General features: G+C 43.8%; 1 long non-coding RNA gene across 2 annotated transcripts; it reads left to right on the plus strand.

The window, feature by feature from the left end:
* The first annotated feature begins 26,217 nt into the window (after positions 1–26,217).
* LOC139168550 (uncharacterized) lies at positions 26,218–58,239 on the plus strand. 2 transcript variants are annotated; one of them, XR_011559312.1, is made up of 3 exons: positions 26,218–26,463; positions 45,427–45,477; positions 54,528–58,239. It is a non-coding gene; the product is annotated as an uncharacterized lncRNA (long non-coding RNA). The 2 variants fall into 2 exon arrangements; XR_011559311.1 differs by lacking the exon at positions 26,218–26,463 and adding an exon at positions 40,857–40,954.
* Positions 58,240–71,866: the final 13,627 nt, after the last annotated feature.

The following is a 71,866-nucleotide window of genomic DNA, read 5'->3' on the forward strand; positions in this document are numbered from 1 at the left end:
GGAGCTTGCTTTGAGCTGCGTTGGGTTTTGTTCCGACTTAACAAGGTTTGGTGCTCTCTGGGGAAAGAAAGAAAGAAAGAAAGAAAGAAAGAAAGAGAGAGAGAGAGAGAGAGAGAGAGAGAGAAAGAAAGAAGAGAAAGAAAGAGAGAAAGAGAAAGAAAGAGAAAGAAAGAAGGAAGAGAAAGAGTAAAAAGAAAGAAAGAAGAGAAAGAAAGAATGAAAGAAAAAGAAAGAAAGAAAGAAGGGAGGAAGGAAGGAAGAAGAGAAAGAGAGAAAGAAACAATTCTCACTGGAGCTTGCTTTGAGCTGCATTGGGTTTTGTTCCGACTTAACAAGATTTGGTGCTCTCCAGAGAAAGAAAGAAAGTAAGAAAGAAAGGAGGGAGGGAGGGAGGGAGGAAAGAAGAAGAGAAAGAGAGAAAGAAACATAAATAAATAAATAAATAAGAGAAAGAGAGAAAGAAGGAAGGAAGAAAGGAAGGAAGAAGAGAAAGAGAGAAAGCAACATAAATAAATAAATAAATAAATAAATAAATAAATAAATAAATAAATAAATAAATAAATAGGAGAAAGAAGGAAGGAAGAAAGGAAGGAAGGAAGGAAGGAAGGAAGGAAGGAATCCAGCATCATGCATACATTGTCTCTTCCTTTTTTCCATTTCCTCTGCCCCCTCCCTCCCTTCCTCCTTCCTTTTCCTTCCTTCCACTCATCCATCCATCATCATCCATCCATTTGTCTCTTCCCCTTCCCTCTTTCAGGTCTTGCCCCTTGTGGCCCAAGGAATATTTCCATGCTGCAAACCGAGCAGGAAACCAACTGCACCCAAGGCGCGTTTGCTAACTGAGCCTGCAACCCAGCCCAGGCTCCAACTTGCCCAAGAACACCTGGGGAATTTGCATGAGCAAACAGGAAGCAGCTGACAAAGGTCTTTTGCCAGCCAGATCCTGGCAACGGCAGCCGTCTGGACAGGTGTGGCACATGGCAACATATTGGCTCCACAAGGGATGCTGCCCCCCATCCATCTACCTGAACCAAAGAGGATATTTGAACGTAGAATGTAGAATAGGGTTGAAGTCTTTCCTGATAAGCTTTATGCTTAAGACCTTCCACCATTTTTGTAGCCCGTCATTGGACCGTTCAATTTTATCAATATCCTTTTGTAGGTGAGGTCTCCAGAACTGAACACAGTATTCCAAATGGGGTCTCACCAGCACTCTATATAGCGGGATCACAATCTCCCTCTTCCTGCTTGTTATACCTCTAGCTATGCAGCCAAGCATTCTACTTGCTTTTCCTACCGCCTGACCGCACGATTCACCCATTTTGAGACTGTCAGAAATCACTACCCCTAAATCCTTCCCTTCTGAAGTTTTTGCTAGCACAGAACTGCCAATATAATACTCAGATTGAGGATTCCTTTTCCCCAAGTGCATTATTTTACATTTGGAAACATTAAACTGCAGTTTCCATTGCTTTGATCACTTATCTAGTAAAGCTAAATCATTTGCCACATTACAGATGCCTCCCTATTGCACATTTTAGAGTCATCGGCAAATAGGCAAACCTTCCCTACCAAACCTTCCCCTATGTCACTCACAAAGATATTAAAAAGAATAGGACCCAGAACAGACTCTTGTGGCACACCACTTGTAACCAGGCTCTGCTTAGAATACTCGCCATTAACAACAACCTTGTGATATTCTACACTTCAGCCAACTGCAAATACACTGAACTATCCAGGGAATAAGTCCAATCTTCACTAACTTATCTATCAGCTCTTTACGTGGAACCATATCAAAGGCTTTGCTGAAGTCCAGATAGGCAATATCAATGGCACCACCTTCATCCAACACCTTTGTGACATAGTCAAAGAAATCAATGAGATTAGTCTGACATGATTTGCCTTCAGTAAAGCCATGCTGATTTGGGTCCAATAAGTTATTGTTTTTTAGGTGCTGATTTATCCTCTTTTTGAGTAGAGTCTCCATAATTTTAACTATAACTAATGTCAAGCTAACTGGCCTGTAGTTACCAGCTTCTTCTCTACTGCCCTTCTTGTGGATAGGCATAATACTGGCCATTCTCCAATCCTCAGGAACTTCTCCTGTTAACAAGGATTGGTTAAACAAATCAGTCAGGGGGATAGCAATCACATATCTGAGTTCTTTAAGAACTCTGGGGTGGATGCCATCTGGACCCATTGCCTTATTTGTCTTTAATCGTTCAAGTTCTTCTAAGATATCGGCTTCTAAGATGACTGGAGCTGAATCCCTACAGCTGGAAGCAATTAACAGGGACAGAATAAAGATCGGGTGAAGTATTAATACCACTTTATAAGGCCCTGGTAAATGTGGCCTTTTGCATCCTGGTCGCCACAATGCAAAAAGGATGTGGAGACTCTAGAAAGAGTGCAGAGAAGCGCAACAAAGAGGATTAGGGGACTGGAGGCTAAAACATACGAAGAATGGTTGCAGGAACTGGGCATGGCTGGTTTAATGAAAAGAAGGACCAGGGGAGACAGGATAGCAGTCTTCCAATATCTCAGGGGTTGCCACAAAGAAGTGGGAGTCAAACTATTCTCCAAAGCACCTGAGGGTAGAACAAGAAGCAATGGGTGGAAACTAAACAAGGAGAGAAGCAACTTAGAACTAAGGATAAATTTCCTGATAGTCAGAACAATTAATCAGTGGAACAGCTTGCTTCCAGAAGTTGTGAATGCTCCAACACGGGATGATTTTAAGAAGATGTTGGATAACCATTTGTGGTGTAAGATTTCCTGCCTAGGCAAGGGGTTGGACTAGAAGACCTCCAAGATCCCTTCCAACTCTGTTTTTGTTGTTGTTGTTGTTGTTATATCCATAAAAAACAGTAATACACAGCAAACGAGATTGATATGCTGGATTTTGTATCACAATATCACAAGTCGAACACTTTCCAAGCATCTAGGATTATTATTTATTTTTTTTTTTATTATTATTATTATTATTATTATTATTATTATTATTATTATTGCTATTATTATTTATTATTGTTGTTGTTGTTATTATTATTAATTCATACCTTTTTTTCTATAACTTCAGGATAATTTTATCTCCATGCAAAAATGTCTGCCTGTTTAAAACGTTCAGGAGGACTTAAGAAAGGGTGGTGGTGAAAAGCATGACTAGCATTTGTACAGAAAGCTTTGGGCTAGGCTGGAGGTGGCTGGATTCACCTGCTTGTCCGGTTTTGAGCAAGGAAATTCTTCTAAGATTTTTAAATCGGCTTCCCGGATCTCTTCCCCTGAAGGAGAAACAGGATCCCTGATCAGCTGGCCCATAGGGGGGAAAAGTTTCTTTCTGCTCCGAACGTTGAACCTGTTTGGCCTTCCAGCTGTTATTTGGGTGGGAGTTTTTTTCAATAAACAGCAAGGGAAGGTTCAATAAACAGACATGCTCTAGAGTCTAAACAAGCAACTAAATAGGATGTTTATTTCTTAATTTGAAAAACACGCTATAGACATGGGAGACAAAATCAGATCCCAGTTGAGTTTTTATTGATTTATTTGCATCCCATATGTATTGCTTTTATAAATATCATTGGACACACACAATCACTACAATTACTACTAGTTTTTTCTCATCATTCCTATCACCCATTTGCTTCCACTTATGACTGTGTGACAGAAACCTGTTGCTTGTATTTCTAAGATTTTTGTTAATATTGTTTCTTCATTGCTTATTTGACCCCCTATGACAATCATTAAGTGTTGTTCCTCATGATTCTTGACAAATGTATATTTTCTTTTATGTACACTGAGAGCATCTGCACCAAAGACAAATTCCTTGTGTGTCCAATCACACTTGGCCAATAAAGAATTCTATTCTATTCTGTTCTATTATATTCTATCTTTCTATTATATATTCTATCTTTCTATTCTATTCTATTTCTGTTCTGTTCTGTTCTGTTCTGTTCTATTCTATTCTATCTTTCTATTCTATTCTATTCTATTCTATTCCTGTTCTGTTCTGTTCTATCTTTCTATTCTATTCTATTCTATTCTATTCTATTCCTGTTCTGTTCTATTCTATCTTTCCATTCTATTCTATTCTATTCTATTCTATTCTCTTTCTATTCCTATTCCTATTCTATTCTTTCTATTCTATATTCTATTCTATTCTTTCTATTCTATTCCGTTCCATTCCATTCTATTCTACTCTATTCTATTAATACAGCTGGTATTCAACTAGTTTCACCCAAACTGGTAGCGGAAATTACAAGTGGGCACCGGCTCTATGCCATCCTACTTACGCACATTTTGAATCTTCACACAATTCAGAGGTGGGTTCCTACCAATTCGGACCGGCTCTATAGAACCGTTAGTAACTTGGCAGCCTGGGTTGCTGGAACCGACAAAACAGATCACGCTGTCAAAATATGAATAACTAAATGTAGAATATTATTGATGATAATATGAACCTATTTCTTTCTTACATTTCCAACATAATGGGGACGTATTAGGGAACATTTTTGCAATTCTACTCGGTGGGATTCTCACTTAATATTTTTACCTATCCTCCTTACCTTATTCATTTTTCCCTGTTGGGAACTTGGAAAGATTCCCATCCCACGGACACTTTCTTAACTCTTGCCCCAGGCTTTTTGGCCTATTTCAGGTTTTCTCTGGATGCAAATAGTACCACCCACGCGGGAAAGGAAGATATCTTTAGGGTTGCAAAACTATTTAGAAGGAAAAGGATAAGCAAGGTGTGGAGACATAGGTGGGTGGAACCTAATACGGATAGTCCTTGACTTATAACCATTCGTTCAGTGATCGTTTGAAGTTACGACTTTGTTGGAGAAAGTGGTTTACGACAATTTTTTTCACATTTACAACTATGGCAGCATCTCCAAAGTTACAGGATCAAATTTTGGACCTTTGGCAACTAGCATATATCCTGTTTCCCCCGAAAATAAGACCTTATCAGAAAATAAGCCCTAGCAGAATTTTTAGGGTGCTCGTAATATAAGCCCTACCCCCAAAATAAGCCCCAGTTCAGATCGTCAGTCAGATGGATGCATTTAGTACGTATTTCCCCCAAAATAAGAAATAAGCCCTAATGCGTCTTTTTAATATAATTAATAATATAATTAATTATGATATTAAATTAATATAAGACCCAGTCTTATTTTGGGGAAAACACGGGTATTTATGCTAATTGTTCTCAGGCTGAAGCCATTGTTTGATTTGGAGACTTTGGCCTGGCACATATTATGCATTGGAATGTATTTGTGTTGTGGAAATTTGGGAGGGGATGCTGCATGAGGGAAGTAAGAAATGTAGCCATAACAAATTCCTTCCAGCAGGTGAAGGTCATCCTTTCTTCAACACCTGCCCGGAAGCAGATGGGAGTAATGGACAGATTGGCATGAAGGAAACTGGTCAACGTAATGAACATGGGGTGTGGGAACAAGGGAAGGAACTCTGAGTCTTCGGAGAGGGCCGGCATACAAATCTAATAAATAATAATAATAATAATAATAATAATAATTATTATTATTATTATTATTATTATTATTATTATTATTATTATGTCAGTACAACACAACAAACGAGATCACTATGCTGAATTTCGTATTTCATCCCCAGTCGGGCGCTTCCCAAGCACCTAAGACTGAGTGATGTAGCGGCGAATTATGTTTGCCGATCCCAGTAAAGGGGCCTTTTGCAATTGACAGATGGAGATTTTGTCAATTCTGATGGTTTTCAAATGTCCGCTGAGATCCTTTGGCACTGCATCCAGCATGCCAAGTACCACTGGGACCACTTTCACTGGCTTATGCCAGAGTCATTGCAGCTCGATTTTTAGATCTTCGTATTTCACTAATTTCTCTAGCTGCTTCCTCTCAATTCTGCTGTCTCCTGGGATTGCGATGTCGATGATCCATACTTTCTTTTTCTCCACAATCAAGATGTCTGGTGTGTTATGCTTCAGAATTCGGTCAGTCTGAAGTCGGAAGTCCCACAGTAGTTTTACTTGCTCATTTTCGACCACTTTTTCGGGCTTATAATCCCACCAGTTCTTTGCCACTGGGAAATGGTAGTTCCGGCACAAGTTCCAGTGGATCATCTGTGCCAAAGCATCATGTCTATGCTTGTAGTCAGTCTGTGCGATCTTTTTGCAGCAGCTGAGTATGTGATCGATTGTTTCATCTGTTTCTTTACAGAGTCTGCACTTTGGATCGTGTGTTGATTTTTCAATTCTGGCTTTGACAGCATTTGTTCTAATGGCCTGTTCTTGTGCCGCCAGTATCAGTCCTTCTGTCTCCTTTTTGAGTGTTCCACTTGTAAGCCATGACCAGGTCTTTTCTTTATCCGCTTTGCCTTCAATCTTCTCCAAGAACTGGCCATGCAATGCTTTGTTCCGCCAACTGTCCATACGACACTGAATTACATTTTCTCTGTACTGGTCCTTAGTTTGCTTCACCTTGAGAAGCTTCCTATTGTTGACCTCCATCAACGCTGACTCTTTGCTCTCCTTCACATAGTCAGCTAATGCATGATTCTCTTCATCCACTGTCTGCTTCACTTGCAAAAGTCCTCTGCCGCCTATTTTCCTTGGTAAATACAGCCTGTCAACATCACTGCGGGGGTGTAGTGCATGATGGATTGTCATTAATTTTCTGGTTTTCCTGTCCAAGTTGTACAGCTATTATTATTATTATTATTATTATTATTATTATTATTATTATTATTATTATTATTATTTAAACTGGGTGGAGAAACCTTGGCAGCCTTAGATCCGGGTTTCTCACAGATGTGCCAACATGGCTCTGTTAATAAATTGGAAATTTGAGGAACGCTGTGCCTCGGATTCTGATTTAATTTTGGGTGCTATTTGGAACCCTGATTTTGGAATGCATGCGCACACATGCAAGATAACCAAAGTTGTGCGCATAGCGCACTGGCAGCAGCAGGAATAGGAATCTGCCCTGTTTTGAGTCTGTGTGGTGCAGGGAAGCTGAACTGGTACTGATGTGGATTCATGTCCTAAATTGGGAGCCCAGATCAGGCTGCGTTAAGGTTTAACTAAAGTGACCCTTAATCCCTGCTTATGGACACAGGAGCTGCTTGCTGCCATTTTAACCTGATTAATAAATTAACCTGTTTAGTGTTTCACCCTGTGCATCCAACCGTCAGCTAATCTGAGGCCTTTTATTCGCCAAGCAGGTTAACCACAAAGACACCAAACCTAACTTAGCACAAAACAGAGGTGGGCATCTACAGGTAGTCCTCTTTTACAACAGTTCGTTTAGTGACCGTTCAAAGTTACAATGGCACTGAAAAAAGTAACTTATGACCCTTTTTCATGCTCATGTAGTCAAAATTTAGATAACTGACTCCTATTTATGATGGTTGCAGTGTCTTGGGATTCATGTGATCCCTTTTTATGACCTTCTAGTAAGCAAAGTCAATAGGGAAACCTGATTCACTTAACAAACGTGTTACTAAGTTAAGCTCCCCAAGTTTTCCCGCCTTTTTTCTTCTGTGTGCTCTGTACGCTGTTCGATTTACCTCATACTGTTCCAAAGCGCTGGCTCATGCAGGAAGCAGTCTTACGCTATGATTGGTTGTCACAATGATAAAGGGGCGTTTCCCTTTTTCCTGCCTTTTTTCTTCTGTGTGCTCTGTATGCTTTACCATTACTGCTCCAAAGTCCTCCAAAGCTGGCTGGGGAATTCTGGGAGCTGAAGTCCGTCAGGCTTAAAGTTGCCATTTTTGTAGACCCCCTACTCTTAACAACCCTCTTGTATAGCAATGGAAAGTCTGCCCCAATTCCTCTGGTAGGTTGAAGATTGCTCTTACAGAGCTACGAGCCAGAGTGGCGCAGTGGTTAGAGTGCAGCATGCATGCTCCTTCAGCTAACTGCTAGCTGTAGTTCAGCAGTTCAAATCTCACCACCGGCTCAAAGTTGACTCAGCCTCCCATTCTTCTGATGTGCGTAAAATCAGGACCCAGATTGTTGGGGGCAAATATGCTGACTCTGTAAACCGCTTCCAGAGGGCTGCAAAAGCACTAGGAAGCGGTATATAAGTCTAAATACTATTGCTATATACTGTACATCAAAGACCTGGCTTTGCCTGAATCACGCCTAACAGGTTGTGTGAATGCAACCAACTGGAGCTACTTAACTCCTAACTGGGGTTAAGATTCTAGTGTGATCGCGCTGTATAGAGCGCTGGTGAGACCACATTTGGAATACTGTGTTCAGTTCTGAAAACCTCACCTACAAAATGATATTGACAAAATTGAATGGGTCCAAAGATGGGCTACATTAGATTTATTGGATTTATATGGCCGTCCCGAGTTTGCGGAGAGGGGCGGCATATAAATCCAATAAATCTAATCTAAATCTACAAGAATGGTGGAAGGTCTTAAGCATAAAACTTCTCAGGAAAGACTTCATAAACTCCATCTGTCTAGTCTGGAGGACAGAAGGGAAAGGGGGGGGACAGAATCGAAACATTTAAATATGTTAAAGGGTTAAATAAGGTTCAGGAGGGAAGTGTTTTTAATAGGAAAGTGAACATAAGAACAAGGGGGCACAATCTGAGGCTAGTTGGGGGAAAGATCAGAAGCAACGTGAGAAAATAATTATTTTACTGAAAGAGGAGTAGAGGCTTGGAACAAACTTCCAGCAGACGTGGTTGGTAAATCCACAGGAACTGAATTTAAACATGCCTGGGATAAACATCCATCCACCCTAAGATAAAAGACAGGAAATAGTATAAGGGCAGACTAGATGGACCAGGAGGTCTTTTTCTGCCGTCAATCTTCTATGTTTCTATGTTTCTATATACAGTATATGTCACATGTTTTTTGCTGAATTTGAAAATTAAGGGAGACTAGGGTAGATCTATTTCGGCCTTATTTTGGCCTCATCAGCTAGCCATACCCTCACTGGGACTTGAATATACTGTATATATATACTGTATATGGAAAAGAGGCGGGAATTGAGAAGCCAGAACCGCAGCCAGGAAAAAGTGAGATATTGGATGAGTCAAAGGGAGGGTTTTTAAAAGGAGACAGTTTGTTTCATCTCCAGCCTTATGGTTTCCAGAGTGATTGTGCTCTTGAGAGGGTGGATTTTCCCCCTTTCGTCCCTCCCCCCTTTAAGGAGGGAGGGTCTTGCTTCTATTTTAACAACTTGCAAGTTAAAAATATCCCAACTATTGTGCGGAGGAAACAAAAGGGCAGCTGGCAGCTGGGAGGGTTGTTGGGGTTGTCATTTCGTTCCTTGGTTTCTTCCCCTGCAAAAGTGACCCTCCCCATGAAATAAAGGAAGCCTGGCAAAATGTGGGAGACCCTGTTAGCGGGCAGGTGGGAGGGGTCTATATGAAGGGGGGGATGACTGACGCCCCCCCCCCCGCTTGGGTGGAAGGCAGCCTCTCCCGGTGGCGCCAGGAAACCGGTGATGCAAACACAAAAGCCGCTTGTGTGTTTCCAATCAAACCTTCCTTTGTTGTGTTTCCCCTCTCTAGGGCTGTGCCAACTCTCGGGCCCCTCTTTCGACTTTGCCAGCTGGAAAAAGGCCTTCAGCCTGGCTCTGCTCCTCCCCCAAATAAATATTATTGGGATTTTTTTCCTGAATTATTGGAATTTTTTCATTTTTCTAAAAGAAAACAAACTAACTTCAAGCTGTGTTTGCCAAACACATGTAACTGGGTTACTTTATTTTATTCATTCATTTACTTAGATCAGTGTTTCCCAACCTTGGGAACTTGAAGATATCTGGACTTCAACTCCCAGAATTCCCCAGCCAGCATTCGCTGGCTGGGGAATTCTGGGAGTTGAAGTCCAAATATCTTCAAGTTCCCAAGGTTGGGAAACACTGACTTAGATTTATAGGACGCCCATCTCTTATAAACTCAGGGCGGCTTAGAAGAATAAGACAATTTTTTAAAAAAAGTATTAAAACATACATTCATTCATCTCTCATTCTTTTTACTATTTACTAAGTCTGCAATACTATTACTACTAGTTTTTTTCTCATCATTACTATCCCCCCATCTCCTCCAACTTATGACTGTATGACTGTAACCTGTTGCTTGTATCTTTTAGATTTTTATTAATATTTATGGTTTCCTCATTGCTTATTTGACCTCTATGACAATCATTAAGTGTTATACCTCCTGATTCAAGACAAATGTTTCTTTTCTTTTATGTCCACTGAGAGCATCTGCACCAAAGACAAATTCCTTGTGTGTCCAATCACACTTGGCCAATAAAGAATTCTGTTCTGTTCTGTTCTATTCATTACTTTCTAGAATACATCTCACCTGTATGGAACCTGCATTGCATATCAGACATCAATACAATCGAGAGCATCCAGAAATATTTCACAAGAAGAGTCCTACACTCCTCCTCCCGCAACAAAATACCTTACTTCCCCCCCACCAGGCTTGAAATGCTGCAATTAGACAATTTACAACTACGTCGCTTCCAATCTGATCTAATCATAGTGCACAAAATCATATGCCAAAATGTCCTTCCTGTTAATGACTACTTCACCTTCAACTGCAACAACACACAAGCACGTAATAGATTCAAACTAAACTTAAATCGCTCCAAACTTGACTGCAGAATATACGACTTCAGCAATAGAGTAGATAGATAGATAGATAGGTAGGTAGGTAGGTAGGTAGGTAGATAGATAGATAGATAGACAGATAGACAGACAGACAGACAGACAGACAGACAGACAGACAAATAGATAATGATAGATAGATAGATAGATAGATAGATAGATAGATAGATAATGATAGACAGATAGGTAGGTAGGTAGGTAGGTAGGTAGGTAGATAGATAGACAGACAGACAATGATAGATAGGTAGGTAGGTAGGTAGATAGATAATGATAGACAGATAGGTAGGTAGGTAGATAGATAGATAGATAGATAGATAGATAGATAGATAGGGAGAGAGAGAGAGAGAGAGAGAGAGAGAGAGAGAGAGATAAATAATCAATAAAAATAAACATTACAGGCAAATGGCTGTCCAATCCATTTCTTAACCATAAGACCTTAAAATTGCTGTTGTGACGGTAATTCTGTCATGGAGAAGTTCACGTAAACAACCCCTCTTCCTGTTTTGTCAAGCTTTGTGTTTTGAAGGAAGCCAAAGAGAGGGAGTGCTTGGAAAAAAATAAATTTCTTGACCAAAATAGGAAGCCATGCTTCTTGGCTTCCTTACAGTGTTAATCCCAAATTAAAGAGACAGCTGAAAAAAATCCCTGGCAGAGGCAGCAAGTACAACTTGCTTTGGGAACTAGGAGAGTCTGAAATGGTGGTTTGTATTTCCCAGAATGAATGTACATCCAATCGTGAGTACATTCACACAACATAATGAACTTGCATCCTGAATTAACCCGTTTTTGGAAACCCCGGAATACACCAGTCCATAAACGAACCGTGCACAAATCATGAAATGTCAAACTAATCCTTGCCCACTTTTATGCATTGTGCAAACTGAAGATTATCCAACTGACCCAGGTTCAGTGTGTTGTGACGTTTAACTTTTATTACAGTGATGGGTTCCTACAGGTGTGGTCAGGTACACAGAACCGGTAGAAAATGTTTGAATTTTTTTCTTTTTTTCCTTTCTGGGCTTTAGGTATGTTTTTCCTATTGCAGTAAATGAGGTTGAATGTGTATAATTTTAGAAGACTTCTGAGTGTTTGTGTACACATACACATACGGTTTATATAGTAGATTATTATTATTATTATTATTATTGGCTTAAAGGTGGCCAACTGGCTTAAAGGTGGCCAACTTGATGTCACTCACATCAAGGGTTAGGGTTAGGGTGCCTGGCCTCTTCTTGCCTCAAAGATACAATTTCCCTAACTATTTACTATTACTGAGCATCCAAAATATATAATTTAATTCTATGTATATATACCATCGGTGTACATCCATGTTGCACTCAGGCACACAAAAATATACATTAGCCCCGAGTCTTCAGAGAGGAGCGGCATACAAGTCTATTAAATAATAATAATAATAATAATAATAATAATAATAATAATAATTTAGATTTGTATGCTGCCCCTCTCCGAAGACTCGGGGGCCGGGGCGGCTTATAGTTAGCTAATAGTATATTTTTAGCTAATAGTATATTTTCATAGCATTAAAAATTGAGCAGCTATTTTTATTCAGATGTCAAAAGTGAAGGTGGTAGCATTGAATTCTATAACTTCCTGAAATTGATTTATTGTAAAACAATCTGTCATTGGAGAGAGAAAAAATAAAAACATTCTTTGCCGAATACTATATAGGATCTCCTGCTTGAGCAGAAGGTGGACTAGAAGACCTCTAGGTTCCTTCCCAATCCTTTTGTTCCGCGTCTACCCAGGTCTCTCTTATTTGGGAGAGGCTCAGGAAGAGAGAGGCCAGCCCTGATACCTACAAATCCTAAAGGATGAAATGGAATTTCCTAAAAAGGCTTCATGGAATTTCACAGGCGGGAAGGGAAAACTTTCCCCAACTACTGGGGAAAAAACCCATCGCTGAGTTGGTGAGTCAGGAGTTACTCAGCTGGCACCCCAGATTCCAACCGGGAAAGGAATTTCCACCAATTAAACTGTGATCCCTGGATTCAACTCAACCCCACCCCTCCTAAAACACAGATTATATGGCTGAAAATCTCCCCGGGTGGGAGGCAAACTCGATTCTTGGCAACATCCAGGCTCGGCTGGATACGTGTTCCAACCCAAAGAAGTCCATGATTAGAAGTTACTCTCTTTTTTTTCATTTTTAAACATAAACTTTATTTAAACAAACAAACAAATTATTATTATTATTATTATTATTATTTATAATGGTTGCAAAGTCCCAAGGGTCATGTGATCCCCTTTTGTGACCTTCGGACAAGCAAAGTCAAGGGGGGGGGGGGAAACGGATTCACTTAACAACCGGCTTAGTAATTTAAGGACTGCAGGGATTCACTTAACAGCGATGGCAAATGGGAGCAAAATTTACTTAATAAACATTAAAGAATTTGAAAACTTATCTATGCCCCCAGGCTTGGGGTCATTAGATTCCAGCATCTGGCCCCTGAATGTCTGGTATGCTTATGGTTTGTATTTGAATGAACGCTTTTTCATATTCAGCTTTTATAATGTTTTAAACTAACTACTGTATTTATATTAATTGGATCCAATTGTATTTTGTACACTGTTTTAATGTTGATATTTTGTGAGCTGCGCCGAGTCCACGGAGAGTGGCGGCATACAAATCCAATCAATCAATCAATCAATCAATCAATCAAGAAACAAACAAACAAACAAACAAACAAACAAACAAATAAATATTTAGCTTCTTTGGGGTTTTAAACCTTTATTTTGATTTGAATAAAAATCTGATGAAAAAAGAGAAACAGTTTGATACTGCTTGTGTCCAGTCAACCAGAAGGCTCTGTTTTAGGCCCAGTGCTCTTCAACATCTTCATCAATGACTTGGATGAGGGGATAGATGGGGAACCTATCAAATTTGCAGATGACACCAAACCAGCTGGAATAGCCAAGACTCCAGAAGATAGGCGCAAAACACAGAAATATCTTGACAAACTTGAACAATGGGTGCTATCTAACAAAATGAAATTGAAGGGTGAAAAAAGTGAGGTTCTACATTTAGGCAAGAAAAACAAAACACACAAGTACACTATATGTGGTACCTTGATCAACAGTAGTAGCTGTGAGAGGGATCTTGGAGTCCTAGTGGACAACCATTTAGACAAGAGCCAGTCGCGTGCAGCAGCAGCCAAAAAAGCCAACACAGTTCTAGGCTGCATTAATAGAGGGACAGAATCAAGATCACACAAAGTGTTAATACCACTTTACAAGGCCTTGGTAAGGCCACAGTTACCGGCATTCAGTTTTCATCACCAAGATGCAAAAGGCATATTGAGTCTCTAGAAAGAGTGCAGAGAAGAGCAACCAAGAGGATCAGGGGACTGGAGGCCAAAACATATGAAGACTGTTTGCAGGAACTGGGCATGGCTGGTTTAATGAAAAGAAGGACCAGGGGAGACAGGATAGCAGCCTTACAGTATCTCAGGGAGTCAAGCTCTCCTCCAAAGCACCTGAGGGTAGAATAAGAGTCCTCGGAGAGGGGCGGCATAGAAATCCAATTAATAAGAACCAAGGTGGCACAGTGGGTAGAGGGCAGTACTGCAGGCCACTGAAGCTGACTGTAGATCTGTAGGTCAGCGGTTCAAATCTCATCACCGGCTCAGCCTTCCATCCTTTCGAGGTGGGTAAAATGAGGACCCGGATTGTGGGGGTAATAGGCTGACTCTGTTATTAAAAAGTGCTATTGCTAACATGTTGTAAGCTGCTCTGAGTCTAAGGAGAAGGGTGGCATAAACATCGAATGAATGAATGAATGAATGAATGAATGAATGAATGAATGAATGAATGAATGAATGAATGAAAGAAGGAAGGAAGGAAGGAAGGAATAAAAGAATAAATAAATAAATAAATAAATAAGAAAGAAGCAATGGGTGGAAACTAAACTAGGAGAAAAGCAACTTAGAACCAAGAGGGCTTTTCCTGACAGTCAGAATGGTTGATCAGTGGAACAGAAGTTGCCTCCAGAAGTTGTGAATGCTCCAACACTGGAAGTTTTGAAGCAGATGTTGGATAACCATCTGTCTGAAGTAGTGTAGGATTTCCTGCCTAAGCAGGGGGTTGGACTAGAAGACCTCCAAGGCCCCTTCCAACTCTGTTGTTGTTTATTAAGCTGGAAGAGGGACCTTGGAGGTCATCTAGTCCAGCCCCCTGCTCAAGCAGGACCCTACACCGTTTCAGACAGGGTCTCTTCTTTTATAAAGTGATGAAGCCCCCACAACCTCCGCAAGTTGTGTCTCCCCCCCCCCCCCCGTTAATTGTCCTCTTTTAGCAAAGGAAATTTGGAGGATTCAATAGCGGTCATAAGTCGGGGACTTGCCGATAGCAGAAGACAGAACCCCAAAGTTTCGCAAAGAATCAGGCGGTTCCGTCCAGCAAGCCAGCTCGGGGCTTCTTCTGCCCAGCCCCAAACCCTGGCCGGGATCGGAGTGCGCGTCTTCGGCTGGAAATCCTTCCCTCTGCAGATGCGCTGCGCAACTCCCTCCCTCCACCCCCACCCCCCGTCCTCTGCAAAGGCTCTGCCTGCGGACTGCACGTCCGAAACGTGCCGGGTATTAATAGTAAGCGGATGGATGGGTGCTCGGGGAGGGGAGGGGGGAGGGGGCATGCGGAAGAGGGTCAGAGCCGTCACACACGCACACACACCACAGAGAGAGAGAGAGAAGTAGAAAGAGAGAGACGGAAAGAGAGGGGGAAAGAGAAGAAGAGAGAGGGAGAGAGAAAGGAGAGAGAAAGACAGAAAGAGCGAGAAAGGGAAGGAGAGACGGAAAGAGGAGAGAGAAAGAGAAGGAGAGAGAGAAAGAGAGGAACAGAGAGACAAAGGGAGATAGACGGAGACAGAGAGACAGAAAGAGAGAGAGAGAGAAGAGAGGAAGAGAAAGAGATACAGAAAGAGAAGGAGAGAGAGAGAAACACACAGAGAGACGGAGACAGAGAGATGGAAAGAGACAGACGGAAAGAGAGAGAAAGAGAGACAGACAGAAAGAGAGAGAAGAGAGAGAGAAGGAGAGAAAGAGAAGGAGAGAAAGAGAGACAGAGACAGAAAGAGAGAAGAGAGAAAAGGAGAGAAAGAAGGAGAGGGAGAGAGAAACGGAGTTGCTCTTCTCTCTTCCTTGGGCTGCGAGGCGCGCCATTCCGAGGGCATCCACAGAAGTTGAAAAGCTTCGTTCGGGGATCGTGTGTGTGTGTGTGTGACGCCCCCCCCAACCCTTTTCAGCGTGGGAGGAAACGTGTCTCGGACACGCGAGGCGGGCCCCGCATTTTATATTTATTTGTTCATTTCATTTGTATTTATGTGCCGCCCCCTCCAACGGGACTCGGGATTGCTGTGTTCGTCAAACCTGCATGTAGGGTAGGAGTAGTCGCTTTGTGTAAAAGTCCTCGGAGAGGGGCGGCACACAAATCTAATAAATTATTATTATTATTATTATTATTATTATTATTATTATTATTATTATCATCATCATCATCATCATCATCATCATCATTAAACAGGGGTCAAAAGTGACCCTAAAAGAGGACAATGGGACAGCAGGCCGGGAGGTACGGGGGGGGCGCTTTTGCACGCCCCCTCCTGCGCGGATGGCCGCGTCTCCCCCGCGTGTCTCCAGCGAACACACCGACCACCCTGCTCGGTTCCTAAGATCAGGGCCGCCGCCAGCCAGCCCGCGCGCAAGGCGACGGTGGACGGACTGCGCCCGGGCTGGCTCGGTTTTCCGACACGGGAAGCTCAATTCCCACGGGCTAGAGTCGCTTCTTGGTCGCGGATGATGGGTTCCGGAAGAGCATCAGGATCGTCGGGCGCAGGCGGGGACACAGATCCAGAGGGCGGCCGTGGCAAGGGAATCATACAGATCCTAATAAATACTTGCACCCGAGGTCCCCTCCCCACAAAAATTGACCAGTTCTTAAGACACACAAAGAGGGGGGGGGGAGAAGGAGAGAGAGAGACAGAGAAAGGCGCAGAGAGAGAGAGAAACGGAAAGAGAGTGGGGAAAGAAGAGAGAGAGAGAGAAGGCGAAAGAGAGAGACAGACAGAAAGAGAGGGGGAATGAGAGAGAGAGAGGAGAAAGGGAGAGAGAGAAGGAGAAAGAGAGAGAAAGAAAGGGGGAAGGGGAGAGAGAGAAAGCGAGAGAGACGGAAAGAGAGGGGGGAAGAAGGGAGAGAGGAGAAAGGGAGAGAGAGAAGGGGAAAGAAAGAGAAAGAAAGGGGGAAGAAGAGGAGAGAGAGGAGAAAGAGAGAGACGGAAAGAGAGGGGTAGAATGAGAGAGAGAGAGTGGTAAGGAGAAAGAGAGAAAGACATAGAGAGAGACGGAAAGATAGAGGGGGGGGAAGGAGAGAGAAAGAGAGAGGGCGGCCGTGGCAAGGGAATCCTACAGATCCTAACAGATACTTGCACCCGAGGTCCCCCCCTCCCATTGGCCAGTTCTTAAGACACACAGAGGGAGGGGAGGGTGGCAGACGCGAAACTTTGCGCGCGATCCACACACTGCGCCTGGAATCTGGGTCGCTTACGGAACTTACAGCGACAGCCAAGCCCCAAGGTCTGCAAGGGGGGTTTCCCCACGCCGTCCCCCCTCCAGCTGGCTGGAAAGAGGCGCAGGGATTGGGGGGGCGATGGGGCTTAAACCCCCCTTCCGCGGGGCTGCTGGGGGCGGGAGGCTCCTCGCCGCGGCTTGCGGGGAGCGGAGCGGCGGGCGGAGTCCGGGCTCGGCGGCCCTCCGAGCGGAGAGGCGGCAGCGCCCCAGAGTCCCCGATCCTCAACGCTGGAGGAAGCCGCGGAGCCATTTCGACGCGATCTGGGGGGAAACGGGGGTAGCGGGGCTGCCTGCGTGAAATTGGGGTGGGGTGGGGGGCGAAGACGGACGGACGAGCGCGGCTCCGAAACCCCCGAAACGCACCTCCTTTGTCTCTTTTGCGTCCGATCCAACGCAGGAGCTAATTTTTTTATTTGCGCCGCCGAAGTTCCCGAGCGCAGGAGCTTTCTCCCCCGCCCCCCCGGTAAGTCTTGCCGCAGAGGCTCCCGAGTCGCCCGGCTGAGACGACCCTGACTCTCCGCGCCGGATCCTCGCTCAGCTGCGCCTGCTGGTTGAAAGGCGAGGCCGTTTGAAATGGCGTCTGGCGGGCGTTGCCTCGCCCCGGACCTCCATTCCGCTGAGGCTGAGGATCCCTCTGCGCGCCCCTGGCTCGGTTTGGGAGGCGTGGGGGGTGAAGGAGATCTTCTTTAGTCTAAATTTGTCACCTCTCTCTCTCTCTCTCTTTTGCCTCTTTCTATCTCTTTCTCTTATTCTCTTTTCCCCTCCTCTCTTTTATTTTTCTTTTACTCTTCCTCTTTCTGTCTCTGTTTCTCTCTCTAATTCTTTCTCTTTCCCCTTTCTTTTGTTCCTGCTTTTCTCTTTCTTTCTTTCTTTCTTTCTCCCTCTCGCTTTCACTGTTTCTCCCTTTCTTGCTCTAATTCTTTCTCTTTCCCTCTCCCCTTTTCTCTCTTACTTTATTCCTCATTCTCTCTCTTTCTCTCCTTAATTCTTTCTCCCTGTTTCTCCTTTCTTTTGTTCCTTTTCTCTTTCTCCCTTCTTTCTTTCACTGTTTCTCCTTCCCTGCCTCCCATTTTTTTCTCTCCCCCTTTCTCTTTCTTTATTCTTCTCTCTCTCTCTCTCATTCTTTCTCCCTCTCTCTCCCCTTTCTTTTGTTTGTTTTTTCTTTCTCCCTCTCTTTCTCTCTTTCACTGATTCTCTCTAATTCTCTTTTTCCTTCCCTCTCTCCCCCTTTCTCTTTTTTCTCTCCCCCTCTCTTTTTTATTCCTCATTCTCTTTCCCTTTCTCTCTCTAATTCTTTCTCCCTCACTCCTCTTTCTATTGTTCTTTCTTTTTTCTTTCTTTCTCCCTCTCTCTTTGTTTCTTTGCCTCTTTATTTCGTTCTGTCTCCCTTTCTCATTCTTTTTCTCCTTCCCTCTCTCCCCCCTTTCTCTCTTTCTTTGTTCCACATTCTCTCTCCCTTTCTCTCTCTCTCTCCTTCTCTTCTCCATCCCCCCATTTCTGCCTATCTCCCCCTTCCTTCTGTTCCCCTTTTCTGCATTTGCTGCTTTCGACTATAATGAATAAAATGCTCCTTTCCCCCATTTTCTCCCCTCTCTTTTGATTGCTTTGGCTCCCTAGAAAAAATGGAGGCGGGATGTGAGCGCATGAATGTGTGGGGGAGTCAGGCTGTTAAAATGTCAGCTGAATGGGGGGGGAGGCAGCCCCCAACGTGGCAAACCAGATCAAACCCTCCCCTTCTTTCTTCACCAAAAAAAAATTGCATTGCAACTTATTTTCTCATCTCCTGAAAAAAGAGGTGCCTCTTCAAACTATAACCTTCCCCCAGCAGATTCGAGGAAACCGAGCTGAAAATTTAGGATTTTTTTACAAAGGAGAAGGACCACCGTGCCAGGATGAGCAGCTGTGCCCTGTTAGCTGGGGGGGGGGGGAGGCGACCAAAAAAACCCAGGGAACAATTCTTATTTTTTCTGCACCCAAAATGGAGAAAGCGAAGCTGCCCTTTAGAAAATGCGGCCTTAACCTTGCAGTCATGTCACCCACATGGCATGGAGCCTCCTTCCAGCCCTGCATTAATAAATAGAACCTGATCTTGCTTTCAGTGGTTTGCAGAGGAAATGGCACCCGGTGCAGTCATTGGTACGAAATGCACACGGGCAGCAGGGTTTTTTTTCTAACTGGCTCATGGGGAAAAAAAAGTGTGCCGAGAGGTTTTCTACACCTGTTGAACTTCCAAATGCCCCCTTCCGCAGGCATTTGTGGCCATTCGTTAACATAGAAACATAGAAGACTGGCGGCAGAAAAGACCTCATGGTCCATCTAGTCTGCCCTTATACTATTTCCTGTATTTTATCTTAGGATGAATCTATGTTTATCCCAGGCATGTTTACATTGTTACTGTGGATTTACCAACCATGTCTGCTGGAAGTTTGTTCCAAGCTTCTACTGCTCTTTCAGTAAAATAATATTTTCTCACGTTGCTTCTGATCTTTCCCCCAACTAACTTCAGATTGTGTCCCCTTGTCCTTATGTTCACTTTCCTATTAAAAACACTTCCCTCCTGAACCTTATTTAACTCTTTAACATATTTCAATGTTTCGATCATGTCCCCCCTTTTCCTTCTGTCCTCCAGACTATACAGATGGAGTTCATGAAGTCTTTCCTGATACGTTTTATGCTTAAGACCTTCCACCATTCTTGTAGCCCGTCTTTGGACCTGTTCAATTTTGTCAATATCTTTTTGTAGGTGAGGTCTCCAGAACTGAACACAGTATTATTCCAAATGTGGTCTCACCAGTGATCTATACAGCGCGATCACAATCTCCCTCTTCCTGCTTGTTATACCTCTAGCTATGCAGCCAAGCATCCTACTTGCTTTTCCTTAACATTGGGGTGCCTGGCACAAACTGGCTTTTCCTTTTATTTTTTGGACCATCCCAAATGCAATTCTTCTAGGTCAAGGGTCTCCAACTTTGGCACTTTTTAAACCTTGGGCTTCAAACCTGGACTGAGGAATTCTGGGAGTTGAAGTCCGCAACTCTTAAAAGTTGTTGAGGTTGGAGACCCCCTGCTCTGCGTATTAGACTTGGCCTTTGCTAAATGTGAAATATTTTTTTCCTCCGTCAGCCCTTCTGCTGGGGATTAATTCTGCTAAGGTTTTCTTTTTTCCACCGTCTGGCGTGTGACCCACATTTTATCTCTGCAGAATTAGCGGGATCCGATCCCCCTGCGAGAGAAAAGCTAGGCTCGCCCCAAACCAAGAAACCAGAAGGTAGCATCTCTGACTTTTATTGTTTTTAATTATGAAAACCGACTTGCTGAGTGTTTTCTTTATGGCGTTCCCAACAATGCTGAAACGTTGAAACGTAAAATAGTGCAGAAATGTGGGTTGGACTCTGGAGTGCCATTTTTGGAGAGCTTCTGGAAAATTGCACGCCTTATTTTGGGGGGATTGGGGTTGAGTGGCTCTTGGGAAGGGATCCCCAGTGTATCTGAGGGAGGCCAAAGCTTTTAGCAATGATTTTTGTAGCTTGTTCCAGCCTTGTGAGCCTCAACACCCTGTTTTCTGCGATCACATTCACAACTGGATTTAGAAGAGACTCCCTCCAGATTGCCATTTTAACAGAATAACAAGAGTTGGAAAGGACCTAAGAGGTCTTCTAGTCCAACCCCACGTTCAAGCAGAAAACCCTTTCAGACAAATGGTTGCTCAACCTTTTCTTAGCAGTGAACTTAATGATAGGAAAATGTGACTCAGTTTTAAATCAAGAGACAGATAGCATCTTTTCCGGATAGCTTTAGTAAAATGCATGTTGTTTTTGAGTAGGAAAAATCCTTCTTCATGCCTTTGATGGAGTAAACTTCATCTGTTGATTATTATCTAATTTGTTTATTTATTTTGGCACAGAGTAAAACAGTTCTCTTTATTTCTGTTTATCTTTAATCTTCAATTCCTGTTTATTTCCTCTTACCTCCCACCCCCAATGCTGACTGGCTGATGTTTGTTTAAGGAAATGTCCACCTATTCATAGTTGTCAAATTAAACCACCGATTGTATTGTGAGTCACCTCAAGAGACAGGGAGGTTTGTGAAAATTCACCAACTTTTAATCTCTCCGCTTTTGGCCTGTTTTGCAAAAGCAGAGCAGGCAGTCAGTGTTTACAGGACAATACTGGAAAACAGGCCATTTCCTAGAACCAAAACAAGGATACGGTGTGAATGCCGCCATTTGATGGCTGGAGCGTTGGAAGACATTCTGAAATGGTTGCATTTTCCTAAGCAGGGTTTGCTGTAAAACCCCCATCTTAAGACTGCAAAACAAAACCCCATATTCTTTCCGAACACAAAGAACTGCATTAAAAAAAATATCAATATTTTGTATTTCAAAGGAGAAGAGGAGGACCGGGATTGAAACTTCCTTTAGGAAAAAACCCCAGTTGCCCAAATTAAGAATTGCTCAAGAAAACCGTGATGCAGTCTGGTCTTGTCAAAAACACAAGGCTGTGCCGGAAGAAGAGAGGAGAAACTTCCAGAAGGCATGAAAAAGGAATTTAAAATTTACTGAAAGAGTCGTAGATGCTTGGAACAAACTTCCAGCAGACGTGGTCGGTAAATCCACAGTAACTGAATTTAAACATGCCTGGGATAAACATATATCTATCCTAAGATAAAATACAGGAAATAGTATAAGGGCAGACTAGATGGACCAGGAGGTCTATCTCTGCTGTCAATCTTCTATGTTTCTATGTTTCTAAAAGCAACTTAAGACAAACCAGGTCTTTTAGATTGCCTCCGGGGAAACAGTTTTAATCATAGAGAGATTAAAAGAGATGTTTCCAATGCCTTTTCAAATCAGAATCCTGATCAAAAAAGCTTTGCGAAGGGATGGAAAACGGGAGGGAAGGAATGGTATTTTCTTGCAGCCAGGAAAAACCAAAACATTGAGAGTTTCTGCCCCCCCTCTCTGTGGATTTTCAAACTATTTCAGGGGTCTTTCTGGTGGGGGGGAGTGGAAGATGGACTTGGTGGTTGTGTCCCTCGTTGGGTTAAAGGACTGGCGCTGCAAGGCATGGGGAGATCTGGGGGAGCAATGTGGGACTCAAAAAGCCAAGGGAGGGAATCCTCCCCTCCTCTCCGTGCTGCACAACGGAGACAAAAGAAGCCAAGATGGATGGTGTAATGGAAAAATACACAGCCGCCTGGGGCCTCCAGGGAAGGCTGCTAGGTGGAGCCTCGCGCCCTCGGAGGTTTAGATGGGGAATCCGGCTTAAGAAATGGGGGCTGCCCCCTTATTGTTCCCATAGTGAGTTTGGAAGGAGAAGGCAGGAAGGATTGAGGGGGGGGGGGGAGGAATCCAGAGCCTGGATCCTAAAGGCATCCATGGAGGGAAAGAAGGCTCCTGGTAGAAGAACTGTAGGACTTTGCTTTTCTCGAGACGTTGAAATGATGTTCAACATTGAGGAAAGCAAAGTCTCACACCTAGACCAGTGTTTCCCAACCTTGAAGATACTTGGACTTCAACTCCCAGAATTTGAAGTGCAACTCTGCTACTGCACCTGGGCAGGTGGCAAAACCACCCGCGGACATGCAGCTGTGCCCACAGCCCAGGTGCAGTAGCAGAATTGCACTGGACTCCCCTAGAATTCAGTGCCACGGGGGCGAGCACACGTCACCGCTCCACCTTAGCAGCCCACCTCTGCTTAAGCTGCATCAACAGGGACTAAAACTAAGACGGTACTAGAAGTCATCATCTCCTGGTGATTGGCCTAAAGTCACCCAGAGGGCTTTCATGCATAAGGCGGGACTAGAACTCCCTGACTCCTGGTGAATGGCCCAAAGTCACCCAGCAGCTGTCATTCATAAGGCGGGACTAGAACCCCCAATCTCTTGGTGACTGGCCCAGTGTAACCTAGCTGGCTCCCATGCCTAAGGTGGGACTAGAACTAAGGCGGTACTAGAACTCCCTGACTCCTGGTGAATGGCCCAAAGTCACCCAGCAGCTGTCATTCATAAGGCGGGACTAGAACCCCCAATCTCTTGGTGACTGGCCCAGTGTAACCTAGCTGGCTCCCATGCCTAAGGTGGGACTAGAACTAAGGCGGTACTAGAACTCCCTGACTCCTGGTGATTGGCCCAAAGTCACCCAGCAGCTGTCATGCATGAGGCAGGACTAGAATTCCCTGACTCCTTCTGATTGGCCCAAAGTCACTCAGCAGCTGTCCTGCATAAGGCAGGACTAGAACTCACCATCTCCTAGTTGTGGACCCAAAGTCACCCATCTGGTTTCCATCCTTAAGGTGGTACTAGAACTCCCTGGCTCCTGGGGATTGACTCCTGGTGATTAGCCCTATGCTGGCTGGGGAATTCTGGGAGTTGAAGTCCACTTGTTTTAAAGGGGCCATTGTTGGATTCCATGTGCAGTTGGTGATTTGGGGTTTCACGTCTTGCAAAGGAGTGAAAACCTCCAGCAAACAATCCAGGGTTCTTTTTTTCTTTCTTTCTTTCTTTCTTTCTTTCTTTCTTTCTTTCTTTCTTTCTTTCTTTCTTTCTTCCTTCCTTCCTTTCTTCCTTCCTCTCCTTCCTTCCTTCCTCTCCTTCCTTTCCTTGCTCTTTCTTTCTTTTTCTTTCTTTCCTTCCTTCTTTCCTTCTTTCCTTCCTTTCTTCATTTGCTCTTTCTTTTTCTTTCTTTTTTTCTCTCTTTCTTTCTTTCGTTCTTTCTTTCCTGCTTTCCTTTCTTGCAATGTTAGGGAATATCCATGGCTTGAAAATGAAACTCTATTTTTATTTTTTAAAAGAGCTCGCAAAAGAAGCGAATGGCATGCACATGGCTGGTGCCCGCGTAGTTGTAAATGCGCCCCGCCTGACTTCCCTTCTTTAGGAGTCACGCTTGCATATCAAACCAGGTTGACCCAATAAATGTTGGCATTTGACCTACTTTTTTCCTTTTCAGTGATTTTCCCCTCCGTTGGAGCAGCCGGGGAAAGCACAAATGAGGCTAACAAAAGTGTAATAAAATATATATTTTTTGCATTATTTGTGCAGTAAAAGAATCTTGGAAAATTGTCCCACTGGCAGAAAAGAGATCGGACTAACACAAAATCAATCCCAACCCCCCTGGAAAATTCTTTTCTATCAACAACCAGGCTAACTGATATTTCCTGGTGGTCTCCTGTCCAAAACATACCAGGCTAGAGTTAAAAGATCGGATCTTACACTGATGCTCAACTCTGGGGTTATTTCACAATGCTGCCCGGGGAATAATAATAATAATAATAATAATTATTATTATTATTATTATTATTATTTAGATTTGTATGCTGCCCTTCTCCAAAGACTCGGGGCAGCTCACAGAGTAAATACAACGTAAGCATGTAGCACAAATCTAATAATTTAAAATACAACTAAAAACCCTAATGTAATACTCAATCATAATAATAACAACAACAATAACAACAACACTCAAACACACTAAAAAAGGAGACGGAATGACTCCCTCCCTCCTAGCACGGATAATGTTATCTAGCTGGGCAATGCAACATCTGAAACAAAACATCCAAGTTCAGATAGCATCGAGGAATCCATAGTCCCTGTCCTCCTCCTCCTCCTCCTCCTCTCTGCACACACCCCTACCTCCTACCACTGATGTTACCCAGTTGGGCAATGAAACGTCTGAAAGAAAACAGCCAAGCTCACAGTGCAAAAGACTCCACAGTCTTCCTCTTCCTCCATACACCTCTTCCTCCTAGCATTGATGATGTTACCCAGTTGGACAATGAAACGTCTGCAAGGGAACAGCCAAGCTCACAAAGGGGAGATTTTCATGAGGGAACAGACTCAGCAACAAAAGCATTCTTTTGAGAGGTTCAAGGCCATCCTGTGCCCATCCACCTGGGCGGAAGCGGAAGGAGGACTGGCCACGCTGGCACAATCTGAGTGGGCAACATGACAGGTTTTGAGGGGGGGGGCAAGGGACGTGAAATTTCAACTAGGTGGGAAACTCAGGTTCAGGATTCCCAGTGTAGGTGCCAGGCTGAAATCTCTAACTCTCCTCCTCCTCCTCCTCCCGCTCCCCCTCCTTCTTCTTTCTCCTCTTCCTCCTACTCCTTCTCCTATTTCACACTACACACCCTTCCAGCACTGATGATGTTACCCAGCTGAGTAAGGAAACATCTGCAAGAAACCAAGTAAGCTCAGAGAGTTGACTTGAGTTTAGTTTTATTGGATTTATATGCTGCTCCTCTCTGAGGGCTCGGGGCGTCTTACGATGTATGAAAAAGACAATATACATTGAGATCCAATTAATTAAATTAAAAATTACATCTAAAAAGTAAAGAACCAATTAAAATACACATACAGTATATCCATCCAATCAACAAACCCATCATACATTCATCGGAGCACCAAGGACCCCACAGTTTTCCTCCTCCTCCTCTTCCTCGCCTTCTCCTCCTGCCCCTCCTCTCTGCAAACCTCACGCCCTTTTAGCACATGGTGTTACCTAGTTGGGCAATGAAACGTCTGGAAGGAAACAGCCAAGCCCAGAGAGTACCAAAGGCTCCACAGTCCTCTTCCTCCTCCTCCACACAAAACAAACCTCCCACTTCCAGCACTGATGGTGTTACCCAGCTGGGTAATGAGACATCTGCAAGCAACCAAGCAAGCTCAGAGACCCCCAAGGATGCCTCATTTCAACCCTGAACTCCAAATATTCTTCCTTTATTGGAAAAACCAGGCGCTAGCGTCGCCTTTCCCCCCAGGCTGGCAGCCTCCCGCAACAGCCACGGCTTCCGGGGAGAGGATGATGGGCATCCTCTGGCAGCCCTGTCCTCCCCCCTGCATCCTCCGCCTCGGGGCTCCCCTCCCTCCCGGCGGAGAAAGAGGGCCGGTCCTTGCCGGGAGTCTCCGCCCGTCGCCGTGGCTGCTTCGGCCGGACCTTTTATGGCAATCCTCTGGCCGGAGGGCGGGGGACGCTGGCCGGGACTCAGAGCTGGGCTGGGCCGGGCTCTGGATGGGGAACGCCAACTGGGCGCCCGCGGAAGAGCGTGCAAGCCTTCCCGGCCGAGGGCCCGATTACATGCCCTTCCCGGGACCCCCTCATGTATCAACCCCCCTCCCCCGAGTCTCGCAGGCTTGGAAAGCGAGCAATCCCACCGGCCGAGCTCTGTTTTTTTCCCCCCAAGCAAGCTCTCCGGGAAATCGTGGGAACGCAAACCGGGAGAGTTGGCCGCTGCGTTTTTGCAGGCGCTCCTGGAAGATGCCGAGGTGAGGATGGGCACAGGGGTCCGACCCCCAACCTCGTATAGGGTATTGCCCGGGAACGCCTGGGTTCCTGTTAGCTGTAGGGGAGCGTTTGGATGGGGCACCACCAGGAAACTCCGTCTGTAAGATTTATTATTTATTATTAGAAACACTTGGGCAAAAGGTATCTTCAATCTCAGTATTGTGTTGGCAGTTCTGTGTTAGCAAAAACTTCAGAAGAGAAGGATTTGGGGAAGTGATTTCTGACAGTCTCAAAATGAGTGAACAGTGCAGTCAGGCTGTAGGGAAAGCAAGTAGGATGCTTGGCTGCATAGCTAGAGGTCTAACAAGCAGGAAGAGGGAGATTGTGATCCCGCTGTATAGAGCGCAGGTGAGACCACATTTGGAATACTGTGTTCAGTTCTGGAGACCTCACCTACAAAAAGAGATGGATCAAATTGAACGGGTCCAAAGATGGGCTACAAAATGGTGGAAAATCTTAAGCATAAAACTTATCAGGAAAGACTTCATGAACTCCATCTGTATAGTCTGGAGGACAGAAGGGAGGGGGGGGGACACGATCGAAACATTGAAATACTGTATGTTAAAGGGTTCAATTCAGGAGGGAAGTGTTTTTAATAGGAAAGTGAACACAAGAACAAGGGGGCACAATCTGAGGTTAGTTAGGGGAAAGATCAGAAGCAACATGAGGAAATATTATTTCACTGAAAGAGTAGTAGAGGCTTGGAACAAACTTCCAGCAGACGTGGTTGGTTAATCCACAGTCACTGAATTTAAACATTCCTGGGATAAACATCCATCCATCCTAAGATAAAATACAGGAAATAGTATAAGGGCAGACTTGATGAACCACGAGGTCTTTTTCTGCTGTCAATCTTCTATGTTTCTATCAGAGCTGAGGAGGCTCCATGGATGAGAAGGGAAAGGACTTCAGAGAAAAACCAGAAAATGCAGTTGCCTCAAGAACAAGGCACTTTTGAGAGGTTGCCCCCAGGTCATCACCCATTGGCTGCAGGATCAGTTCCTGTCATTTTCCAGGGGGATTTTATTTTTATTTTTTATTTTTTGCATTTTCTGGGATTATTATTTGCATTGCCCATCACTTCTTTTTTTTTGCATTTCCCAGGACAATTTTTTTTTTGCATATCTTTGCATCTTTTCCCTCCCATTTTTGCCACGGTGAAGGGCCTTCTCTTTGGTGGCTCCAACCCTTTGGAACCCACTGCTTCCTGGCCCCTTGGAGATGGGTGGACTTCAACTCCCAGAATTCCCCAGTCAGCATGGTACGGCTGGGGAATTCTGGGAATGGAAGTCCACCAACCTCCAAGTTATGTATAAACCTTGTTCATGGGAACTTCTGAACCCAGGACAGCTGGTTAGTTGAGGATCCAAGTGGAATTAAGGAGGCTGTGCGAATGGAGGCTGGGAATGCCGTGCCAGGAGATAGCAAAGCGGGCCTTGGATTCTCCCCATTCTTATCCTTCAGTGAAACGGAAAGAAGCAGGTCGCTTCTTGTTCAAGAGGAGTGGGTGGTGGCTATTTTGCAAGCCAAGATTCCTCTCTGTGGGATACGCAGCCAACTAGCTACGAGAATTCCTTTCTGGGTGCACCAGGCAACGTTCGTTCCATGTCTCAGGCCCAGCGTGCCTGGCTGCGGAAGGGAAGGGAGAGGCCTGGCCTTGCTGGGATCCTTAACAGAATATAACGGAGCGGAAAAAGGGACCTTGGAGGTCTTCTAGTCCAACCCTCTGCCTCAAGCAGGAGATTCTATACCCACGAGGGCAAACCTACGGCAGGCGCGCCGAAGGGGCCATGCAGAGCCCCCTCTAGGGGAAGGCGTGCCCATCATCAGCTGCTTGTCTGGGCTCCTGCACTATGCTTACTTGACAAATAAATGAAATAAAATAAATAATATAAATAGTATAAGTAAAATAAGTAAAACAAGTAAAATAAGTAAAACAAGTAAAACAAGTAAAACAAGTAAAATAAGTAAAATAAGTAAAATAAGTAAAATAAATAAAATAAATAAAATAAATAAAATAAATAGTCCCTTGTTGAAGGATTGGCTACAACTCTCCCATCCTCCTTTTCCTATTTTTCCTTTCCTTCCTTCCTTCCTTCCTTCTTTCCTTCCTTCCTTCTCTTTTCTTTCTATTCTTACCTTCCTCTTCCTTTCTTTTTTTCTTTCTTTCTTCCTACCCTTTCGATTCCTCCTTCCCTTTTCCTCCCTTTTCTTTCTTTCTTTCCATTCCTCCATTCCCTTCCTTTCTTTCCTCCTTTCCTTCCTCCTTCCTTTTTTCTTTCTTTCTTTCCTTCCTTCCCTTTCCTTCCTTTCTGTTCCTCCATTCCCTTCTTTTTTCCTTCCTTCTTTCCTTCCTCCTTCCTTTTTTCTTTTCTTTCCATTCTTTCTTCCTTCCCTCCGCCTCCTTCCTTCCCTTTTCTTTCTAGTCTTACCTTACTCTTCCCTTCTTTTTTCCTTTCTTTCTTCCTTCCCTTTTCCTCCCTTCCTTTCCCCCCTTTTCTTTCTTTCCATTCCTCCATTCCCTTCTTTTCTCCCTTCTTTCCTTCCTCCTTCCTTTTTTCTTTCTTTTCTTTCCATTCTTTCTTCCTTCGCTCCTTCCCTCTGCTTGCTTGCTTGCTTGCTTGCTTGCTTGCTTGCTTGCTTCCTTCCTTCCTTCCTCCCTTCCTTCCACCTTTATTTATTTCCCAATGTTGTTCTCTCCCCTTAGAAAAAATAAAAACCACTGCAGAAAATTACACTTACTTCTGAGAAATTCTTTGGAGAAGCACAGATGACCTTACAGTATCGCACACTTGAACAATCCCAGTGCGATTATAGGGCCTCCTGGAACTGGAAAAGCCCCCTTGTTCTACCAACCCAACCCTCCCCATTAATCTCCTACCATCTGGTCTCTTTCCAGATGGCCTGGACTACATCTCCCAGAATTCCAAGCGTCCTGAATAATTATTGCTTTGTATCTTTTGTATTGTATTATTATTGTGTAAGCCACCCTGAGTCCTTCGGGATAGATAGAGAGAGAGATGGATTTATTTATTTATTCAATTTTTATGCCGCCCTTCTCATTAGACTCAGGGCGGCTTACAACATGTTAGCAATAGCACTTTTTAATAACAGAGCCAGCCTTTGCCCCCACAATCCGGGTCCTCATTTGACCCACTTCGGAAGGAGGGAAGGCTGAGTCAACCTTGAGCCGGTGATGAGATTTGAACTGCTGATCTACAGATCTACAGTCAGCTTCAGTGGCCTGCAGTACAGCACTCTACCTGCTGCGCCACCCCGGCTCAATGGATGGATGGATGGATGGATGGATGGAGGGAGGGAGGGAGGGAGGGAGGGAGAGAGAGAGAGAGAGAGAGAGAGAGAGATAGATAGATAGATAGATAGATAGATAGATAGATAGATAGATAGATAGATAGATGTCATCTAAAACATATTCAGGGCAGAATTCTGGGGAGCAGCTGTTTCTCCTTCCACCCTCCCTCAAATTTGGGGGGGGGGTCTTCAGTGTTGAGGCAGCATGACCAATCTTCACATGTTCAGAGACATTTCTTTTTGCAATTGCTCCTGAAGAACACTCCCACCCCTCAAATTATGCAATTATGGAGCCACACCAAGGAGAACAAACGGCTTTAGACCTAATCCTATGTAGCTTCTGCTCCAGTAATAGTAATAGTAATAGTAATCATAATTTATTAGATCTGTATGCCGTCCCTCTCCGAGAACTCGGGGCGGCTCATCACACACTACTAACCAGAGCATACAAAACTTTTGCCAGACCAATCCTTGAATACAGCTCATCTGTCTGGAACCCACACCGCATTTTGAACACAAAATCTCTAGAAAATGCCCAGAGATACTTGACGAGAAGAGCTCTCCACCCCTCTACTCGCAACAAAATCCCCTACACAGCTAGACTTAACAATCCTAGGTTTAGAATGCTTAGAACTATCTCGCCTTAACCACGACCTAAGCACAGGCCATAAAATCATCTGCCACAATGTCCTTCCTGTCAATGACTACTTCAGCTTCAACCACAACAACACACGAGCACACAACAGATACAAACTCAAAGTAGATCGCTGCAGACTCGACTGCAGCAAATAAGACTTGAGTAACCGAGTAGCTGATGCCTGGAATTCACTACCAAACTCTGTAGTATCATCACCAAATCACCAAAATTTTACCCTTAGACTGTCCACGGTTGACCTCTCCTGATTCCTAAGAGGTCAGTAAGGGGCGTGCATAAGTGCACCAGCATGCCTTCCGTCCCCTGTCCTCATGTTTCTCTCTTACGAGTATCATGTATATCAGTGTTTCCCAACCTTGGCATCTTGAAGATATCTGGACTTCAACTCCCAGAATTCCCCAGCCAGCATTCTGGGAGTTGAAGTCCAGATATCTTCAAGTTGCCAAGGTTGGGAAACAGTGATGTATATAAACATTGTCACAAGTTTTTGCTGAATTTGAAAATTAAGGGATTGTTATATCTTTGTATACCACCAATACGTACTTGACAAACAAACAAACAAATAAAATAAAGTGGGGGGAGATTCTGCAGAGCTCCCCCAAAACGGGGTCTTTTGTGCAACCTGGGAGAGGACCCAGGCGGGAACAAAGGCTGCCTCTCTGGGGCCTTTGATGGCCCAGATGGTGACATTTTACTGCCTCTGTTTCTACAAGGCTTCAAAGGACACAGATGCCCTATAAAACCAACGGGAAGGAGGGGGAGGCCCTGCCATTTGCGGAAGGCCTGGGGGGGGGTTGTTGGCCATTGGCCCAGCCCCCCTATAAATCCATCTGTACCCCTAATGGCTCCCTCCCCAGAGAAGGCGGCTGCTATTCAGCCTTTCTTTGCATTGGGGAGGGGGGAGGGAGTCTGGAGTCTTTTGTGTCACTCACTCACTCACACACACACACAAAGCACCAAGGGAGATTTCCAAGCAGGCTGCTGAGATAATGCCTTTCCTGCTTCATAGCTGATACCCCGGCAAGGGAGGTTCAGGACAGAATTAAATATTTGGAGAAAGGTAATATAAGAGTGGGAAAGGGACCTTGGAGGTCTTCTAGTCCTACCCTCTGCTTCAGCGGGAGACCCTTAACCATTTCTGACAAATGGTTGTGCGAGCTCTTCTTCAAAACCTCCAGTGTTGGAGCAGCCCTAACATCTGGAGGGAAGCTGTTCCACGGATATTGTTTTGTTCTGTATTGTATTGCATTGCATTGCATTGTTCTGTATTGTATTGTATTTTTCTGTATTGTATTGCATTGCATTGCATTGCATTGTTCTGTATTGCATTGCAATTTAATTTAATTTAATTTAATTTAATTTAATTTAATTTAATTTAATTTAATTTAATTTAATTTAATTTAATTTAATTTAATTTAATTTAATTTAATTTAATTTAATTTAATTTAATTTAATTTAATTTAATTTAATTTAATTTAATTTAATTTAATTTAATTTAATTTTAATTTAATTTTAATTTTTTTTAATTTTATTTTATTTTTTTATTTTTATTTTAAATTTAATTTATTTATTTATTTATTTATTTATTTATTATTTGGATTTGTATGCCGCCCCTCTCCGAAAACTCGGGGCGGCTCACAACAAGTGAAAAAGACAATCCAATACATAATCCAATTAATTAAAATATTATAAATTTAAGAAAAACCCCTATACTAACATACACACACACAAGCATACCATATATAAATTCAACGTGCCCAGGGGAAGATGTTTAGTTTCCCCATGGCTGACGGCAAAGGTGGGTTTTGAGGAGTTTACGGAAGGCAGGAAGAGTAGGGGCAGTTCTGATCTCCGGGGGGAGTTGGTTCCAGAGAGTCGGTGCCGCCACAGAGAAGGCTCTCCCCCTGTGGCCCGCCAACCGACATTGTTTAGTTGACGGGACCCGGAGGAGGCCCACTCTGTGGGACCTAATCGGTCGCTGGGATTCGTGCGACAGAAGGCGGTCTCGGAGATTTAATTTAAATTTAATTTAATTTAATTTAATTTAATTTAATTTAATTTAATTTAATTTAATTTAATTTAATTTAATTTAATTTAATTTAATTTAATTTAATTTAATTTAATTTAATTTAATTTAATTTAATTTAATTTAATTTAATTTAATTTAATTTAATTTAATTTAATTTAATTTAATTTAATTTAATTTAATTTAATTTAATTTAATTTAATTTAATTTAATTTAATTTAATTTAATTTAATTTAATTTAATTTAATTTTAATTTTAATTTTAATTTTAATTTTAATTTTAATTTTAATTTTAATTTTAATTTTAATTTTAATTTTAATTTTATTTTTATTTTATTTTTAAATTTAATTTAATTTAATTTAATTTAATTTCTATGCTGTCCAATCCCATGGGTATTGTATTGTATTATTTTATATTTTTTTATTTTATTTTATATTTTACTTGACTTCTATGCCGCCCAATCCCATGGCGCTCAGGCTGGCTTACCACATTGTAAAATACAATACATAGTAGAAAAGTCAAACATTAAAATACTAAAACTAAAAATAAAACCCATTATAAAACTCTATATAACAGTGATGGAGAACCTTTTTTCTTTTGGGTGTCGCGCTATTGCTCATGTGCAAGTGCCCACACTCATAATTCAATGCATGGGGAGGGTGAAAACACCTTCTCCCACCCCTGCAGGCCCTCTGGAGGCCAGAAATGGCCTGCTTCCCTACTTCTGGTGGGCCAGTAGGCTCGTATTTCACCCTTTCCAGGCTCCAAATTTTCCCTAGAGTTGGGGAAGGGTAAAAACGCCCTCCCCCACCCCCTGGAGGCTCTCTGGAAGCCAAAAACACCCTCCCAGAGCCTCTGTGTGAGCCCAAAATCAGCTGGCCGGCACACACATGCACGTTGGAGCTGAGCTAGGGCAACGGCTCCCATGCCAGCAGATATGGCTCCGTGTGCCACCAGTGGCACCTGTGCCATAGGTTCGCCATTACTGCTATATAATGTCCAATCACATGAACCCTCCATACCAATCACTCACAATTTGGCTGTGACGAGATGTTAACATTCATGGTCCCCAGGCTTGCCAGAAAAGCCAGGTCTTCATAACCTTTTAGAAGGCCGGTAGGGTGGGAGCACTCCAGACCTCAGGGGGGTAGTTGATTCCATAGAGCCAGGGCAGCCACAGAGAAGGCCCTCCCCTGCAGTCTCACCACCTGCATTGCTTAGTCAAGGGGAACTGGAGAAGACCAACCCTGTGCAATCTTTTAGGTCTCTGGGAAGTATGTGTCCAGTAAATAAACAATTAATAATAAATAAATTGTTCTCATTGTTAGGAATTTTCACCTTAGTTCTAGCTTGCTTCTCTCCCTGGTCACTTTCCATCCATTGTTTCTTGTCTGGCCTTCTGGTGCTTTGGAGAATAGCTTGACTCTTTTTTCTTTGTGGCAACACCTGAGATACTGGAACATTGCTATCCTGTCTTCCCTGGTCCTTCTTTTCATTAAATTAGCCATGCCCAGTTCCTGCAACCGTTCTTCATGTGTTTTAGCTTCCAGTTGCTTTTCTCTGCACTCTTTCTAAAGTCTCAACATCTTTTTCATATCATAGCGACCAAAACTGGATGCTGTATTCCAAGTGTGGTCTTACCAAGGCACTATAAAACATTTTTAAATGAAATTAAATTATAAATCGTTACTAAATGAGGGGGGGAAACCCCCACTGCGAAAGGAAGTTGATCCTTGGGTTGTTTATTATATCCTCCAAACAACCCAGACAGGTAGCCCAGGGCAGAATTAGGATCCGAACTCCTGACCAAGCCTTTTCTTCTTTCAAGTCATGCTAGAGACACATCCGCAGCACACGGTGGGTTTCTTTCCATTATCTGTTTTTTGGTGGAGGAGAATAAAGCGCAGCAACGAGGCCTGAAATGTGGAGGAAGAAAAAGGTGGGGTTTGTGTTAAAAATGGGGGAAATGAAGTAAAGGTGACTTATTGAAGTAAAATTGTGACTCATGACCACAATTGAGTCCAAAATTTCTGTTGCAAAATGGGACAATGATTTTAAGTGAGTTTTATCCCATTTTCCGAATGTTCTTGCCACGGTGGTTAAGTGAATCACTGCAGTCTTTAAGATGGTAACATGGTTATTAAGTGAATCCAGCTTCCCCTTTGACTACTTGTCAAAAGGTCACAGAAGCTAATCACGGGACCTCATAAATATGAGTCTACGGAGAGGGGCGGCATACAAATCTAATAAATAAATAAATAAATAAATAAAATGAGTCAGTTGCCAAGCATCTGGATTTTCATCACGTGACCATGCGGCTGCTGCAACCATCGTAGGCGTGGAAAATGGCAATAAGTCACTTTTTTTCCACTACCATTGTAACTCTGAACAACGGTCACTAAACGAATGGAGGACTGTAGGAGTTTTCCAATTCTTGCATTCTATGTTCCAGGCAGTGCCATGCAAAGTTGGCTCCGTGCTGCCATCTGGTGGGCATATCATGCTAACGAAATATCCTATTGCCCTATTTATATTTTTGTGGGGAGGGCTCTGGATTATCAGTGCATTTCATGTTCCCTGCGGTTTGTTGCTGGGGAAACTGATGATCTCTCACATTCGAGATGCAGCAATCATCTTGGGCCCCTGGTGGGAATCTTTCTGCCATGCTAACAGCTGCATTTGCACAATGGGCACTGAATTATTTAAGCTTTCCACAAGCACACCTTCCCAGGAAGGGCCGAGCCCGGCAGTGAGTTGGGCTGGAAGCCCTCCGTTTCCTATTCCAGCAGAAAGATATTTCCACAGCCCTGGCTGCTGCTGGTGGTTTTGTGTGCTGGCTGCATCCTGGAGCTTTGTTTGTGCGGCCTGGTTGCTGACATGCTGCAGTCTGGTGCCAGTCCAGACCCTGGAGGTTGGGGACACCTGCCCTGCCCTGTTCTATCCCATCCTGTTCTGACCCATTCTCTATTCCATTCAATTTCATTCATTATTAAAATTGTTTCCTCATTGCTTATTTCACCCTATGACAATCATTAAGTGTTTTTTACCACATGATTCTTGACAAATGTATCTTTTTCTTTTATGTACACCAGAGCATCTGCACCCAAGACAAATTCCTTGTGTATCCAGTCACACTTGGCCAATAAAGAATTCTATTCTATTCTATTTCCATCCCATCCCATTCATTCTCTATTCTAATTCCATTCTATTCTAATTCTGTTCTGTTCCGTTCCATTCTGTTTCGTTCCATTCCATTCCATTCCATTCTATTCTATTCTTCCATTCCATCCCATTCCAGTTTTATTCCATTCTATTCTCTGCAGTTGCTCTGCTTTGGTTGAAATATACACAGCTTGTTATACAACTTGGGGGGAAAAAATAGCCCTCTACTAAGTCAACTTTCAATGCCTGTAATTTGAATATTTTAAAAATAGTTAACTTTTTAAAACATCAACCTGTGTCATGATGACTCAGAATCTATTTTCCTGAGTCAAACACAAGATGGGGGTGTTTCAGCCTTGCTGGTTTTGTCTCACGAAACCCGAAAACTTCCAAGGACGCCTCCCTCCCTCTCTAGTCATATTACTATACAGCTGGTCCTTGACTTACAACGATTCACATAGTGGTTATTTGAACGGCCCTGAAAAAAGTGACTTTCCCCCCACACTTATTGTAGCATCCCCATGGTCAACTGATTTACGTTCAGATTAATTGAGTTGGAAGGGACCTTGCAGGTCATCTAGTCCAATCCCCTTACACAAACAGGAGACCCTACATCTGCCTATTCCTAGGAGTGAACTCACAACCTCCTGATTGTGAGGCATGAACTCCATCTCTAGGCCACAGCCTAGTCAGAGGATGGTGATTAACAAGAATATTGTTTTTTAGGAACAGGAGCGAAGGCAGCAAGGGACGGGATCCCTGGCGGACGGATCCCTCCTTGGTCTGGACATTTGAAATTGGAGGAGTGTACAAGCCTAATCTCGGTTCAAGAGAGCCGAGAAGGAAAACCAAGAAATATTTGTGGAATATTTGATGCTTTCTTGACAACTGGCTCACATTTATGACGGTTGCAGGGTCCCGAGATCCTGTGATGCCCTTTGGCGACCTTCTGACAAGCCAAGTCAATGGCAAAGCCGGTTTCACTTAACAACCATGTTACTAATTTAAAAACTGCTATGATTCATTTAACAAATGTGGCAAGAAGGATTGTAAAACTCACTTAACAAGTTTCTCAATTAGCAACATAAATTTAGGCTCAATTGTGGTCGTAAATTAAGGACTACCTGTAGTATATTAGAATATTAATCATAGCATATAAATCCTAATAATAATAACAACAAGAATAACAACAACAACAATAATATATATAATATACAGTATTAGAGCAAATTCTAAAAGGCACTGGCCCAAAGTTAGGGTAGATGCCTCAGTCAGACTACAATGATTGGGGAAATTTGGCTGACCACAAAAGTGATGTTTGATTTGAACCCTTCAAGCTGCAGGTTGACTTTGGGGCTGTGTTTGGTCAACACACTTAACCACATTGGGAAAAGACGTAAGGAGACATGTTCACACAACATGCTCGGCTTGACTTATTGCTGTTCGATGGTTGTGGTGGCTTAGTGTGCCGTTCAAACCCAGCCTGTTGAAATAATGAAAGGTTCTCCATCTCATGCAAGTCTTGGAAATGGATTAATGCAATTACTGGGTTGTGTGAAAGCAACCATCAGCTTCTGAGTTCAGTGCCAGTGTACTGTTTTCTGCTGCTCTTGTGGGGTTGTCATCCTACCGTTGCCACACTCCACCTAGCAACGGATGCCTTACAAAGAGCTGGAGAGAAGCAGCCTGTGTGTACAAAACAGCAGCTCCTTCCCCTGGAGACCAGGAGAGCCTTTCACAGGAGCAAAGGCTTCAAGTCATCTGGCAAGTGTCCAGACAGTTGCCAAGCTCACACCTTCCCTCTAAAACTCAGGAGATGGGTAGGCGCTGTGTGTGAATCAAGAGCACCATCTGCTGGCCTCTCTGGGAAATAACACCACCTGTTTCTCACGGGTTTTCTCTGCTCTACTTAGTAGGGCAACCATCATTGGGTCAGTTCACACAACATCTTTAAGAGGGGAAGGTCTAGTAGATGCCACATATGGTTGAATTTAATAAAACAGATTCAGGGCAGGGGTGGGTTCCTCCCGATTTGGACTGGTTCTCCCGAACCAGTAGTGACCTGCTGGTGACGTCATGATGACCTCACTAACCTAGTTCAATCAGTGCCGGTCTGTGGGCATTGCCATCTCTTTTTTTTAAAAAAACCCAATTCAGGGTATTGCAGAAAGTGGCCCAGAAGTTAAAAGCAAAACAAAATTCAAATGACAAATAAGAACAACATTATATTAAAAGAAAAACACTTTTTTAAAAGGCAAAGGCAACTTTTCCTAGCCTGGCTCACCGTGGCTGACTTTTTCAAGCTGTGGAGACATCCAAGAAATCCTCAACTTACAACCATTTGTTTAGTGAGTAAAGTTACAAGGGTACTGAAAAAAGTGACTTAATGACCCTTTTTGCACCATTATAACCATTGTAGCACCGCCACAACCACATGATCAAAATTTGGATGCTTGGCAACTAGCATGTATTTATTTACGATAGCTGCAGTGCCCTGGGGGGTGGTCACACTCACATGATCACATTTTGGGACCTCCTGACGAGCAAAAGTTAATGTGGAAGCCAGATTCATTTAACAACTGTGTTGCTAACTTAACAATTGCAGAGATTCACTTTACAACTGTGGCAAGAAAGGTCTCAAAATGGGACAAAGCTCACTTAACTTTCTTGCTTAACAATGGAAATTCTAGACTCAATTGTGGTCAGAATTTGAGGACTATCTGTAATTGGATGGGAGACCACTAGGAAACTAGTAGCAGAATCACATCTTGGTTTGGTTACCCAGTTAATCACCAATTAAGCTCCCTTGAGTCTTTACTTCCACGTAAGCCTGCTACCCTCAAGAGAGACTGGGAGTAACAGAGTTCTGAACCAGCATAGGTGAGACGGCTGTGGATTATGGAATGCACCAGACCTTGGCAGTACCAACTTCTATTGTTTTTGCCACATCCAAACTAGATTTTTGCAATGAAAAAGATGGGCCAAGAATAAGTGGTGTTGCAATTAAGGATCGTGGATGACCAGAAATAGCCTCAGATAGTAGGTAACTTCCAAGAAAACTGTATAGACAGCCCTCGACTTATGACAACAATTGAGCTCTAAATTTCTGTTGTTAAGCAAGTCACTTTGCCCCATTTTACGACCATTCTTGCCACAGTTGTAAAGTGAATCATTGCAGTTGTTAAGTGAATCTGGCTTCTCCATTGACATTGCTTGACAGAAGGTTGCAAGAGTTGATGATCCTGGGACACTGCAACCCGCCATAAATATCAGTTGCCAAGCATCTGAATATTGATAATGTAACCAGTGTTGGGTTGCTACCAGTACGAATAAGGACGCCACACTGGTAGCGAAAATTGAGCTGTGTGCGCAGCTTCAGGTGACTGGCAGGCGCACGCCACCCCCCAAGTGAGATCTTGCTTCTGTACATGCGCAGGAAACAAAATCTCACAAGAAGACGTGCGCTGTGAAATTTCAGCGCGGAAGCAAAAAATTAGCCAAAATCTCACAAGCACATGCATTCCCTCGCAGGATTTCGCTTCCCACACATGCGCAGAAGCAAAATCTCACTTGCGCCTGCCAATCATCTGAAGTTGCGCACGCAGTGCGCCGGAAACAGCAGGAGCAACAACTCCCACCTGCACATAACCATGGGGAGGCTGCACTGCCTATGTGCAAAAACGGTCTTAAAGCCACTTTTTGAAGTGCCGTTGTAACTTTGAACTGTCACTAAACAAACTGTGGTTGGTTTCTCAACTTGAACAACTTTATAAGACAGTTATAAGCAACGTCCTACCTGTCAATGACTACTTCAGCTTCAACCGCAACAACACAAGAACACGCAACAGATTCAAACTTTATATTAACCGCTACAAACTTGACTATAAAAAATATGACTTTAACAATCGAGTTGTCAAAGCGTGGAACTCATTACCTGACTCAATAGTGTCAACCCCTAACCCACAACATTTCTCCCTTAGACTATCCACAATTGACCTCTCCAGGTTCCTAAGAGGTCAGTAAGGGGCGTGCGTAAGTGCACCAGTGTGCCTTTCGTCCCTTGTTCAATTGTCTTTCCTTTCAATTTCAATTTAATTTATTAGATTTGCATGCCGCCCCTCTCCGAAGACTCAGGGTGCACTTTATCTCATATATCATATATATTTTCTTCCTTTCATATATCTTCTCCTCTATTTTATATTTTTCTTTATACAGTATATATTAGCTCGTCTATTCTCTTCTATATGTATTGTGTATTGGACAAAAAAAATAAACAAATAAACAAACAGACTCCCAGAATTCTACAGCCGGCATGACCATTGCTGATAATTCTGGGAGTTGAAATCCATGTATCTGGAAGAAGTTCCCAGATTTCAAAGGGATTTTATTTCTTAATACAATCAATATAATAAATCATAATAAAATTATAGTATTTTGTTTTGGTAGAATAATTATGATTGTAAGTTAATTATCTTCAAATGGCAAAAAAGGATCTAATATTTCTTAAGATCTTGCAGAGTTTGTTTTTGTAAACCAGTTTCTCAGCGCTGGTGTGAGGAAAACCTGAAAATGGGTAGACTTCAACTCCCAGAATTCCCCAGCCAGCCAAGCTGGCTCGGGAATTCTGGGAATTGAAGTCCACCGAGTTTCAAGCGGCCAAGGTTAACAAACAACTGTGGTAAATCATAAATTTATGAATCCTTATTGATGCAATGGCTGAGCTTTCCTTCTCTCCACCCAAGGTCTTCCCTGGCCACACGGCACACGTACCCTTGCGGGGAGCAGCCCTGAGGCGAAGCCGTTGCCAAAGCAAAGCCGCCATTGCCAACTCGTTGCAACCGTTTTGCGCGCGCCGGCTGCCTTCCCCAGTTTCCCTATGCGGCCTCTGCGCCAGGGACTTTATTTATAATAGACTCCAGCCCGGGGGAATTAAAATAACAACAACGGCTAAGCCCGCGGTACAAAGGCGCTGAGGGTTTGTGTGTGTGCGTTGCGTCTTTTGATGGCGGCTCCTTTTGAAATTCTGCCCATTTTTTCCCCTTCCCTCGCTGAGGGGAATTGCCTCCCCCTCTGGGATTGGCTGGAAGGTTTGGAAGGACAGCCATTGGGGGACGCATGACGTCACCAAGAGAGGCTCCCATTGGTCGTAGGCGGCAGATTTCACCCAGCAACAACGGCGCATACCGCCTCGTTTTCTCGCCTGAAACAGCGAGGGGAAATGGCGCTGGGAGTGGCGTGTGGCCGAGCCAGAATCGTTCCTGGTGGGTTTCGTTGCCCGCTGGCAGAGCCGTTCGATCGAGGCAGCACCTAAAATGAGGTGAAAAGAAAGGAGACAGAGTTTCTCCAGCTGCCCGGGGATGCGCACGTGCCTTTTTGGCGTTGGCCGCTTCACATGAAGCGATAAAACAAGAAAGTGGGGCGTTTGGACAGTGGCCGAATCTGGCTTCTCCGAGTTGGTTCAGAAGCGCCCACAATTCATATATATATTAAATTTGGGAACTGCTTATAGTCCTCACAGAGCGGCAATCCTTTGGAAGGCCACAAAGGAGAGAAGGCTGAGAAGAAATTTATGACCGTTTATAGAGATAGTCAACCAGGTCATAATTATCCCAAAGGTGCTTTTTCAAGAGGCAGCTGGACTTTCTGATTTTTCTTTGAAGGGGTTTTGCTTCTTGTCCAAGAAGCTTCTTCAGTCACTGAAGAAACTTCGCCACCATCCAGTCAGAGTTGAAGAAGCTTCTTGGATGCAGGGTGTCCAGCAAACCTGGAAATCAGGGAAATTGGCGGTTCTGGAAATATCAAGCAATTATCAGGGAATTTGTAAAAAAACCCTGAATAAATCAGGGGGAAAACTATTAAAATGTTTAAAAGTCAGGTAAAAATCATGTTTTTTTAAAAAAATGAGTCACTGTGGCAACAACTTGCTTCCTTAGCTACCAATATTTCTCCACGGCTTAGCCATTTGGTATGAGGTCATCTATGACCACACCTTAACTAGATTGCAAGTTACAGGGAAATGTCAGGGAAATATCAAGGAATTTCAAAATGCTTTCCCCTTAAGACACCCAGTAGATGAGAAGCAAAACATCTTTGAAGGAAAACAAAGAAGTCCAGTTAGTTGCCTCTTGAAGAAGCACTTTGGGATAGTAGCCTAAGAGGAAAGGCGGGAGATACCAGACCTGCCACCAGCTGTGGCAGGTAATTAAGATCAATGAGGTGGAAATACTGATATCAGTGGGCCACATGGTAGAGAGAGACCAGCCACAGATAACCCTTAGGACCACAATTGAGCCCAAGTTTTACATTAAGAAATTAGTTAAGTGAGCTTTGCCCCATCTTATGACCTTTTTTGGGGGCACATTTGTTAAATGAACCACTGCAGTTCTTAAATTAGTAACAATTATTAAGTAAAGCTGGTTTCTGCATTGACTTTGCTTGTCAGAAGTTTGCAAAAGGGATCACATGACCTTGCAACCATCATAAATGTGAGTCAGTTTCAAGCAGTTGAATGTAAACACAACCGTGGGGATGCTATAACGGTCATAAGTGAAAAATGGTCACATGTCATTTTTCTCAATGCCCTTGTAATTTTGAAAGGTAACTAAATGTAAGTTGAGGATTACCCGTACACATTTTTTGGTATCTCACACTTGTGTGGGAACTACCATGAGGAAGCAAGGAAGACCTAACAAATCAATTTTATTTATTTTATTTATTCATTTGTCCAATACACAAATACATAGGAAGAAAAATAGACATGTAGTAATATATATATATAAGGGTAAAAGTGAACTTAGAGGATATATGAAAGAAAGAAAATACAGTATATATGATAAGTGAGAGAAAGGAAAGACAATTGGACAGGGGACGAAAGGCACACCAGTGCACTTATGTACGCCAGAAATGATGTGAAAGGTCCACCAAAGGAAAAGACAGCATCTCAATATGACCAAAGAAACAAAGGTCCTGAAGAGCTCAATGAATTGGAAAAAGGAAGACCCACACAATACATGTACCCTGACAGTCATCAGCTACCTTGCTCTATGGGAAGAACAAGATTCACACCATCTGTTTGTGCCCATAATCAACTACTATGCCAGTATAGTGATCTGACCAATGAAGGACATGGAAACTACCAATATGAAGACCCAGAACTCACAATTCATGGAGATTTCGAATCAAGTCCAACATCCAGAGACTGCGTCTGGAAAAAGGAAGGAGGGGTGTCAAAGCTACTGTGCTGGATGAAACCCAGAACATCCAGGAGTCGATCACTATGATGGCACCCAAAGATGAGCTTTATTGAAACAGATGTCTATGTGCCGCCTCTATGTTAGTTGGGGCAGGCAGGATTCCCTTGAGTACCATTTGTTGGGGGTCAAGGGAAAGGGAGGGTTTTGCCTTCTCTTTCTGCTCAAGATCCCCATGTACAATTGGTGGGCCACTGTGTGACACAGAATGCTGGACTCGATGGGCTTTGGCCCCATTCAGCAGGGCTCTTCTTATGTTCTTATGAGCTGTGGAGAGAACGCTTGAGGCAGTAGCAGACAAGAAGGAAGATCAAGCAAAGGAACTGCCACGGCAAGACAAGTTGTGTATGGGTTGTACCATCAACAGATAGCTGATGTGGCTGACATTGGAAAATTATATCACTGAAAGGAAAGGGTGGGACTAAAGAGCACTGAGGCACTGATTGTAACAGCACCAGAACAGGCATTGAGCCCCAGGTCATAGATACAGGAGTCTGTTGTGTTAGGCACAGTGTAAAGTGTAGGCAGAAACAGCATATACTGAGATCCACAACCAATAATGGGCCATTTTGTCTTAAGAATATGTGTCCTAGATCCTCTGAATTTCAGATGGCAGATTCCACAAAATTATGGAGACCAGAGATCCTATGGGATTTCCAAAGCCAGAAGGCCATGCAGGTACTAGCTAATCAACCAGACATCGTGGTAGTTGACAAGAACCAGATGATAACAGTGGTCATGGATACAGCAGAGCCAAGTGACAACAGCATCATGAAAAAGTATGAGAACCTGGAAAATTGCCAAGGCCTGAAGGAGGAACTAGGGTAAATGTTGAAATAAAGGCCAAAATAGTCCCAATGGAGGGAGGGAGCATTTGGAGCCGTGATTCCTAAGCTGGGAAAGTGGCTCCAACAGATGCTGGAAACAACATTAGAGCTTTCTCTCCAGAAAAATACAGGAGTAGGAAAAACTAAGATGCAGAATCCTCAAACTCCTAGGTCTTAACTCCTTTCCTGCTGCACTATCCCAGTCTATTATTATTATTATTATTGTTGTTGTTGTTATTGTCATTGTTATTATTATTAATTAGATTTGTATGTATCTCTTGAGCTGCAATTATTGGAAAAACAAATGTGTAAAGTTGAGAAGATAAAAACAATAGTGATTAAAAAGATACATGGCTAGGGGTTCAAAACAGTTCTACAGTTATGACAAACTAATATGTAGTATTATGGAAGTATTAACATTTATTTGTTTGTTTGATTGATTGATTTATATGCTGCCCCTCCCTGAGGATAATTAATTAAAACTAGATAAATTGATCTATAATCCCCAAGTATGTTAAAAATCAATTGTATCCAATCCGACATCGACCATATATAACATTCATCGGCCAGGGGACCAAGACGTAATTGCCCCAAGCCTGGTAATATAAATGAGTCTTAAGACTCTTGCGGAAGGTGAGGAGGGTGAGGGCCGCCCCTCTCCAAGGACTCGGGGCGACTCACAACATATCCAAAAACAGCAATACATCTAGAATCCAATTAATATGGTTAAAAAACTTTAGAAAGACTTTAAAAATGGCAATATAATTTAAAAGCATTCATCATCATTCGTTCAACAAAACATACTAAAATGTGGGGGTGGGATGGGGTAAGAACCTGTTGCTACCGTGTTTCCCCGATAGTAAGACCCCCCCGATTGTAAGACATATGGGGGGTTTCAGGGGGGTCGGCTAATATAAGTCATACCCCGAAAGTAAGACATATGTCTTACTTTCGGGGAAACACGGTACTAAAAGCGAGGGAGGCGTCCGCTACTCCCGCCGCCGCCTTTGCTCTCCCCGCCGCGCCTGGGGCTGCCTGCTCTCCCCGCCGCGCCGAAGCCGCCTTTGGTCTCTCCGCCGCGCCTGGGGCTGCCTGCCTGCCTGCTGCCGTAGCCGGGCTGGGCGCGGGGCATCCTCGGCATTGGGCAGCAGGCAGGCAGGCAGCCCCAGGCGCGGCGGGGAGAGCAAAGGCGGCTTCGGCCCGGGCGAGGCCTCTTCTCCTCCGGGCAGCCGCGCCTGCCGCGCAACGCCGCCTAACGCCGCCCGCCCGGAAGAGAAGAGGCCTCGCCCGGGCTGAAGCCGCCTTTGCTCTCCCCGCCGCGCCTGGGGCTGCCTGCCTGCCTGCTGCCGTAGCCAGGCTGGGCGCGGGGCATCCTCGGCGTTGGGCAGCAGCGGGAGGAGCCGCAGCCTCCGGAGCCGGCCAGCCGGGCGCCCCCAGGACGCACATCGCGGACCGGCCCCGCCGCGGCGCAGGAGGGATGGAGGCCAGGCCCGACGCCGCGCAATGCCGCCTAACGCCGCCCGCCCGGAGGAGAAGAGGCCTCGCCCGGGCCGAAGCCCGAAGACGAGCCGGCCCCGGGTGCCCGGGACAATGTAAGACATACCCCCAAAGTAAGACACAGTGGGGCTTTTGGGGGTAAAAAGATAGTAAGACACTGCCTTACTATCGGGGAAACACGGTATTAATTGCCCTCCATCCTCTCTTCCTTACAGAGTTCTCCAGAGATCCATAGCAGGAAAAGAAAAGCGCACAGAAGAGAGATGGTAATTCGAACATATCCTTCTTTCCAAAGAACGCCCCAATAACCTACAGAAATTGTTCATTTTGTCCCGTTTCCCCCATTATCCCAACTCTTCCTAGGTCCCATGGTTTGCTTCATACGGTGCATCATGGTTCATGAACGAAACCATTGAAACAAAAAAGTAATGAACCAGCAAGGATTTTCTTGTGGTTTATGCTACAAATGATTGATAGCTACAAACAGGGACAAGGCCTAATTGGTGCTCCTAGTTGTGGCATTGATGCCTAAGATCAAAGTAGTGGTGGTAAGGATAACTCAAATAAGCAGGGGATCGTGGTCCGAGATGAAGAACTTATTTTGGAAAGTGGAAAGTATAAATCACGTATTACACATCAGTCACACAAGAGCAACAAGGTATCCAAAAGGAGAAGCCTCCTTCTGGTTGGTGATTCAATTGCAAAGGATGTAAATTTAGGAAAGGATAACGGGGTTTTGAAAGCATTCAGGTGTCTGCCAGGTGCTACTGCCAGCAGAGACAAGAGGCGTATTGTGAAGATAGTCAAGAATGCCAGTAAGGACTGTGATGTTGATGCTATTATACATCTTGGCACAAACAATCTGTCCCCAAAAGATGTACTTTCTATGCAGAATGACTTCCAAAGCTTAGTAGTATTGTAGGCTTATCTTTTCAAAGGTTTTACCAATATATAAGGAACAAAAAGGGAAACGTGTAGCAGAGTTTAATGTGTGGCTAAAGGAGTGATGTAAAAGGGAAGGCTTTGATTTTATTCATGTCTGCAGCTGGTCCAATGAAAACTGTACAAAAGAGATGGTTTGCATCCATCAAAGAAAGGGACTGAGCTACTTGGTATTAAATCACAGATTTCCTGGATAAACATTTAAACTGAACAGTGGGGACAGAGAATTCAATGATAGAAACACTTCTGTCCCCAGCAATTTAAAATTAGTAGGGTTAACAATGGAGACAGCATAGATGTGTGCGTGGATAAGTTTATCAGTCCTGCTGTCAAGCAAAGCCAATCATTTAATAGTGCCATACAATGTGCACTAATCAAACCAGTGGCAATAAAGTAGGGGCAGTCAGGCACAACACAGATTATGTAGACAGTAAACACAGGGCCAACCAAAATGAACTTAAATGTATATACACCAATGCACAGAGTATGAGGAATAAACAGGGTGAATTAAAAATTCAAGTAAATGAGGACGATATAGTTGCCATTCTAGAAACTTGGTGGGATGAAACTGACAAATACAGCTAGAGGGATCTAAATTATTTAAAAGAAATAGACCAAATAAAATAGGAGGTGGAATTGCACTATAAATAAGAAATAACTATATAGCTGCAGAAATAGAGCACTAGAATAATGAAAATCATCTTGAATGTATTTGGGTCAGTATTAAAGTGGGGTGAAATGACATTGCCATAGGTCTATACTATAGGCCACCCAACCAGACAGAGGAAGTAGATGAACTTTTAGCTAGTCAGCTAACTAAGGTATGTAGGGAGCACATCACAATAGTAATGGGGGATTTTAACTACCCTGACATCAGCTGGGAGACAAACTGCACCAAGTGGAAGATCCAACAGGTTCCTAATAAACCTAGAAGACAACTTTGTTACCCAAAAAGTAGAGAAGGGAACAAGGGGATCAGTCATATTGGACTTAATTCTCACTAACAGAGATGAAATGATATAAGGTGTTGAAGCTACAGGAACCTTGAGGGCAAATGATCATGCAATATTGGGATTCAACATTATGCAAACACAAACAGTAGAAAAAAGTCAAACTAGAGTTTCTTAGAGCTAATTTCAATAAACTTAAAACTTGGGAAAGATTCCATGGATGGGAATCCTCAAGGAAAACAACTCAAGAAGATTGGGGAATTTTGAAAAGTGAGATTATAAAAGCCCAGACTAGCACAATGCCAATGAAGAAGAAAAATAATGTCTCAATGGAAACCAGTCTGGCTGCATAAATAACTCTCTGACAAATTGAAAGACAAAAAGACAAGTATAAAAAGTGGAAAGAAGGAGAAATAACTAAGGGAGAATACCAGCAAATAGCCCAAGTCTGTAAAGATGAAGAAAGCTAAGGCTCACAATGAACAGCTTGTGACAAAAATAAAAAGTAACAAAAAGCCCTCTTCCAACATATTAAAAATAAGAAAAAAGTCAAGGAAATAGTTGGTCCATTGCAGTGAGAAAGTAGCAAGAAGGTGACAAGCAACAGAGAGAAAGCAGAGTTACTTAACATATTTTTTTGCATGTCTTTACACAAAGGGGAAAAAAACAGTCCAACCTATCAAAAACAGCATCACAAAAACCATTAGGAACACAAGTTAAAATAGGGAAGAAAATGGTAAGGGAACACCTGTCTGCCCTAAACGAATTCAAATCACCAGGACCAGATGGATTACACCCCAAGGTTCTGAAGGAACTGGCAGACGAGATCTCAGAATTGCTGAACTATATCTTTCAAAGATCCAGCACCAGGGAACTGTCAGAGGACTTTGGAAAGAGCTGATATAGTTCTCATCTTTAAAAAAGATGGGGGAAACAGATCCAGGAAACTACAGACCTGTTAGCTTGACTTCAATACCAGGGATTTGGAAAAGATAATCAAGCAGTGAATCAATGGATACCTAGAAGCAAACAAAGTAATAAGCAAAAGCCAACATGGATTTGTCAAAAACAGATCATACCAGACTAATCTTGAATTCTTTGACAAAGTGGCAAAATTAGTGCACCAGAGGAAAGCTGTCAATGTGGTTTACTTAGACTTGACAAAGTAGACCATAACCTACTACTAGATAAAGTAGAAAAATGTGGGATGGACAGCAATACCACCAGATGGATTCTAAACTGGCTAACCAACCACACTTAATGTGTAGTACTCAATGGAACTGCATCTACATGGAGGGATGTATGCAGTGGAGTACCCCAAGAACCAGTGTCTTCAACATCTTCATCAATGACTTGGATGAGGGGATAGATGGGTAATTCATCAAATTTGCAGATGACACCAAACTGGCAGGGATAACCAACACTTCAGAAGATAGGCTCAAGATACAGAAGGATCTTGACAAATTTGAACAATGGGCGCTATGTAACAAAATGAAACTCAATGATGAAAAAAATAAGGTTCTACATTTAGGCAAGAAAAACAAAATGCATAGGTACAGTATACTGCATGTGGTATACAGTGATCCCCCGCTCGTTGCGAGGGTTCCGTTCCAGGACCCCCCGCAACGAGCGGGTTTTCGCGAAGTAGCGCTGCGGAAGTAAAAACACCATCTGCGCATGTGCAGACGGTGTTTTTACTCCCACAGCGCTAGCGAGGAGCCGAAGATTGGGGGGGGCGCGGCTGTTTGCCGCCGGCATGGAGGGCTTCCTAGCAGCCCCCCAAACCCGGGTTGGGGGTCCGGGGGGCGCTGGCTCTCGCCGCTTTCGAGCTGAATCCGGGAGCAAATTCGCTCCCGGACTCAGCTTGAAAGCGCCGAGAACGAACGGCGTGGAACGGCTTTTCCACGCCGTTCATTCTCGCCGCTTTCGAGCTGAATCCGGGAGCGAACTCGCTCCCGGACTCAGCTGGAAAGCGCCGAGAACGAAAGGCGTGGAACGGCTTTTCCACGCCGTTCATTCTCGCCGCTTTCGAGCTGAATCCGGGAGCGAACTCGCTCCCGGACTCAGCTGGAAAGCGCCGAGAACGAAAGGCGTGGAACGGCTTTTCCACGCCGTTCATTCTCGCCGCTTTCGAGCTGAATCCGGGAGCGAACTCGCTCCCGGACTCAGCTGGAAAGCGCCGAGAACGAAAGGCGTGGAACGGCTTTTCCACGCCGTTCATTCTCGCCGCTTTCGAGCTGAATCCGGGAGCGAACTCGCTCCCGGACTCAGCTGGAAAGCGCCGAGAACGAAAGGCGTGGAACGGCTTTTCCACGCCGTTCATTCTCGCCGCTTTCGAGCTGAATCCGGGAGCGAACTCGCTCCCGGACTCAGCTGGAAAGCCCCGAGAACGAAAGGCGTGGAACGGCTTTTCCACGCCGTTCATTCTTGCCGCTTTCGAGCTGAATCCGGGAGCGAACTCGCTCCCGGACTCAGCTGGAAAGCGCCGAGAACGAAAGGCGTGGAACGGCTTTTCCACGCCGTTCATTCTCGCCGCTTTCGAGCTGAATCCGGGAGCGAACTCGCTCCCGGACTCAGCTGGAAAGCGCCGAGAACGAAAGGCGTGGAACGGCTTTTCCACGCCGTTCATTCTCGCCGCTTTCGAGCTGAATCCGGGAGCGAACTCGCTCCCGGACTCAGCTCGAAAGCGCCGAGAACGAAAGGCGTGGAACGGCTTTTCCACGCCGTTCATTCTCGCCGCTTTCGAGCTGAATCCGGGAGCGAACTCGCTCCCGGACTCAGCTCGAAAGCGCCGAGAATGAACGGCGTGGGCGGGCGAAGGGCGGGCGGCAGCGAGGAGTTTGCGTGGGCGGTGGGGAAACTCCTCGCTGACGCCAGCAAGAGGGGGAAGACTCAGGGAAGCCGCCCAGCAGCTGATCTCCCGGTTGCCATCTACGCATGCGTGCCCACGGGCACGCATGCGTAGATGGTATTTTGACTTCCGGGTTGAAAAATAGCGAAGTACCCTGTTCGCAATGGTTGGGGACGCAATAAACGGGGGATCACTGTATTACTCAACAGTAGTAACTGAGAGAAGAATCTTGATTAGAGGACTGGAGGCTAAAACCTGAAGAACAGTTGCAGGAACTGGGTATGTCTAGTTTAATGAAAATAAGGGCTAGGGGAGACATGATAGCAGTCTTCCAATATCTCAGGGGTTGCCCCAAAGAAGAGGGAGTCAATCTATTCTCCAAAGCATCTGAGGGTAGGACAAGAAACAATGGGTGGAAACTAAACAAGGAGAGAAGTAACTTAGAACTAAGGAGGAATTTCCTGACAGTTAGAACAATGATAGTGGAACAGCTCACCTCCAGAAGTTGTGAATGCTCCAACACTGGAAGTTTTTAAGATGTTGGATAACCATTTGTCTGAAGTGGTGTAGTGTTTCCTGCCTAAGCAGGGGGTTGGACTAGAAGACCTCCAAGGTCTGCTCAGATTCTGTTGTTGTTTTTGTGTTGTTTTGTTGTTATGAGTTCCTCTTAGGAATTCTAGAGCAGGTGTTTTCAGACTTTTTCAGGCTGCAGAAATGTTAAAAACATTCTTAGAAGCCTGAATTAGAGGTAGACCTCAAATGCTAGAAAATTGGCTGTGCTTGAGTGAGCTTAAGGGGTTTTTCTCTTAGTTTCCTTGTGGAATCCATCAAGTTCTCATCAAACACAATTTAAAAACTCCTGTTGTAGGGCACAATCATGCAAGCAATTGACCCTTCTGGTCCCAGCCCCTCTAGAGCAGTGTTTTTCAACCAGTGTGCCGTGGCACACTAGTGTGCCGCGAGACATGGTCAGGTGTGCCGCGAAGAAGGAAGCTCAGGTTCTGGTCTTGCAACTTTTTGCTGAGAGAGTGAGAGTGAGAAAGAGAGAGAGAAAGAGTGAGAGAGAGAGAGAAAGCAAGAGAGAAAGAAAAGAGAGAAAGAGAGAGAAAGCAAGAGTGTGAGAGAAAGAAGGCAAGAGGAGAGAGAGAGAACGAAAGCAAGAGAGAGAGAAAAGGAGAGGAAGGGAGAGAGAGAAATGAGCAAAAAGGGGAGGAAAAAATAGAAATGAGAAAATGATTGAGACAGAGAATGAGAGGAAAGAAAGAGAAACAAAAGAGAGAGAGAAGTGACTCTTGATTTAAAGCATATGATAAAAAGCACCCAAAGAATAAGAGAGAGAAAAATCCATCCATCATCTGTTTTTGGAAATGGTTCAAGAGTGTGTATACACACACACACACACACACACAAGGGTGGGGAGGAGACAGGGATGGAAAAAGAGAGGAGAGTGTCTTAGGGTGTCATTTTGGTTAGTGGTGTGCCCCAGGATTTTGTAAATGTAAAAAATGTGCCGTGGCTCAAAAAAGGTTGAAAAACACTGCTCTAGAGGGTGCTAGATTGGAAAAGCCCGATTGGAGAATGAGCAGTTTTCTTCCTTGTGAATTTCTGCAATCTATGTGAAGATAATTGGAATCACTGTTTAAAAGTAAAGGGAGTTCTTTTGAATTGCAATGCAGCTGCTGACATCTAGTGGCCAGTTATTTTTTTTTAAATATAAACAATTAATGGGTATAAACTGCTTTACAGAATTACTCTGCCAGCATGTTTGGACTAACTGTTAAAATTCCCCAGCCGTTCTTTTGGTTAAAGAATTCTGGCAATTGACTCTCGCATCTTAAAGTTGCCAAGTTTGAGAAATATTGCAGCAAAGGACAATTAAGGCAACATCCAAACAGCAACTCCAACAATTTGTGCAAATCATTTGTCAGGGTGAACATTGTAAAAAACACATGAAAGAAATCAAGGAAAACTGACTGCAAGGCTATTTAACTTTTTCCCTTTATGCCATTTCTTTGTTCCAAATCATCCTCAGGTAGTTAGTCAGCCATCCAACTTGAAAGCATGTAGCAAAGCTGGGAGGTGGCTGCATCCAAACACAATCAGTTTATACAAATTGGAAATGTCCATAGATTACTCCACATCATTTGAGGACATGATTGGTGAACCTTGAAATATGGGATCCTGGTTTTCTCAGCATTGCAAATTTGAATTATACATCTAAACTCCTCTGTATTTTTGAAGCAATCCCCTTTAATAATTTAAATAATGCAGTTAAAAAATGAACAGCGGTAGATGCAAGTAGTTTGCATTGACTCGTCGTATCAAACTTACAATAATACAGTTAAAAGAGACATAGAACATAGAGTCTAGCGAGAGTGTTATTTAAACATATGACATATGCAGAAACTAGCCCGTGGCAAACTTTCCACCAACAGAAGGCCTCGATTGACATACAATTGTTTTTGCACACACAAAGGAGGCTTCAATCGATTAATGGTAAACACTTCATCGAAACACAGAAAACAGTTCCGGTGGCACAGCAAAACTTTGAATGCAGTGTTTGAATTGACTTGATGACCCATAGCTAGTAAATATGTTTCATGATGGCGGAAGAAGGCATTTTGTGGCTATGATTTGCTGTTGGATTGCTCACTACTGTCTCAACCAATTTTGGAAAGTGCTCCTTCATTCTGAAAGCCAGGCACCCATCAGTTCTGCCGATGTATTTGTCTCCACAATTACAAACAAATTGTTAAATATAATGGATTTGGTGCTGATAATTGTGCTTCCTCGATTGAAGGTAGCGGCAGCCTCTGAGTTTGATGCAGTACATAAAGCTTGGCTGAACATTATTTCAATTAAGATGTTTACACTCAAGCATGCTATTTGATCCCTCAATAAATATTTTCTACTGCAAGTTGAAACTATTAGTTTCCTACCTCTTGTTTTGCTGTGCTGTCAATGAAATGGCTCACCTGTATTTGTCTCCTCTTTGAAAGAAGCATCGCATTTTGCTCTGAAGCCACTTAAAGTGATGCCCATTTCCTGCCTGTGAGGAAACAAGGCTCTACATGCAGATCTTTCAGTCAGAGTAGTAAGTTCCTTTTTCCCAGAAGGGAAAAGAAAAATGGTTATGATAATCCTTTGGAGAATAATTTCTCAGAATCCTTGTTATTCGTGTTGCTGTCAGCATATACAACATCCGTTCCAGTGTCTAGAGTTTCCTCTAGACCAGTGATGGTGAACCATTTTTTGATTGAATGCAAAAAGGGTGTGCGCCTGCTGACACCCATCATGCAATGCCCTCCCCCCATGCATGTGTGCACAACTACCAGCACCCCTGTGCTGCTCCCCCCCCCCATGCATGTTCGCAAGTCTAACTGAAGCCTCCAGACTTCCCATAAGTGCGTTGGACCATTTTTCGCCATCCACATGCTCCAGAGGCTTTGCTGAAGCCTGGGGAAGGCCAAAACGACCTTCCCCCCACCCTCCAGAAGGCCGAACATCAGCTGGCCAGTGTGCACATATGTGCTGGAGCTGACATAGGGCAAAGCTTAGCGTGCCCTCAGATATGGCTCTGTGTGACGCAGGTTCACCATCATGCTTTAGACCGTTTGTAATAATTCATTTAGTTTACATTTGGTACATACAGTAAAGCTCTGAAAGTTGACTACCCAAGCGTTGCCTTTCATCTAAAGATCCCTCAGATTAGAAGACACAATTCACTGAATTCAATATTCCTCTTTTCCTCTGGTGAATGCCCCTTGAAGATTGGAAAAGCTGAAATTGCTGCGGGGATTAACTTGGGGAAACCATATTTCAAGCTACTGTTGGAATAGTCCCACTTGAGGGAGCCAGAGTATCACCAATCATTTTCATTCAGCTGTTAGTGGCAGAAAATAAAACAGTCCTATATCATCCCTAAAAATAATGCACACAGGAGGAGGGTAAGCTTTCGCAAACCTATGGATGGTGTTCACATGCCAAACATCTCAGTTGAAGAGATGGTCCTAAACTGGATTGCATTTATCCATTATATGGGATGCCTGCCCACATATGTTCAGAACTAGGGCATAACATGAACTTGAATTCTTTGGCCTAAAGTTGAAGATGAAGGGCCTACAGGGTAGCTGAAAAACAGGCAGGCAATAAGACCAGCTACAGTAGACCGTGACTGAGTTGGTGAGATCCTGTTCAGATTAATATGGTGCCAGATTCTGGCAGGGTTTTTATTTTATTTCATGTCCAGATCAAATTTTAAACTGCCAAAATGAGGCCATCTTCTTGGCTTTTTATTGTTCGTCAGAAACAATCACCTTTAGGTGTATTCTACTGGTAGTAATCAACAGACCAACAAATGGTCAGACTCTCCATCTCCCGCATTCACATAGTGTGTTGTTATTTGCCAGAAATGTCCCACTGGAAACAACTGGAGTTTTCCTCAAATGCTGCCTGCAAGCTATTTACCCAACCCCACTGCAACCCCTTCCCATCTCTAATCCTCTTATAATGCCTTTCCTTACTGAAGATTACCCACATTGAGGGGGAGGGGCCTTTTTCTCATGTCTTTCAGCCCTGTATACAGATGACTCTGCAACCCGTAGAAACAGATCACTGATCTAGATGCTGCCTCCAGAGGAGACCTTCCATCCATTTGAGCCAGAGATTGGGTTTGGGTCCAGTCGAAAGCCATCACAGCAACCAGAGTGGATCAACCATCGCAAGCCTGACTGGCCAGCCTTACCACCAGACCAAACCTAATGCCACCCAGCAGACATGAAAGAAAGGACTCTTAAGACGGACAAGTAAAAGGCTCTTTTCAATCCCAGAAGACAGTGGGAGGGTGGAAATTCATTGTAAAGTTTTCTTTCTTGTCTCATTTATGTTGCATTCAGTTGAATAGATTCTGGGGGGTGGTATTTGGGAGTATTTGTCACAGCAGGTTCTGAACACCTTGGATTTCTGTCTGGTAGGAGGGAAATTTGTCCAACAAGTTGGTATTGCCTGTATTCCAGAAGTATCTATCTACTCAGAAGTAACTATCCCCTTCACCCACATCCTCAAAAAGCTTCTCCTTTTTGCTCTGTGGCACTAAGGACCAAGCAGTCATATCTTCCTGCTTCCATGAGAGAGGGGCATCCCCTCAGGCAATTCCCTCGCTGAAGAAGTAGCACAAAAGAAATCTGCAAACCCCAAGACCTAATTGTGACTCACAAATGATGTTGCCCAGCTGCTCAGTAAAAGCAGGATATGTTGCACTGGTGGTCTCATTAGTAGGAGTCCCAGGGGTCATTATGTGTAATTTTTTATTTTAAAAAAACCCTAAATAGCCGGACTTCAATTTGGCCTCACAAAAGTAAGAGCTAGGACAGGTTCAAGAAATAATCCTTGAAATGGGCAGCCAGTAGTTATGTAAAGCAAAACCATGGCTGTAAAGAATTTTGGGACTTGTGCTTGCTTGAAACCTGACTGTAAGCTCACAGAAAGTGACATCTAACATCTGAAAATAATTGGCACTGAAAATTGGATACTCTAAATTTCTTTCCAGAACTTTCCCCCTGGCTCCTAGGCCTTCATAGTTGAAAGCTCTCCTTTTGGGAGACCCCGAAGGAATCCTTTTCTGCTCCCTCTATCAATGCCTACCCTCTGCATCAGAAAAATTAAAAGCACCCATCAGGTCTCCCTGATCCGATCAATTTTTAATCTTTTGCCAATAAGGTATGTTTTACTCACATATTCTGGCAAAAAGGGGGGAATTGTAAGGAAGTTAGCACCCACCCATCTCCTAAAAGAAAGAAATGTTCTAGGACAGTGATGGCGAACGTGTGGCATGGGTGCCACAGGTGGCACACGGAGCCATATCTGCTGGCATGCAAGCTGTTGCCCTCGCTCAACTCTAATATGCATGTGTGTGCCAGCCAGGTGACTTTTGGCTCACACTGAGGCTCTGGGAGGGCGTTTTTGGCTTCCGGAGAGCCTCCAGGGGGTGGGGGAGGGCATTTTTACCCACCCCCAGCTCCAGGGAAGCCTTTGGAGCCTGGAAAGGGCAAAACACGAGCCTACTGGACCCACCAGAAGTTGGGGAACAGGTCATTCCCAGCCCCCAGAGGGCCTCTGGGAGGCGGGGGAAGCTGTTTTCATCCTCCCTAGGTATTGAATAATGGGTGTGGGCATTCACGCATGTGCAATAGCATACACGCACGCTTTTTCAGCACCCGAGGGAAAAAAGGTTCACCATCAATGTTCTAGGAAATATTAAAAAGGCAGAATATAATATTTCCCTGGATGAGATAAGTAGAAACATGTTTTTTTAAAGACAAAGCAGCTCCCTGCCTCTGCCCCTCCTTCAGCTCTAGGGTGATGGGATTAAGACTTTCACCCTCAGGACATAATAGGATTTGCTTCATTACCTCATCACTCAGCAAGATTCAACCAAGCCTGAGGCTCAAGACAACCTACAAAGTTGCATGGCCCCATGGCAGTCTAACCAATCAGGATACCTGCTCTTCCACAGGAAAGGAAGCTCCGAGACAGGGCCTTACTCATGTGCTTGATTGCCCAAAACCATGTGGTCCTGTCCACCATGAAGCCATCTTTCCAAACAGCCTCCGTGTCTTTCTGCCCACTGGGAATGGAACCTACATGGACATTTCTTCCAACACAGTCATGGTCAAAAATATGAACTGCCTCCCACCCACCACCCACCCCATTTTTTTAGCTGGCTTACAAGGGCATATCGTCAAATCTCTTAATCATTTTTCTTACCCTTCCCTGGACCTATAGTAACTTGTCAATATCCTTCTGGAAACGTGCTAATAAATGTACACAGGAATCAGGATATCCTCTGTAGTCTCACCCGCCCTGAGTGGAGAGAAAGAATGATTTCTTTTTCTGCAATGTGATGCTTCCAATAAAGCCCTCCAGGTAAAATGTTTCAACAGCTGTCTCAAGTTCAGCTTACCTTCAAAGTCCAGATCCACCTCCGTACTCTGCCTTTATTTTGTGTAACATTGTGGTCTCCGTGCATGGCAACTTTAAGACTTCTGTACTAAAACTCCAGAATTCCAGCCAGGGAGTTAAAGTCCTTAAGTCTTAAAAGTTGCCAAGGTTGGAATCCCCTGATCTACATCACGGTCTCGCCTCAATTTTCCTCCATAACAACCCTGTGAAGAGAATTGAGTGGAGATGGAGGGCTGGCTCAAAGTCCCCTCGTTGGCTTCTGTGCCTGAGGATTCAAATTCCCCATTTCCCCAATTTGTTTTGAAACACTTTATTAAAAAGAAGCATTCCATCTCATTCATTCTGAACTTGGTATGATTTGTCAATGCAGTTGGGCTTAGAAAAATTTACTTTTCAAGGAGGCACATACTGGCCAATTTCTAAAAGGATGGATAAAATGGCTGAAAAGATATAAAATGATAAATTTGCCTCTATGGTAATTAGGTTTTCACGTCACACTTAACTAGATTTGAATTGAATTGGTTAATCCATTTCCTGGATTTATCCCCAGACAAATAGAGATTTAGTTATCTCATGTTCATCTTTATTTAAAGGGCTTCTGGAACTGTTCTCTGGGATACAAATTTGCCTGATATGAAGCTTCTCAAATCATCTTTATATCACCATTGGAAGCCTGGGAATAAAATTCAGCCCAGAGTAAACATTGCAGCAATTTTCATTTCACAAAAAATGTAAGACTGGAAGGAACATGTTTTAAGTTTTCAAGAGTTTAAAAATTGTGATTGAACAAGAAGATGTTAACAAATGCATCCTTTGTAATCTCTTAAGAGGGGATGAAGGCTGATTTTCTTTTTGAGAGCTGATGTTAGATAATTCACCCTTTTATCGTTTTAGAATTTTAAAATCCTACTTGCATTTTTTTTTTTAATAAAAGGTGGCGTACACCTATTCCTTCCTATTTTTTCCACAATAACCCTATGAGGTGGGTTGGGCTGAGAGACAGGCTTAAGGTTACCCCACATCACCCATTTCTGTTATGTTTGCAAGTTGTTAGAATAAAGGTGATCACTGATTGGAGTAGGGCGACCAATAAGCAGCCCGCTAGCGCAATCAATGGGAAGCCGAGGCGCGACCAATAAGGAGCCTCCGGGCGCAACCAATAGGAAGCCCCGGTGCAAAGTCTTGAAACATTGTCACCAATCCCAGCGCTAGTAACAAAGTATATAAGGTGCAGTTTTGGCCGCTTGTTTTTTAAGTCGCTACCTGCCTGCGAGCTGGTCACTTTAGATGTTCCTGATTATTAAATAAAGAGCTGTTATCCTCTTCATCGGCCTCCAGCCTCTGATTTAACAATTTCCTCCCATGTTGACTGTATGACTGTAACTTGTTGCTTATATCCTAAGATTTTTATTAATATTGCTTCTTCATTGCTTATTTGACCCCTATGACAATCATTAAGTGCTGTATCACATGATTCTTGAGAAATGTATATTTTATTTTATGTACGCTGAGAGCATATGCACCAGGACAAATTCCTTGTGTGTCCAATCACACTTGGCCAATAAAAATTCTATTCTATTCTATTCTAAAGCGGGACTAGAACTCGCACTGTCCCAGTTTCTAGCCCGGCGCCTTTACCACTGGCTAGCTTGTTAATAAGACTGTTAGTTAGCTCTTCATTTTTGGGCGTACATTGTTTAAAGCAGAGCTTCCCCCAACAGGAGTAACGTATGTTGTGCCCTGCCTGTACCTTTCTTCAAGGTGAAGTTTTCTGGCTGCCATTGCAAATTAATGTGGGATGGCTGGAGTAAAAGGTAGACGTGAATTTGTATCCCCTCCAAAATCAGGAGTCTGGTAGGTAGCACTTTTTCTGACTTTGATTAAACTTTTAGACAATTCTTGGGGTGTGCCCCAACAATTCTGTGCATGTTCTGCGGGGTCTCTGGTAGACTCCTCCCAAAAATTCAAAGGTACAAATTTCAGACACACACACATTTGAACATTCAAAACAATGTTCTTTATAATGAAAATTCACTTAAACCAAGCCCTCTTTTGGTATAGCAAGGAGCACTCGTCTCCAACCAAACTGGTAATTGGTACAAGTCCCTTATCAGTTCTGAGATACTTAGCTTGCAGCTGTGAGGCAATTCACAGCCCTTCTTCTTTCACAAAGTGAAACACACTTTGCTGTGGTTTAGTTTCAAAGCGGGGAAAAATCAGCACACAAAAGGTCAAAGTCAGTAAAGCAGTCACGAAACACAACGATCAGATAATCCTCCACAATGGCCAAACCCACAGGCTGCTCTTTATAGCAGCCTCACTAATGACCACAGCCCCACCCAACCACAGGTGGCCTCATTTTCTTTGATAATAATCTCTCAGTTGTTGCTGCCTATGCATCGCTCTCCGCATGCGTGGCTGTATCATTAACTCTTGTTCTGAATCCAAGGAGGAGCTAGATAATTGATCTCCTTCTGAGCTGTCTGCCACACTCTCCTCCTCCCTGTCACTCATGTCTTCTTGGTCAGAGGAGCATTCATCAGCAGATTCCACCAGGAGCAAAACCGGCCTGCAGCAGGTGGATGTCTCCCCCACATCCACAGTCCTTGGGGCAGGAGCTGGGCCAGAGCTAACCACAACAGTGCATTTCACAGGACAGCCCAAACCAAACTCATATGTCATATTCCCGGTGGATGGTTTTCCACTTTGCACGGCCACAAAAAGGACATGAGATAGCCATCTGAAGATAGACAGATCTAAGATTACCATTATCCTTCTCATCTTCTCTACCACCTTTATAGATAGTTACTAGAGCCGGGGTGGTGCAGTTGTTAGAGTCCAGCACTGTAGGCTACTTCAGCTAACTGGCAGCTGTAATTCAGCAGTTCAAATCTCACCACCGGCTCAAGGTGGACTCAGCCTTCCATCAGGGGTGGATGAAAGAAGTGATGAATTGTGTAGATATTGAAAATGATTCAGGGGAATAGATAAAATACAGTATATATTCTGTTTGGTGATGTGACCAGATTTGTGGAAATTAATAAGATTCAGGGCAATATATACTCTGTGTGTGTGTGTGTGTGAGAGAGAGAGAGAGAGAGAGAGAGAGTGGTGGCCTGAGGAGGCAGGTGGGAGAGGGGGAATACTGGTGGGAGGGGGAGTGAGGGAGAATAGGAAGTATCTGATGAGCAGCTGCTTAGAAAAACATGCGTTTTGAATGCACGATTAAGCATAAATCTCGGTTGGTTGCAATATGCTATAATCCTGTTGTTGTTCATGCACGACCCATTACAACCTGATTTACAGATAGAGAATGCAGGCTGCTGAGAGATACAACTGAACCAACTTACAAGCCCAGTCAAACAAACAAATTATATACAAACATGCCTGGAGGAAAAGGAAGGGGGGGGGGGAAGAGAAATGAAAAACTGGGGAAACAGTATATGAGGGTCCTTGATTTATAGGATGTTGATGTTATCCATTCAGTCATGTCTGACTCTTGGTGATTCCCTGGGCCTGGTCTGCCCACATCTCCCAATCTTGCGGTACTTCTTTGAATTTTTCTATGTGGTGGCTGCCGTCGGCGTTGATGGTATGTAGCCACTGTGTTCTTTCCAAGCCCGATTTCCTTGTACCGCTAACTCATCCCAGCTACCTTCAAAGAGCGTTCGGAAACTGCAAATTGTGCAGAAAGCAGCCGCGTGGGCAGTCGTGGCCTTGCCCAGACATGCACATATCTCTCCAGCACTCCGCGGACTGCGTTGGCTGCCAGTTGGTTTCTGGATGCAATTCAAATTGTTGGTCATGACCTATAACCATACATGGCATTGGGTCAGAATACTTACGGGACCACCCTCTGCCACATGAGTCCCAGCGACCGATTAGGTCCCACAGAGTCGGACTTCTCCAGGTCCCGTCAATGACAATGTTGTTGGACAGGGCCCAGGGGAAGAGCCTTCTCTGTGGGGGCCCGGCCCTCTGGAATCAGCTCCCCCCATAGATCTGTACCACCCCCATCCTCCTCGCCTTCCGCAAGAGTCTTATGACTCATCTATGCCACCAGGCTTGCGACTATTAGACCAGTGTTTCCCAACCTTGGCAACATGAAGATATCTGGGCTTCAACTCCCAGAATTCCCCAGCCAGCTATTCACGGATGGACCACTTGGAGTGGGGTGGGCCTCGTGGGAACCAGGGTGTTTAGTTCAATATTGGTGCAGGGGAATTTTAGATTCCACTTGACTCCTGCAACCAGCATTGTTAAAATAAAAGTACCTTTTCACTTCAAACGGAGTTGAGATCTCAAAGGTGCTTTTTCAAGAGGCAACTGGACTTTCTGGTTTTTCTTCGAAGATGTTTCACTTCTCGTCCAAGAAGCCTCTTCAGCTCTGACTGGATCGTGGGGAATGGAAGGATTTGTGTTTGCATTCCTTACAGAAAAGCTGGTCTTTGAATTTTTAAAATGCAAAATCTCCTGATTGAGCAAGAGGTTGGACTAGAAGACCTCCAAGGTTCCTTCCAAATCTTTTCTGATTGATTGATTCATCTCCTAACAGAATGGCTGTCAGAAGAGGGTAGGGAAGGTTTGCCTATTTGCCGATGACTCTAAAGTGTGCAATAGGGTTGATATTCCTGGAGGCGTCTGTAATATGGTAAATGATTTAGCTTTACTAGATAAATGGTCTAAGCAATGGAAACTGCAGTTTAATGTTTCCAAATGTAAAATAATGCACTTGGGAAAAAGGAATCCTCAATCTGAGTATTGTATTGGCAGTTCAGTTTTGGCAAATACTTCAAAAGAAAAGGATTTAGGGGTAGTGATTTCTGACAGTCTCAAAATGGGTGAATAGTGCAGTCAGGCGGTAGGGAAAGCAAGTAGGATGCTTGGCTGCATAGCTAGAGGTATAACAAGCAGGAAGAGGGAGATTATGATCCCACTATATAGAATGCTGGTGAGACCACATTTGGAATACTGTGTTCAGTTCTGGAGACCTCACCTACAAAAAGATATTGACAAAATTGAACGGGTCCAAAGACGGGCTACAAGAATGGTGGAAGGTCTTAAGCATAAAACGTATCAGGAAAGACTTAATGAACTCAATCTGTATAGTCTGGAGGACAGAAGGAAAAGGGGGGGGACATGATCGAAACATTTAAATATATTAAAGGGTTAAATAAGGTCCAGAAGGGAAGTGTTTTTAATAGGAAAGTGAACACAAGAACAAGGGGACACAATCTGAAGTTAGTTGGGGGAAAGATCAAAAGCAACATGAGAAAATATTATTTTACTGAAAGAGTAGTAGATCCTTGGAACAAACTTCCAGCAGATGTGGTAGATAAATCCACAGTAACTGAATTTAAACATGCCTGGGATAAACATATATCCATCCTAAGATAAAATACAGAAAATAGTACAAGGGCAGACTAGATGGACCATGAGGTCTTTTTCTGCCGTCAGACTTCTATGTTTCTATGTTTCTAAGAGAAGAGGAAGCTGTTAATTGGGAGAGAGCAGAAGAGACTAAATTACAGAAGTGTACAATCAGGAGGCGTCTGGAAGCAGCTTTTCAGGCGAGCAAATATGTTCAAAAGCAGACGCCTTTGTGATTTGTGGCTAACACAGACCGTTCTGGCTCTGCTCCTCAACAATTATAGAAGAATGCAATTATGCCTACAAGAAGCACAATGTTAAACGTTCACATGTGGCACTAGGACAATTGGATCAAAAGAGGAGTACGGTCCTGCAAGTGGGTGCACAGAGACTCAGATGTATGCGAAGAAAGGAAATCGAATTTTGCTTTTCGATTGCTAATTGGTCAAAAATCCCAACCCTCTTCCTACGAAAATGAGCCATGAATCTTGGCTAGTTCCAGAGCGATTCCCGCAAGACAATTCCCTCAAATTCAAGGGCAGCTGCGAGAGCAATCATGGGCTTTTCCAAATATGCCCATGTCACACCAACACTCCGCAGTCTGCATTGGTTGCCGATCAGTTTCCGGTCACAATTCAAAGTGTTGGTTATGACCTATAAAGCCCTTCATGGCACCAGACTAGATTATCTCAGGGATCGCCTTCTGCCGCACGAATCCCAGCGACCAGTTAGGTCCCACAGAGTGGTTCTTCTCCGGGCCCCTTCAACTAAACAATGCCGCTTGGCGGGACCCAGGGGAAGAACCTTCTCTGTGGCGGCCCCGGGCCTCTGGAACCAACTCCCCCCAGAAATTAGAATTGCCCCCACCCTCCTTGCCTTTCGTAAGCTCCTTAAAACCCACCTCTGCCGCCAGGCATGGGGGAATTGAGATACTCTTTCCCCCTAGGCCTTTACAATTTTATGCATGGTATGTATGTATGTATGTTTGGTTTTTATATTAATGGGTTTTTAGTTGTTTTTAGTATTGGATTATTATTGTACGCTGTCTTATTATTGCTGTTAGCCGCCCCAAGTCTCTGGAGAGGGGCGACATACAAATCCAATAAATAAATAATAAATAAATAAATAAACTACCACTACCTCAATCACAACAACCTCAACCACGTATACAATCTCAAATATCTACCAACCATCCAAGCAATTTATCTTTATACATCAAAGACACCCTTGAACGCAAACAAAAATGTAATAGCGCTATTCTATTTGGGCTCGATGTCACCGTGAACCTGATATCGTAAGGATTTGCAACTTCATTGCGTCAAACATCCTCCCAGATGATATCATTGAAGTCTCCAGAGATGGCCCCGGGTTTAAGTACATAGATGGTTCGGTAGCCCCACAATTCTGTAGAGTCGTTTGCAAAAATGAACTCATCAAATGAAAATTCATCTCTACTATAAACTCTATGAACAGAAATGACTCCAACCCAGTGAAGGGCTACCAAAATTTTTACTACCACACTGTGGGCGTGGAGTTGCCTGTCTCTAGAGTTTCAATGTCATTTTTGTAGTGTGGTGACCAAAACTGGATGCAGTACTCTAGGTGTGGCCTAACTAAGGCCTTATAGAGTGGTATTAGTACCTATCTAGTCCTGGATTGTACCACTCTGTTAATGCAACTCAGGATTGTATTGGCCTTTTTGGATGCCGTTGCACATTGCTGGCTCATATTTAGTTGGTTGTCCACCAAGACTCCAAGATCTCTCTTGCAGTCGCTTCTACAATTTATACATGGTATGTTTGTATGTATGTATGATTTGTTTTTATAACAAGGGTTTTTAGCTGTTTTACTATTGGATTGTCACATGCTGTTTTTACCACTGTTGTTAGCCGCCCCGAGTCCACGGAGAGGGGCGGCATACAAATCAAATCAAATCAAATAACTAAATAAATAAACAAACAAATAAATAAATAATTAATAAGTAGGATTTTACTTTTCTCTGCACTGAGTTTTATTTTATATGTTTGGGCCCAGTGTTCATGTACGGTGCCAGGTTGACCTTCAATGGGTAGTTGGGAAGCGTTGTGGTTAGCTCTGGCCCAGCTCCTGCCCCAAGGACTGTGGATGTGGGGGAGACATCCACATGCTGCAGGCCTGTTTTGCCCCCGGTGGAATCTGCTGATGAAGGCTCCTCTGACCAAGAAGAAACGAGTGACAGGGAGGAGGAGAGTGGGGCAGACAGCTCAGAAGGAGATCAATTATCTAGCTCCTCCTTGGATTCGGAACAAGAGATAATGATACAGCCACGCATGCAGAGAGCGATGCATAGGCAGCAACAACTGAGAGATTATTATCAAAGAAAATGAGGCCACCTGTGGTTGGGTGGGGCTGTGGTCATTAGTGAGGCTGCTATAAAGAGCAGCCTGTGGGTTTGGCCATTGTGGAGGATTATCTGATCGTTGTGTTTTGTGACTGCTTTACTGACTTTGACCTTTTGTGTGCTGATTTTTCCCCGCTTGGAAACTAAACCAGAGCAAAGTGTGTTTCACTTTGTGAAAGAAGGACTGTGAATTGCCTCACAGCTGCAAGCTAAGTATCACAGAACTGATAAGGGACTTGTACAACTTACCAGTTTGTTTGGAGACGAGTGCTCTTTGCTATACCAAAAGAGGGCTTGGTTTAAGTGATAAAGAACATTGTTTTGAATTTTCAAACGTGTGTGTGTCTGAAATTTGTACCTGTGAATTTTTGGGAGGAGTCTGCCAGAGAGCCCGACAGAACAGGAAGGCAGAAATAATCCAGTCCAATTCTTCTCATCTGTAAACAGCCTGTTTTATCAGCACGTTGCAAGCAGTGAAATTTTATTTTCTCATAGGGAAAATATCTAATAAACATTTTTTCCCTGGAGTGGGAGTCAACTGCGCTAACAAGGAGATACGCTGCCTACCAACCGACTCATAATTCCCTAACAACAATTGTGCCGCCTTTTGACTAATAATATTCACCTTTGGGGCAGAGGTGGGTTCTAACTTACCTCGCCACCGGTTCGTTTTCTCCCGTGCTCAGTTCTGCCAAAATCTGGAAGTTTGGTTTTTGGGATTCTTTGGACAAAAACTGGAACAACCACAGTGGCCAATTTATAACTGTGGCACTTGCTTAATCATCACAAAAAATGTCTTAAAATAAGAGCTGGGGTGGTGCAGTGGTTAAGAGTCCAGCACTGCAGGCTCCTTCAGCTAACTGCTAGCTGTAGTTCAGCAGTTCAAATCTCACCACCCGCTCCAGGTTGACTCTGCCTTCCGTCCTTCCAAGGTGGGTCAAGTGAGGACCCAGATTGTTGGGGGCAAGAGGCTGATCCTGTCAACCGCTTAGAGAGGGCTGGAAAAGCACTAGGAAGTCTAAATTGCTATTGCTAAAATCAGATAAGACACCTGACTAACCTGTTTTTACGACCATTATGCCTTACAACCATGATGGGGTAGGCTACATTAGGAACTGTGGTGGTACAGTGGTTAGAATGCACTATTGTAGGCCAAATCTGCCCACAGCCTGGAGTTAGATCCTGACTTTCCATCCTTTCCAGGTCGGTAAAATGAGGACCCAGATTGTTGGGGGCAATAAGGCTGCCTCTGTAAACCACTTAGAGAGGGCTGGAAAGCATGATGTAGCTGTATATTTTATTTATTTATTTATTTATTTATTGGACTTGTATGCCGCCGCTCTCAGTGGACTCGGGGCAGCTCACAACTTATAAACAAAAAATACAATAACACATCTGAAATCCAATTAATATAAATAAATAAAATTAATATAAATAAATAACTAATCTAAAACCATTCTAAAAAGACTAAAAAGTTAAAAATTCATTCAGATTCAAACCGCAAACATACCACACATTTGTTGGCCAGAGGCTAGGGTCTAGTGACTCTTGTGGAAGGTGAGGAGGATAGGGGCAGTACAAATCTCCGAGGGGAGCTGATTCCAGAGGGCCGGGGCCGCCACAGAGAAGGCTCTTCCCCTAGGCCCCGCCAAGCGACATTGTCTAGTTGACGGAACCTGGAGAACGCTGACTGTGTGGGACCTGTCCAGTCACTGGGATTCCTGACTTAGAGTTACTGTATACATAAGTCTAAGTGCTATTGTCCTTCCTTCCTTCCCTCCCTCCCTCTCCCTTTCTTCCTTTCTTTCTTTCTTCCCTGCCTCACTCACTCTCTTACTCACTCTCTCTTTTTCTCTCTCTCTCCCTTTCAGCCATGGTGGCACAGTGGTTGAGAATGCATTATTATGGGTTAAATCTTCCCACTGCCAGCAGTTCAATCCTGACTGGCTCATCCTTTTGTCCTTCCAATGTGGGTAAAATGAGGACCCAGATTATTTGGGGCAAGAGTCTGACTCTGCAAACTGCTCAGACAGGGCTGTAAAGCGGTATATAAGTCTTAAGTGCTATTGCTGAATGCTATTATGGTTATACATTGAGGGTTACCTGTACATCGGTGGCAATGAGTTCCAAAAGAGAATTAGGAATTCTCTGCTGCTACTCATCACTCTCCTCCTCCTCATCCTTACGGGTGTCATTACTATTTTCCTGTTACATGTAAACTCTGTGTTGCCTCAATCCCGGTCACCAGAGGTCCCTCCAAGCTTAAACATGACAGACCTGAAGCTCACCTGGAGGACAGAAGGAGGGGAAAGGTTCATTTTAAGACTAGGGCTGCTCAGGGTGTCTATCAAGAACAGGGCCGAAAAGAAAAATATGAGCCAGCGGAGAGGATAGAAACTCATCCTCAACTTAATGACCGCAATCAGGAACCACAATTCCCCTGGCTAAGCAGAGATGAGTCACATCCAATTTATTCACCTTTCTTGTCATCCATTGTTAAGCAAATCAGTGCAGTCGTTAAGTGAATCCTGTGGCTGTTCAGTGAATCCCGTTTCTCCCCCCCCTCCCGATTTTGGGTTGCAAATGGTAATCATGTGACCCTGGGATGCTACGGCTGTCACAGATACATCCCAGTTGCCGAGCGCCTGAATTTTGATCACGTGACAACAGGAAGGCTGTGACGGTCATAACTGCGAGAACCAGTTGTAATAAGTCCCTTTTTTTCCCCAGTGTCGTTATGCTCTGTCGGGCTCTCTGGTAGACTCCTCCCAAAAATTCACAGGTACAAATTTCAGACACACACACGTTTGAAAATTCAAAACAATGTTCTTTATTGAGATCCTCTTTCCCCCTAGGCCTTTACAATTCTATGCATGGTATGTATGTATGTATGTATGTATGTATGTATATTTGGTTTTTATATTAATTGATTTTTAATCATCAATACCAAATTACTATTGTACACTGTTTTATTGTCGCTGTTAGCCGCCCCGAGTCTCTGGAGAGGGGCGGCATACAAATCCAATAAATAAATAAATAATGAAAAGTCACTTAAACCAAGCCCTCTTTTGGTATAGCAAAGAGCACTCGTCTCCAAACAAACTGGTAATTTGTACAAGTCCCTTATCAGTTCTGTGATACTTAGCTTGCAGCTGTGAGGCAATTCACAGTCCTTCTTCTTTCACAAAGTGAAACACACTTTGCCCTGGTTTAGTTTCAAAGCGGGGAAAAATCAGCACACAAAAGGTCAAAGTCAGTAAAGCAGTCACGAAACACAACCATCAGATAATCCTCCACAATGGCCAAACCCTATTTATAGCAGCCTCACTAATGACCACAGCCCCACCCAACCACAGGTGGCCTCCTTTTCTTTGATAATAATCTCTCAGTTGTTGCTGCCTATGCATTGCTCTCCGCATGCGTGGCTGTATCATTAACTCTTGTTCTGAATCCAAGGAGGAGCTAGATAATTGATCTCCTTCTGAGCTGTCTGCCACACTCTCCTCCTCCCTGTCACTCATGTCTTTTTGGTCAGAGGAGCCTTCATCATCAGATTCCACCGGGGGCAAAACAGGCCTGCAGCATGTGGATGTCTCCCCTACATCCACAGTCCTTGGGGCAGGAGCAGGGCCAGAGCTAACCACAACAGTTGTTAAGTGAATCTGGCTTCCCCATTGACTTAGTTTGTCAGAAGGTTACAAAAAGGGATCTCGTGACCCCAGGACACGGCGACCCATCATAAATATGAACTAGTTGCCAAGCATCTGAATTTTGGACACGTGAATGGGAAGGTCGTAACTGTGAAAGACTGTTGTAAGTCACTTTATTCAGTGCTGTCGTAACTTTGAACAGTCACTAAGTGAACTGTTTTAAGTTGAGGATTACCTGTATCTAGAACATGTCTGTTGGTTTATTTTTCATTGGTCTGATAATGCAGGTTGATAGTGACTCTCTCCCACCTTCAGTCAATCAAAACAGGATGAATCGAGTCCCCGATTTACAACCGCAATCATTTCTGTTGCTAAGCGAGACATTTGTGGTGTGAACTTTACTCTTTTTTATGACCTTTTTCGGCCACATTGACTTAGTGAATCAACGCCGTTGTTAAGTGAATAGCCCGGTTGTTACGTGAATCTTGCTTCCCATTGACTTTATTTATTATAGTGGTACCTCTACTTACGAACTTAATTCGTTCCGTGAATAGGTTCTTAAGTAGAAAAGTTTGTAAGAAGCAGCAATTTTTCCCATAGGAATCAATGTAAAAGCAAATAATGCGTGCAATGGGGGGAACCACAGGGAGGGTGGAGGCCCTGTTTCCTCCCACCGAGGCTTCTCCCTGCCTTTTCCGGCCCTGTTTCCTCCCAGGAGATTCCTAGAGAGGCCCCACGGAGGCTTCTCCTCGCCTTTTCCGGCCCTGTTTCCTCCCAGGAGATTCCTAGAGAGGCCCCAGGGAGGCCTCTCCCCGCCTTTTCCAGCCCTGTTTTCTCCCAGGAGATTCCCAGAGAGGCCCCATGGAGGCCTCTCCCCGCCTTTTCCAGCCCTGTTTTCTCCCAGGAGATTCCCAGAGAGGCCCCACGGAGGCCTCTCCCCGCCTTTTCCAGCCCTGTTTTCTCCCAGGAGATTCCCAGAGAGGCCCCAGGGAGGCCTCTCCCTGCCTTTTCCGGTTACAGTTTTGGAGGCTTGGGTTTGTAAGTGGAAAATGGTTCTTGAGAAGAGGCAAAAAAAATCTTGAACACCCGGCTCTTATCTAGAAAAGTTCATAAGTAGAGGCGTTCTTAGGTAGAGGAACCACTGCATTTATTTATTGTTTGGATTTGTAGCGGCTCACAACATATCATAACGCAATATACAATAACACATCTGAAATCCAATTAATATAAATAACTGATCTAGAACCATTCTAAAAAGACTAAAACATTAAAAATCATTCATTTAGATTCACACCACAAACGTACCACACATTTGTTGGCCAGAGGCTAGCGTCTGCTGACCCCAAGCTGTCGACAGATATGTTTTCTTATTCTTGCGGAAGGTGAGGGGGGGGCAGTACGAATCTCAATCTCTGGGGGGAGCAGACTTCGCTCATCAGAAGGTCACAAATTGGGATGACCCCAGGACAGTGCGACCGTCATAAATATGAGCCAGTTGCCGAGCATCTGAATTTTGATCCCGTGACCCCAGAGAATGCGACAATGGTCATCTGTGTGAAAAACGGTCATAAATGACTTTTTTTCAGTGGCCGTCATAACTTTGAATAATCACTAGCAGTGAAGGATTGCTACATAACGGTTCTGGTAGCAATTTTGAAGATGTGTTTGCAGGTGCGTGCTCCCAATGGGCGCATACATGCCCTGCATAAGATTTCACTTCTGTGCATGCACAGCAAGTGAAATCTTGCATGAAGACACCCACATGAGCCAGATTTCGGTGATTTTCACCGATTTTTTGCCCATGCACAGAAGCAAAAATATCAGTGAAAACTCCCAAAATCTCATGAGCACGAGCATCTTCACATAGAAACATAGAAACATGGAAGTCTGACGGCAGAAAAAGACCTCATGGTCCATCTAGACTACCCTTATACTATTTCCTGTATTTTATCTTAGGATGGATATATGTTTATCCCAGGCATGTTTCAATTCAGTGACTGTGGATTTATCTACCATGTCTGCTGGAAGTTTGTTCCAAGAATCTACTACTCTTTCAGTAAAATAATATTTTCTCATGTTGCTTTTGATCTTTCCCCCAACTAACTTCAGATTGTGTCCCCTTGTTCTTGTGCTCACTTTCCTATTAAAAACACTTCCCTCCTGGACCTTATTTAACCTTTTAACCTATTTAAATGTTTCAATCATGTCCCCCCTTTTCCTTCTGTCCTCCAGACTACACAGATTGAGTCCATGAAGTCTTTCCTGATACGTTTTATGCTTAAGACCTTCCACCATTCTTGTAGCCCGTCTTTGGACCCCTTCAATTTTGTCAATATCTTTTTGTAGATGAGGTCTCCAGAACTGGACACAGTATTATTCCAAATGTGGTCTCACCAGCACTCTATACAGCGGGATCATAATCTCCCTCTTCCTGTTTGTTATACCTCTAGCTATGCAGCCAAGCATCCTACTTGCTTTCCCTACCGCCTGACTGCACTATTCACCCATTTTGAGACTGTCAGAAATCACACACTATTTCATTTGCTGTGCATGCGCAGAAGCAAAATCTCGTGATGGGGGCACCTGTGCGCCCACGGGGGGGGGGGGGGTGTCACCTGCGACAGCATCGATGAGCACACTGGTAGCCCCGAAGACAGCAGGCCTCCCCTGGTCACTAGATAAAATGTTGTAAATCAAAGCCTACCTCTATCTTGTTTTATTCATTTTTTTTTTTTTAAAAAAAGAAGTCTAATGTAGTCAATAAGAAATAACTGACAATTTTGTCTAGTTTTAACCTGAATGATGGGATGACCTTGGGTTTTTTCCCCCCAGCACAATTGAGATGTGCAGATTAGTTTGTGATGGATGGTGGCAACAATTCTGGCGGGTCACATAAATTTCTGGCAAGATTCTTATAATGAGCTGAGAGAAATTGAGGCTGGGGCTGATAAGATGTTTCTATCCAGGAGTTTGTTCATTAGTATTGTTAATGTATGAGCAGAGTAATCCTTGTTTACCAAGGTTGTGCACACAAAGAAACATTTAGATTGAGATTAGTTGTGAATAACTACTCAACCCCACACATATATAGTAACTTGAATTAAAGTTTACTTTAAGAAATAACATCTTCAGATAAACAGTCTAAAGTCATATACGTAATAAGTCAGAATAACAATCCAAATACTGTACAGTGGTACCTCTACCTACAAACGCCTCTACTTACAAACTTTTCTAGATAAGAACCGGGTGTTCAATTATTTTTTTGCCTCTTATCAAGAACCATTTACCACTTACAAACCCGAACGTCCGAAACTGTAACTGGAAAAGGCAGGGAAAAGCCTCTGTGGGGCCTCTCTAGGAATCTCCTGGGAGGAAACAGGGCCGGAAAAGGCAGGAAGAAGCCTCTGTGGGGCCTCTCTAGGAATCTCCTGGGAGGAAACAGGGCCTCCACCCTCCCTGTGGTTTCCCCAATTGCACACATTATTTGCTTTTACATTAATTCCTATGGGAAAAATTGCTTCTTCTTACAAACTTTTCTACTTAAGAGCCTGG

This window comes from Erythrolamprus reginae, chromosome 5 (genome assembly GCF_031021105.1).
Source record: "Erythrolamprus reginae isolate rEryReg1 chromosome 5, rEryReg1.hap1, whole genome shotgun sequence".
Lineage (NCBI taxonomy): Eukaryota > Metazoa > Chordata > Lepidosauria > Squamata > Dipsadidae > Erythrolamprus > Erythrolamprus reginae.